The 62,271-nt window shown below is 38.2% G+C and overlaps 1 protein-coding gene across 1 annotated transcript; it reads left to right on the forward strand.

Moving 5' to 3' along the window:
* Positions 1-14,684: 14,684 nt before the first annotated feature.
* On the forward strand, positions 14,685-58,624 carry LOC128377091 (disks large-associated protein 2-like). Its single transcript, XM_053336981.1, has 11 exons — positions 14,685-15,824; positions 25,530-25,747; positions 28,221-28,380; positions 29,865-30,084; positions 51,707-52,065; positions 53,523-53,608; positions 53,766-54,172; positions 54,619-54,710; positions 56,572-56,724; positions 56,850-56,852; positions 58,409-58,624. The coding sequence occupies exons 1-11, from the start codon at positions 14,748-14,750 to the stop codon at positions 58,622-58,624; spliced, it is 2,991 nt and encodes a 996-aa protein (XP_053192956.1). The 5' UTR covers positions 14,685-14,747.
* The last annotated feature ends 3,647 nt before the right edge of the window (positions 58,625-62,271 follow it).

Genomic DNA, 62,271 nt, shown 5'->3' on the forward strand with positions numbered 1-62,271 from the left:
CTGCACTCTGCAGGATTTTTCAAAAGACATCAGCCTGTAATGAAAATCAGAACATATACAATTACGCAGCTGCAGGGATGACCTTTATGTGGACAGGATACAATGTGCATGTAATCTGTTGTATTATATTGGTAAAAAAATAGTTCCAGTGAATTTCCTTCATGTTTTTTGTTATTTTTAGCTCCACTAACAAAATTCGATTCACCTCCATTATATTGGGATGGTGACTGATGGATATCTCAAAATGTAGGGTTGTGAAACTCAGATGTCTGAAGATGAAATGTCAGATGAAAGTTTGGTCACAGTCCATGTCAAACTGTACATTATCGATTTTGAGCCATATCAGATGTCATTACAGCTGAGTGACTGACCTCAGCGCTGGTACTTTTATGCATCAAAAAACCTCAAAGAACAGGAGGAGAATGTCCTCTCTGCTGGGTTGATGCACTGAGTCAAGCCAAACCAGCTTGTGTATTGAAAAGGGTTATAAGAGTAATCCTTGGCCATGCTACCAGCTCTGTAAGGCTGTCCACAGCTGTGCTTTGAGCTAAATGCCAACACCTGCTTGCAACATGCTCACAATGCCAACAGTACATTTGCTAATGAGGAACACAATGTAAAGCTGAGGCTGACAGGAATGTCATTTTGCAAGTATTTTGTCACAAACCAAGTTCAACCTATAGATGGGGGACTATAGATGTTCATGCAAGGTTTCCTGGCAAGGCAAGTCTGGACCAGAGGTAAAACCACTGATTGACCAATTTCCATTCCTAGAGACATGCTAAAAAAACCCTATACTGTAACTTCATCCTTTAAGATTATTAGTGCCCATGTGTTTTCTCATTTCAGCTTTCTCTTTTTCCTATACTTGTCCCTCAAGTATTTCCATTTTGATTGGCACTGTTCACTTATGATCAATATATAAGAGGGAGCAGATCAACATTAGTTAGGTAGTTAACACTATGTTAACAAAGAGTTGAACAACAAGCTTACAACATGTAGGCTGATAATAGTGAAAAACTTACTGGCAACATTCAGTGTCTGGTCAATCTGCTCTCACAAATGTGCTTTTCTGTCTTTTTTTATGATTTGAGTTTCTGTCTGATATATAAAGCTCAGATCAAGCTTCTCCTCCATTTACTTAGTTACCAGGGTGACAGGTCCCGCTTCATCTATAATTGGTTGCTGAAAAGAAGCAACAGTGACAATACCAGTACCTTTCAGAGATTTTCAACAAAAATAGTTTGGAACAGCAGCACAAAAAAAGTCAGAGTGCTCTGAAAAAAGACGCTATATGGACAGAAGCCCTTATGTGACAATGGCTATATTGACAGAAATAATTGCTAATTTATACATAAGTTAATAACCTAATTTGCCTAATTGCTGTAAATAAATGTGTAGAGTATCGGGAAAAAATGAAAAGGTACATTCATGTAACATGACTCATGAATGTGTACACGTCAGGATGTGTTTCTCCTGAAGGACCCGCACTTGTTGACTCTGCTGCACCGCAGTGGTGAAGCTGTTATCCAGGGTATTTCCCAACATCTCAGCATCACACGATTGGAGTTAAGCTGCAGCATCACATTGTCATCACCTATAATGTAAAATGAGGAGATGTTTCAACACCCTACCCCCTTCAAAAATCTCCACAATCCTCCCACTCACCAACAAAAGGGTTTTTTTTTTCTCCAGTCTCTTGCGTAACAGCCTTGAGAAGTCAATGCAGAGAGAAAGAGAAAACTGTGATCAAAAGAACCAGAGAGTGAAACCCCCTCTAAGAGCTTTTTCTTTGCATTTGTCACATCTGTGGTATTCCTTTTGCTTTTATTTCAGACACAACTGGGAGTAGTGTCATGACAAAAAGACAATGCTCATAAATAATCTAAACTCTTTCTTTGTACACTTACTGGAAAGAAATTGTAAAGGAAAGAAAATCAATAATGGATGTTGTACTGATATTTTTCTTTTGGTACTATTTGTTGCACCATTTTGTGGGTATACCAAACCAAATGGTTATGGGAATAATACACAAACACACACACACACAAGCTGAATATGTAAAATAAGGGGGAATTCACATGTTGGTCTTAAGACATAACAATACACAACATATTTTAGTGCAAAGAATCCAGTATTTACCTTCTTGGCCAAATTGAAGTCACTGAACATGATCAGCAGATGAGCTTGACATTTTTTGCCTAGTTGTAGGGTCATTGGATTAACAATGAGTACAAATTTGCACTGTAAGAGGAAGGCAAGCGAAATCCTTCACATATTGCAGGCTCTGCTATCAGCACTCTGGAGTCCTGCAGTAGCTAAGTAGCCTCATGCAGGGTCATATTTTAGTAACAACAGTCTTGTGCTACCCTCTCTATTTACACTGGACACATATAAAATGCAGTGATTTGTGACCATAAAAAAGATGATTGGCAATTACAATTTCATGGAAATGTAATTTGAAAGATAACACATGAATCATATTATTTCTGCAGTCATTTTTTGCATTACGTTTTTTTCTTCTCTTCTTCTTTATGCATGTCAAAATGAAGGTAGCAGTGTATTCTGTTTAGTGTATTTGAGTATGAGCTTCAACTTGTTAATTGATTAAAGAAAAAGTAATGGGTGTTTTCTGACATACATGCCTGCAAGTAGCAATTTTTATCAGTAGTAGTTCAATCAGTAGCTAGTTATTTTCTTAAATAATTGCTTAATCTTTTTAAAAACAAAGTCAGAAATTTGTAAAAAACCTAATTACCATCACAATTTCCAAAAGCCTAGCAGAACTGAAATAGTTTGTTTTATCCCACCAACAGCCCACACCTCTAAGATATTCATTTACAACCACATAACACAAAGAAAACAGCTAATTCTTACTTCCACAGAAGCTGGAACCAGTGTTTGTTATTTGCTTGAAAATGACTTGAACTACTCACCAATTATCAAAACAGTTGCAGATTATTTCACTTGATTAACAGATGTGACGCTTTATAGAATAACCATTTCGGCTTTAATGGCTTTGTCAGAAGTTGAGGGATAATTCATCAATTACATGTACACTATTTCTGACTGAACAGAGCTTCAGACAACCATTTGGACTCTTCAGTCACTTAAGCGTTTGGCACAAGAACATTTTTTGTATGACTCATTTATCATAGTCTTTTACATCCACTTGGTAGACGTTAACATGTACCGAGTAATTGTCTAATGCAGCAAGCCTCACAAGGGACCTTTTAGAGTTATTAACAGCTGTCTGCTTCTTCAAGAGGAAAGGACAGCACTGATGATTTAAAGGGACCATGCTGACAGTCATGCAGGTGTTTCTGTAGTCAAAGGAAGACAGTCTAGAGGGGATTTCCAGTATTCAGTATTTGGCTCTTGCTACTGGCAGATTGATATTTGTGCTATAAAAAACATGATCACTTACAAAACAATAGAGATAGGCACTGAATTGCAACTCATCATTATAACTAAAGTTCCTCTTTATCCTCATTAACCTTAATTCATTACTTAATAGAATATAATTAATCTACAGTGAAATTTCTAATTCTATCAGGAGTTAAATTCTACCTCAGAAAAATGAAAATTGGCTTGGAGTTGCATTGTGTGACTAATAGACATCATTGAATGTCAGGTTGACTCACTGATTTTTCAGCTTTGACTTTTTATTAGAGTTGGTCTTATACAGGCATGCAGACTTTTTTTCCAATTAAGTTCATGTTCTGAAACTTCTAATTACTGACTAATATTACACCAACAATGATTCAAATCTCCTCTTTGAATTTAAAGTGGAAAAAGAACATCAGTTTGACAAAGTCAAAGAAAACAAGATCTAACTTTTTCATGTCTACTGACGAGTGACACGACATCAAAAACCACTTAGCATTGTAGATCAGGCAGTTTTAGTAGTGTGCTACGGACAGTAGCATATTTTAATTTGATTTTTGATGATTCCAGGTAAAATCAATCAATGTATGAGATCTGCCTCATACAGAGTATGCATATTTATCTATCATTCTTTTCTAAAACGACAGCCAATCAATAAATCAGATTCTCTGCTGGCAGGCTGTGCATGATGATGTCAGGGACTGCAGGAACTGGCAGACCTACTCTCTTAAAAGACAGTAGCAGAATATGTGTCATGCTGTACGTATGAGGTATAGTGTATTGTAATATAATGTTACCTTTAGGTTCATTATAGAATGTACCGCAAAATAGTGACCAGAGAAGAAAGTGTTCCTATTTGGCTATTTGACATAGTGTATATATAGAATAGAAATAGAATAGAAAGTCTTTATTGTCATTGTACAAAGCACAACTAAATTGAGATGCCATCTTTAAAATGAACAAATCAGTGAATTGAATTGTGAATACTTTAACAGACTAAATACATTGGCTATATGGTACAGTACAATGATTTCTTGTCCATTTCATTGGTTGCATTAAGAGCCCAAGAGTTATTGTTGATTTGTATTGCCATGGATTTGAACAATCATGACCCATGACTAAATTGATCTGTGATATCACCTGTAGGTGTCTGCAGGGACTTCTGATATCTGAATTTTTGGGCTTTTACCTTGTTGTATTTTGTCTTGAAATTAGGAAGTTTTGCTAACAAGACAAGACAAACATCAAACATTAGAATTGAGCTGCCAAGTAATTAGTTGTTAGTATTTGTCACTTTCATTGTCATTGCCACTGTTGCTCCAGCAACCAGAATAATCACCTCTGGATTTTGCAGTAACTGCTAAAGGAACTTTTCTATGTGGTTTCATCTTAAAAAGGGTTAGGGTTAAGCTTGACAAGTATCTGGCTGAACAGGTGCGAGAAGCTGATATTTAATATATGTGCTTTTGGGAGCAGATGGTGCCCCCGCTGGGTCTTGCTCTATAGTCTGTGATCCAGGTGACCTTTAGCCTATATGGTTGTTCAGACTGGCCTCCTCACCTCCTCTGTCTAGGAAACACCAACTAAACAAATGTGATATGTCTGTTGCTGTGTTTGTGTGTTCATGTTTGTGTACGTGTGTTTATTTGACCTCATGTACATCAAGTTACGTCCACTTTGAAGGTCACAGCACAGCCTCAGTAATGAATCCTGGGACCTGGTGGTTACAGGTTCCCCTCAGCCAGCTCTCTAACAGTCTGAACTGTCACCAGAGTGACAGATGGAGCGGTGTGGCAGCACAGCTTTGACTCACACAGCAGTGCTCATATACCATAAGATGAGTGTATCTGTTTTGTTCGAGCATCAAATGTGATACAGTAATGCAGCATTTTTAGGTTACGCAATAACTTGAATTCTGATTCTAAATCCAGTTATTCTTATTGATTGCTGTTCTTGCTTTAATTTGAGTAAGGAAACTAAATATCTTAGAACAAAAAGATGTCATACACAATCAAGTATTCTGTATTTGTTTTTGACTAAAAACTAAAATACAGTAAAAACATACTGTACTTGGCTGTTTTACTCCTTTGACTTGGACACACTAAATTAAGCTGATTCTTTTGACAACATTCTGCAATTTTATTCCACGCTGCAGGAACATTGCTTTGTGTAAGGAATCAATCCTTGCATGATACTATTTTGGTGCAGTGATCTTGTTTTTTCACAGCTCTTTTTCAAAGGTGAGCCACACCTCTGAGAGCTGGATCAAAACTGCCATGTTGCTATACAGTGTATGTGTGCATATATAAATTATTATTATTCATTTTATTCAGACCAACACTGGGAGATGTATGAGGCACTTAGTGAAGTGTATTCCCATGTGGCAGCCAGTCAAATCATACAGATTTCATAGTTTCTACTTCTAACTTTCCTTATGAAATGCAGTGTACATCTTTCAATTTTAAAGAAGCGGTTACAGGTGTATTTCATTTTTATGGTTCTTTTTGACATTTAGGGATGTCTCTGTGTGGTTATGTGATGGAATACGTGTTGTCTTTTATTTTTATTTCGTGTGAGCAAAGCAAATGCTTGTCAAAGAAGTTCTGGACCACGGATGAAAGGTGGTTTGTTTCAGTTTTGTGATCTTCTATTGATCTGTCGGTATGGTCCCTGACAGACTTTTATATGAAATAAAGAGAGATACTGTAATATTACACTTACTGTGTAGAGTGTAGCTTTCCACTTAATTTCTCATATTATTGTGTTAACTTTTTATTACTTTTGAGTTCATCAAAATTCCTCTGTACTCGTCCTTCTGTTTGGCTTCATAAGGCAGACTTTCATCTCTGTGTCGATAAAAACACAGTTGCCACAGCAACAAGCTTAGTGTTTGACAAATGGTGTGACCTGGCTTGGACATCTCAACAACACCCTATTGTGACCTCAATAACCTGACTGTAAATCCTTATTGCTAGTGTGATGTATACAAATGTATATATTTTTATATAAACTGAACTTTGGAAGAGTTTGGAGATGTATTATTGACGACCCTTCTGTATGTGCTTGTTTATGATAGAAGTAATAGTATAACAATTACAGTAGACGGTGATCTTTTCTCCTGGAATTGGTGCAGACAGACTTATGTTTGTCTCCTTGTCTATTGTTTATCTTAACAAGCGTTGCTAGGTTGGCTGCTAATTATTACCTTTTTATGGCTTGTTGGTAGACTCCACTCATGGCCGTTTCTCTCTCCGTTTGCTTGAGCAGTGTGCAAGATCTTTTAATCTGTATCTACCACAGCCATCAGGAGGGAGGGTCTGTCCTCCATATTTTATGTGCTTCACATTTGGTTACCTATCATTAAAGCTCAACTTCTCTGACTGTCTAACAATCTAGTGCAGGCTGTACAGATATTGGGGATGAATTGTCCCTCACCCCAACCTACACTCCCTCTCCGTCTCTGTCTCTTCCTCTTTCTCTGCTGCAGTAGGTGTGAGACAGATGGAGTGGTACATGACTAAACAGCCTAATTAAGAGAGTGGTGCACCTCTGAATTCCCACATGTGGAAACCCTCTCCAGAACCGTGACAGAACATGTTGGCAGCGAGGAAAGAAGAAAAACATTTTTCAATTTGCACCATCCATCTTTGTCCTCAAAGTACTAAGCTTTTACTGTTACCTGGAAGTCTTGCAAAAAAAGAGCGTGTGTAACAAATAGGCCATTAAAATGTACGCTTTCTATGACACATCACCTGCAGTAAATATAGACAACATGGAAATCTTAATGAGCTACATGGCTGAATACATTTACAAGCTGAAGATGATTGGATCGGTACAACAGGAGAGGTTGTAGTCTTTTCTTGACATGAGGGTTCTCACTGAAGATGAATTGCTTATTTGTTGGCACCTTGAAAAAGGAGAAATGCAGCACCAGCTAATTATAACTGCCCACTATGACTCTACTAGATATCATTTACACCTTAAACAAAGTATGATGGTGGAGCTAAAACAATTAGTCAATCGACAGAAAAATTAATTGACTAATATTTTGGTAAATGAACAGTTGCTTTAGTCATTTTCAAATATTTCATGGTCCAGCTTCCCCAAATGTGATGATTTACTGAAAGTCGAATCTCTTTGGGTTTTGGACAGTTGGTCAGACAAAAGAAACAATCTAAAGACACCACCATGAGCTCTGGATGGTTGATATTTTCTGATATTTGATTAATCACATTATGAATTGATTAATCAAGAACATAACTGGCAGATTAATGCAGCCCTATGTGAACAATTGGTAAAAAATGTCAAGAGAAAAGGAAATATTGATCTCAATAACCTATAATTATTGATATGGGATGGATGCCAACCATGTGAGATGATCATTTCTGGTCTTCCCATAGAGTTGGCTTGCTGTGTCATACCTGGTTAGATTTAAAGTGGAACTCAAAGACTGAAAGGGGAAATTTGTCAGTGGGTCTGACCTAAGATCATGATATTGTCATGACTACTTTAGATCTGAGCTTTTGCGGTTGCTTTGAAAGTTGTGCAATTATCTCCCCTTTATTGTAAACAGGTTGCATGTACAATAAGTATAAAGATCTGTACATGTATGCAGAAATACACATAGACTCTGGGGGAAGAACAATCTTTTGTCTTCAATCAAAGTCGTGTGGGAGGCTTTACAGGCTTCTGCACAGTGAGCAGGGATGGACTACAAGATCTCTATTTGGCATTTTCTTCCGCTGAAGGGCGTAGAGAAGAGACCGAAGCTGTGCCCATGGTGTGTGGCATCACTACAACATCAGCAAGTGTCTGCCTGACGTGGAGAGAGCAGCAGCAGTGGGAGGGAGTGGGTGGAAATCAAAAGGTGAAATGCAGCTTCTGCTGCAAAGCTACATCCAATTGAATATGATTTTGTCTCAGTTGCAAGGTCTAACACTCTTTCCACTTATATAATGCTCACTGCTGTCCCTGTGTGCATGAACAAAAACACATTAGTATTAAGAACTGTTGTCTCTGCAGAGCTGCTAGTTAACAGCTTTATTAACATGAAGAAGCTTTAGCTATGTAATGCCAGTAAATATAAAAAGTACTTCTCTCTGATGCTATTTCCTATATATAAATCAAATCATTACCAGCTCTAAACTGCAGAGTTAGTTCCATAACTTTGTACTCATACACATGAAACAAATATGTTTTGATGAAACAGATTTAACAGAACTAGTTTGTATGACATCCAACCAAATGCGAAGGCAAAAGTGTTTATAGTTTGTCTGCATAGCCACACTCACTCAAAGGCAGGGCAAAGGCCTATCATTCATGGTGTGGCAAATGCTTTTCAGATTGTCAGTTATGAAACGTTATCTTTTAATTTTTAAATGTTAGACAGAAAAGTGCGGTGGTATGCACTTCAGTGACCCCACAAGAACTTAGTTTGAAGCATACTGACCTCATCAGTATGCACAATATAGAGAGGCTGAAGACAGAAGAACCACCGCCAAACTCAACTTCTGATTGAGGTTCATATCAGTTCCCAGCTTGTTTATGCTCACATGGGAATGATGATAGTGTTTCAGATGGATGGTGGTTTTTCCTCATTAAACACCCAAAGTCAGTCTTTGATTTAGACTTACAGGTCAGGGTTAAAGATCAATCCAGGTGAGTAACAATCATTGATTAAGAACGGATGTTTTTGCTCAATGGTGATTGAAAAATTATCTCATGGATATTATTTTTCGACAGTGTGATTCATGATCTTCAGCTTGGCTGCCTGTTGCTCTGTTCTTCCCTGTGGCATCAGCTAGCTGTGTATTGGTGTGGAGGAGGAAGGCCTCATTTATTCCAAGTTATGCAACCATCTTGGGAAATGTTGGCCAGGAGCAGACTGTAGCATAGCGGCAGAGATTTAACTTCACAGCCAGAAGCACACTGGCCCCAGAGAGCAGAGCAAGCAGAGAGGCTTTCCCCTCTCTCTCTTTTTCCTCTTCCGCACTAGGCCTAATCTTTGTCAGGAAGAAGAAGAAAGAAAGAAAAAAAAAGTATTTACAGGCTGCATCAGGTGCTGACAGATGCACATTTAAGGTACAGAGGAAATAGCCTGTTGATATGCACCACAATAGCTGTTGCATAAGCTGTGATACAGGAAAGCTCTCATCAATGTTTCATGTACTTGCAATGTGAGCTCTTAAATCACCAACAGAGTATTTGCATTTTTAGAACATATAGTCTAGTTTAAGAAAAATCTAAATGAATCATGACTTAAAAACATCTTATTATGTATTTCAGATACAGCATTGATTTCCACCTGAATAAAAAGGTGTATTTTCCTATAGTGTAAGAACTTACTATGGCTGCCTGTAATCTACTCAACTGGAAATGTAATCTTCTGAAATGTTCTCTTCCTCAAAATGGAAACAAGCTTGCTTGCTTTTCTCCAAAGCCTTTCAGTAGCTTAATTCTCTCCCTGCTAAAGTCCATCAATCCCCCTCCACATGTCCTCTTCTCCTTGCCTCTGGCTTTACATCTCCTCTCATACCACAAGTAAATGAATCAGATTATACTGTCAGTAGGTGCATGTGTGCACACAGATGTCCAAATATGCATTATTAGCTTTTTAACCTATATTCATCCAAGCAAAAACAGACCAAAAAATGCTCTGCTTTGCATTCACGTACTAACATCTGAAAGCTGCCAAGTCCAACAATCTGTTGGTCACTGAGCAGTTGGAGGTTAAGTGGTTGCTCAAGGGCACCTTAGTGGTAGTAATGAAGAAGGAGCAGGTGCTGGCTGATATGCATAGAGAAGACATGTAAAAAATGAGCTGGTTGAGTGAAGAATACAGCTAAGATTATACTAAGTAGAAGTGCAGACTAGTCCAGTTCAGGTTAGGCCATGATTTGATGGCGACAAGGCTTCAGCACCTTCCTAAAGCCTGAAGCACACACTGTTGTAGAATCAGAGTGAGTCCAGATGAAATTCTGTTCAAATATCCACTTGAAACAGTCCGTGGATCACCTCAGGCTGAAGAGCTAGAGGCTAAAGGTGCTCCAAAGTTGTATCAGCTCATCGTAGGGAGAGTGGGTGGTTGGTTGTCCAAGACAGAGCTCAGGAACTCATCCTGCTGCTGCCTGTCTGGGTATCCAGACTCAGCCCTATGACACAACTAGTTTTTTTTTTTACCAGCTTGTTGAGCCTGCGGGCATCCCCTGTCTTGATGTCACCTCCCCCACACACAGAGAGCACTGCTGCAGCCACTATGTATTAGTACAAGTTACAGAACAGTCTGTTGCAAATATTGGATGACACGAGCCTCCTCGGGCAGACGGTCAGTGTGTGTTTGTGTTGGCAGACTAGATAAAGTTGCTATGTGATATGCAGTCCCTTTAACTTGACTGCACCACCTTGGTACTCCCACTGTGGATAGGTGGCAGGTCTCACTGTCAGAGCTTCATGAAACAAACAGTCAATAGTAGGAGCAGTAGAGTTCATTGTATTTTTAAGTGGCTTCACATGAATATTAAGTTTGTACTCACAATTTTACACTGCATATTTTTGTTTCACACTTCTCATGCAAAAATGACCAATCAATTTGTCAAGTCTTGAAAAAAAAAAGTGGAAATATTGCTCTGAATTTGTTAGGTGCTATCAGAGGAGTGTGTGGATCTCTTGTTTTGTTTGTGCCTTCAGGTTTTTTTGGGATGTGTTTGCTCCCTGCTGTGCTTAATTCCTTTTACCCATTGTATTGAGTGTATAAAACACAAACACATGGTGCCACACTGATCTAGTATGACACCACAACCAAACCACAGATTATTTTTTGTATTGTTGACTGAAAAAATCTAATACCTGCATGCAATGCCTTTAAATATAACAATGCCAAATATGTGCAATGACGATACGGTATAAGATAACAAATAGACAAACTAGCTGGGATTGCCTCTATCTGTGAAGCTACGGAGGAGTAATGCTAAAGTAATAAGACGTAATTACACTGCAGCCATAATCTACTTCTGCCAAATGACTGGTTTAAAAAAACATTTTAGCATCTTCCTGGTGGTTTATTTTCTTCCTTCTGTCTCTCTATCTGGAAAATTATTTATGTCAAATTGACTCACCTTGAAATTAATTGGTTGATAGCTGGAAAGACCAATCTGGGTTGAAAGATTACTCTATAAACAGCTGATTATGGAGTACTCAAACCACCTCGAGAGAATTTATGTAATGAGAATCCTGGGGTGATCGTAGAGAGAAAATGGATATCAGGCTGACAGTGATATGCCAGTCTGTGGGTGAAGACAGATGTTTTGTCTTCTGAAAACTTGTATTTTGGATTTCATAATATTCATGTTGGCATGTAGCCATACTGTACACAATTATTAGAATATGTCTGATTCCAGTTTGTATAAACAGGGGACTGACACTATAAACATCAACATCTGTAAGATATAATGCAAGCTAAATCCTGAAGCTGTGGATTCAAAATGCTTCATCACCTTAATTTATGTTACAACTATCCTGTATTAGATTACATTAGATGGTACACATGTTTATGTTGATCTCTGGGTTTTCCTACATTTATGATGTTTAGCCAATAATAATCTCAAGAGTTATTGAGCAACCAATTCCACGCTACCTGTTGTACCCAGTAATATCTTGCACTGCCAGAATGTTTATATTTTGACGAAAAATGGGTAGAAAAAAATGGGTAGAAGACCTTGAAATAGACAGCCAGAGTTTAAAGCTGGTATCTACAATGTCTCACTGTACTGTAAATCATCAGAATTACAAGCACACTGACTAGTGACCTCATCACTGCTTAGGAATAGCCCACATTAAACTGTACATAACAGAGAACTGCATGTGTATGTACACACACGCAAGCATTCATTACTATTGTTAGCTTTAATTTGACACATTTTGTTGCCTTAGCAACTGGTCGATGTCTTCTATTTCATTGCAGTGAATTTGAGAGATAGTGAGGAGGGACTCAACACAGAGCTATAATGATAAAAATGAGAAAGAGTGAAAACCACAGAAGGATGGTACTGTATTCACTAATCAGTGATCATTATACTCATGCTTTGCAGTGCCACATGTGCTGTGTTTTAACATTAACTTAAAATATAAAACTTCTGCTAAAATACAGGAATAAAATGTGAAAACTAATCACATATGTCTGATTACACCCTTGACTAGATATAATAGTGGGTATTATTGTCTTCTCCTGTGGTTATACTGAAATGTGAAGCAAGGCAAGGAAATAAATTAAATGAAAACAATAATTACATCCCCTCAGTGATGAAAGCTGAAGAAAGCTGTTGGTAAAGCGCAACCAATTGCACACATCTTTAATTTTTAGGGGTTAGTGATTGGAGTGTTTTATTGCTCAACCTGCATTTATTTCAAATGGAGGTCAGGGTATCCCACTGACAGATATTTAAACTGAAACTTGATTACAGTGCTAATCAAACTTGTAGTCAGGTCTTGGTTGTCTACATTCATCATTTATTTGGACTCAACAAAATGCAGCAAAATGTATGATGATACACTAAGCACAGTAGCCTTTATGGCAAATCAAGCTCAAGCATCTGTATCACATTATGTAGTGTATGTGCCTTTTTCCCCTTTTTTTTAAAGACAGGGATCCACCCCAAACAACCTTGAAAATCCTATTACAGTTCCTAGGTTTTCAGCAGTGGTTGCCATGACAACTGTGCATTTTATTTCTGGCTCCTTTGAAATGGTGTGTGAGATCAGAAATCCCAAATGTTATGTAAGACGATGTGCACTGTTCCAGACTGGGGTTTCCTGCTGCAGAGAACTTAAAGTAATTAATTACAAGGGAATGGCAGACACACAGGGCGCTTCAGCATTGCTTTCCTGTTTACCTTGCAGCTTTTATCTCATACTGGTAAGATGTAGGCTGTAATTGTTATGCAGCAGGCTAAGCATGATGACTGATTATTTTAACAATGCTGCTCATTTTGTTGGAGAGTCTTCTTGATAGGTCAGTGAGAGGAGATGAAAAACAATGATAAATATGGGTAAATCCCAAATTAATGGTTCATTTATAATAAGAGGGTTGGGAAATAATTGATTCATTTAAACTGGATTACTGTGCAAACTGACAACTGTGGCATCAAGTTAGGATTTAAATAAGGAGCTACTCATTTGTTGGCTAAATGATTATTTAGATTATTTACATACAGTCAAACATAATTTCCACATCATTCCAATATACTTTAATTGAGAAAAGAACTATGAAAAACTGATTATGAAGTGATAATTTTGAAATGAATGTTATGCTGAACTTTTAAATCCTCATATAGAAGCTACTCAATTTTCTCATCTAAAAGTCTCTTTCAAGTAGTGGCCTACAAGATTTGTTGCTCTTTGTGATCACCGCCTAGTGATGTAAACAGGTATTCCCAAATTATTGGGCAAACAGCAAATAACAACTGCTTCACCACCACAGGGCTTCATAAATAATACTTTTATTACTGATTCCAGGGGAGTTACCTCAATTTGTTGAGGGAAAAGGGCTCTCTTCAAGATTATAACATTGCTGTGGGGCATGCAAGTTTAGGAAACTGGTCTTCTTGACAAGTAAACTTGATGAACTCAAGCAAACAGGGGCTTTTATTTGAAAAAAGTAGTAACTAATGATTAGAAAAGGTCTAACAGAGCCAGTTCCCAAAGCGTTTTCAGGCTCCAGGTGCCACATCTAGGTTAATGTATGTTTGCAATTTCTGGCTGCTCCTTTTCGTTACTATCTAAACTAAAGGCAATCTATTCATTTGTTAAATAGTAATGCCACTAATCATTAATGGTCACTGGTGTCTCAGTAGTAAATCTTTTTTACATCATGGGTTAACTCACATTTCATTAGGGAGGTTAATGTCCTTGTATAACTTCATAGCTCTGTGATTAAGAAATGTCATGCTTAGATCATTATACTTTCATGTGTATTGCAAAATGTAATACTTAACATGGTCTCTCCATTGCAAGAGTGTTCATTTGCATTTCAGGCCCCTTGGTTTATATTGTGGGGGGATTAAATATTTACATATACTTGCATAACATGTTAGTGTGTCTGAGATAAAGAGATTTCCTATAATTGAGAGCATACTGTAGGATAAATGCAAGGGTATCCCATGGGAGTATTATAACTGTCATATTCTTGTTGTAAGGAGACCACAACAGCGATTTCAAAGTTGTTCTGAACAATTCATTCTCTAACTTGCTCTTTTCTTGTTTATTTTTTTCTTTCATTCCTCTCCTCTGAAACAGACCAGAAGTTTTCACCTTGGTCCCCGTCTCGAAAGTTCAATGAAGGCAGACGCCTCCCTCCGGCCAGGAACATGAAGGGCTTATCGGGCAGCCGTTCCCAGCACCAGATCCCTTTACCCCATGGCTTGGACTACGACCCCCACGTCCATGACATTCACGCTCACCATGGCCCTGACTCCCGCCACACGTCCTACCTGCTCAGCCCCACAGAGAGCTGCCCCATGGACTTCCACCACCGCTACTCCCCACGCAGCTCCATCCACTCTGACTGCATGATGATGTCCCCTGTCATGATGCCCCCAGCTGCTGCGTCTGAACACATTTCAAGCAGCACCTTTCCCAGAATGCACTACAGCTCTCAGTATTATGACTCAGTCACAAGGGATGACTGCGCTGCCATCACAGCCTCTGCCACCTCTCCAGCCGTTGCAGCTGCTGCAGCCGCGGCGGCGGCCTCCTCCCACCATGCCGGCACCAAGAGCAACCGCCTTCCTGCTAACCTATTAGACCAGTTTGAGAAGCAACTGCCACTACACCGCGATGGCTTCCACACATTACAGTACCAGCGCACCTCCACCACCACTGAGCAACGTAGCGAGAGTCCTGGCCGCATCAGACACCTTGTTCATTCTGTCCAGAAGCTCTTCACAAAGTCCCACTCCCTGGAGGGATCATCCAAGATGAATGGCACAAAAGGCGATATTGTAGGAGCAGGGAGTTACCATCATCATGGCCACCACTCCACCAAACATGGTAGCAAGAGGAGCAAGAGCAAAGAACGCAAGCACCGCTCTGGCGGCTGGTGGAGCTCCGATGACAACCTTGATAGTGACAGCACCTACCGCACACCCAGTGTCATGTCCCGGCACCACGGGGAACATGTCAGTCACTGCTACCCAGATTCCATGCACAGCCACCACTTTGGAGATCTGTCACTCAAGACGTCTAAGAGTAACAATGATGTCAAGTGCTCAGCCTGTGAGAGCATGGCCATGGCGCCTGAGGGCAAATTCATGAAGAGGAGCTCCTGGTCAACACTGACAGTCAGCCAGGCCAAAGAGGCCTATAGGAAGTCATCGCTCAACCTAGAGAAAACCATGATGCACACAGACCTCAAGCCTTCATCGCGGACGTGTCATTATCTGCAGGTGAGTGGTGCTTTACTTAATTAATGTTATAAATGGACAGAAATTGAACATAGGAAAGGCAGAATTAAAAGCCACAAACTGCTTATATTCTACTGAATGTGAATGGTAATCTTGGTGTCTGGAGCTACTATATAAATGCAGCAACATCATATCATGTAATCATAAATACACACTGGTTATTTATTTAAGTAATATTGTCTGCAAGCCTGTCAATTATATTAGCTATTAATGGGTTTCTATCACTGTACTAAAGAGGTCATGTAAGTTGTAAATGTATCACTTTGGATAACTACTATTTTTCATTTTAGTTATTTTACACAGTATGGTCAGTGCAACCGTCACATACAATGACTCTGTGTTCAAAAGGTAAAATATCCCGGCTTCCTCTTAGCCGACCGGGATTGTTGTCAATGTTTAATATCTCTCTCTTCAGAAATTTAAGTCCAGGCTGAATTTTTGCAGTAAACTGAAAGGACAGTAAGTGTATAGAAACCCAAAGCATCACCTGTCTGAAAATATAACAAACAATAATTGAGATCAGTATCCACTTATCCCCAGAGAGGCTCCTCTGAGTAAAAGGCCATGATTGATGTATTGATTAGAAATCCTGCCAGGGATGCCTTTTGGATTCCACCTTTCTTTCTGTTACTCTCCTGAGGGCAATTACAGTGTCCATGAGTGTGAAACGCCAATATATTTAACTGGGATTACCTTTTGTGTAGTCAGGAAACCTTTGTCTATTAAGATGTAGAGACCAATTGAGTGAATCAATGTCATCAATCAGTCAAACTTTATTTGTGTTGGACCTTTCACACAGGTTAGTGCAGTTCAACATGTTTCACAGATGACTGATAAGTCAATAATAAGACAGAATAAGTGTAGATTGTAAAAACAAACAAAATACCACAAAATAGATGTAAAAGTTAAACTGTATGTGTGTCCTTTATGTATCCAACAACTGTTCATCTGATCAACTTCACTTGTCGAATGTATTGCAGGGTACCCAAAGACAGTACCGAATGTGGTGCAATTTGGACATGCAACGCATTTAATAATAATAATAAACTTTGAACAAACAAGTCAACAGTGAGCTGCTCAACTTTGTGTCTGAGTGCAACGGGGACTGTTTGATATAAAAAATGTCACACTGCAGCAGTTGTAGCTTCTAGGCTTGGAAGTGCTAAGCTGGAAAAAGCATGTGCCTTGCTTAGTTAAGATTAAATTAAGATAGACTAAAAATCTAGATCAAATAGATTACAGTAAGTTAAACCATAGGTACTGGTTTTAAAAAGCTGCTAAAATACAGTCAAAAGCTGAGCGTTCAGGGTTCCTCCTTTCTTTGTTTCAGTTTCTTTAGATCTCAATATTTTTCATTTAACAAACACTGTGACTTACAGGTACGACCATGCATCTTAGAATACTGTGAGCTGTAATAGCATAATGCTGTGGCTATTTATGATCCACAATTAACAACAGATATTAAACTTGAAAAAGGGGCATCATCAGGCCTAATAACATATAGAGGAGGTTGTATTTATGTTTGTGCTTTGGAACTCCACACCTCCCAAGATCACTTTTCTCTTTAGAGAAGTTGGCCTCGACTCCCCTCCCAGCCCATTATGAAATGGTTGTTGCTTGTAATGGGGATGAGGAGAGCCGAAATGATTGGCCATTACTGAAGCCTGCCCCATCTCCACCTAAAGATGATTTATTCCTCTCACAAATATAGCATTTAGCCTTTTTTGTTTGTGCCCTGCTCAGTTAGTTACGTAGGATTGCACTTGGCCTTCATATAATCATCACGACCGCAAACACTTATTGAACACAGTCACGTCCATTTTCACCCAGTTGTATGAAAATTAAGAACCAAGTAAAGTGCATGCAGATTTTTAAGTAATGAAAATGGGTTTGAGTGGTGACATGGGACAGCACAAACAGGAGAATTAGGTGTGTGTATATGTGTGTGTACGCACATGTGTGTAAGGATATAGAGGGTAGAGATAGAGCAGAATGAACAAAAGAGAAGGAGAAAAAGAAAGCTAATGCTGTTAGGGGGCATATCTGGTTGGGTCTCACGGGAAAAAGGGGTGCCAGGATGAAACCAAGATGGGCCAGTAGGTCACTCTATCTCAGACCAGTAGGAGGATGTTAGTTTATTGCAGCTCAGATATCTTCTAGAATAGCACACATACCTACAAGGGAGGTTGGGTCATTTCAGTCTGAGGAGCAATTGTATTTGAAAGGTGGTGGTGGTGGTGGTGGTGGGGGGGGGGGGGGGGGGGGGGGGGGGGGTTAAATGGGAATTAGCCACCTATCCTTTGGTTTTAGGAAATGAAACATGGTTGAAATATGACTGAAACGTTAACATTAAGAGGTAGAGACAAAAAAATGTAAAGAAATAGTTCATAAAATGTATGGTTGAGTTAGGTTCAGTGTAGTTTATGGCCTGAAAGTGTTTTTGTGTTTGTAGTCTGGTGGTAACCGGTGTATTTTGATGCTAAGTGGATGGCACATTTACACACACACGGTAGTTGTGTGTGTGCCATGGGGATAGAAAGACTGTCAATACAGAGGCTCTCTCACTGACATTTGACAAGCTTATGTGTCAGCAGGCAGAGACTCACCAGCTGCCACATGGGCACATTCTGCACTGAGAGTGTCGGCACTGAGACTCTTATTAAGTGTCACTATGTTAAATAAGGGGGAATCTGAACACTGGCATCATTGTCAACACTCTGTGTGCTCATTGAATTTTATCTGTTTGATGTGTCTGGGTTCTTCAGGTCTGTGTTCACTTGCGATGAGGAGAACAGGTCTGAGCTGGGCGAGTTGTTGTTTGGTATAATCTTGTTTCAGTAAGATGTCACGTTGTCAGGTTAGGCTCCCGAGCTAACACAGTCCTGTTACAAAGTGATGCTTATGTGAACCAAAATAATACTGAAACGTTTAAAAAACACTATTTTAAAAAAACGTGTGACTCATCATGAAAACGTCAGCAGACTAAAACAGAGCAGAAATAATAAATCTATCATTCATAAGATCTACATAAGGCTCCACAGATACCACAAAGATAATGGAAATGCTTCACAATTAGTACAGGATTAGAGCAACAGAAACTTACATAATATAGATGCATATGAGACGCTCAGATTTTTATACATGACTAATTCAGTCAGAGAAATGATTATTTATAGCAAATGATTATGCCGTTAGATTTGGCAGAAAAGGCTCTGCTCTTTTGAGGAAGCTTTTAAGGAATTCAAGGAGCAACAACTCTGCTGGGATAGCTAATTCCCTCCTTAAAAAACAGTTAAAACAACAACACCAAAAAATGTAGTACATTAGGAAGTTGGGGTAGTGAATGAGCTACAGCAGCACATGGGTAATAGTAAAAGTGAGAAGTGGTCAGGTTATGATGATGGTCTTGCTATATATCTCAACAATATGATTGGCTGTTACTAGTCAGCTGATCTGAATGAGCCAGTGACTGTCAAACATAAATTAAACAGTTGATATCAATGAGGTAATGCAAGCACGACTTTGCATTTGTAATGCTTTTCCCCCATTTTTCTGAAGTTGCCCTTTAAAAAGACTTGTCTTACTTGATTTTAACAAGAAACATTAAGCGGAGTAAACAAGGTGTAAATAAATAATGGTTTGGCCTGGTCCCAAGAACTTCAGGCATGTTTTGAAGGTGAGAAAAAGTACTGTGTGTGCAGTAAAGGCAAAATTGCACATCCTGAACACAGTTTCTGCAGAATTACATAAATCATAAGAATTTAATCAATCACAGTGTATGCTCTTGCCTTTCCTTGTCTGAAATGTAGCCAGCCAAGTGCGTTTTCCTTTTCCTTTTCCTTTTCCTGTAATAATGAAATCTTTCAGACGATGGCAGTGAATTTGAAAAGATTATCTCAGGAGGAACTTTGCCTCTCATTGATGTCTCTGTTTGAGTATCTACAGCACAGTGATACCTCCAAAGGTTGGGCTGGTGTCCTCCCTATTATACACAGTGGCCATTAAAACAAATTATGTCTCTTGGGTCCTAACCATGCAAGCTACACTGTACTTAGAGAGTGCAGTACTGTGTGCTCAAATCAACCTATGTGAGTGTGTTTAAGTAGCTACATTCTTCAAGTAAGAGAGATAGATTTGGATAATAGTTTACAATCCTATCAAAGCAGGTTTAACATCCCCTTGATTTGCATGAGACTGCTTATTACAGTATTGCTGTGAGTAGGTGACTAATCTGTTAAAACCGTATTCTGTAGACTGCATTCAGTGTTACACATCCCATATCTTATCACTGACACTACCCGGCATACTGTGGATAGGAATAGCGTGCATTTCTTTATTGAGTTTTCAAACTCATTGTTATAAATGTCAAGAGATTGTTCTGCGGCTGCTTACAGGTCAGTGATTTTTATCCTACACACTGTTTTGCATCTGCTCCATGGGCTTACAAAATCCTTCTCTGCAGTGAGAAGACACTATATATCCCAAGGTTATTTTTGTACAAAGTATTCTCATTAATAATGGGTTAAAATAGTTTGCCTGTCAAGCTGCCTTGGAGGTGCAGCTCATGTTCTTTAAAGTGTAGCATCAAATAAGCACAAAAACAAAAGGTAATTCTAATGAGCTAGCGCAATGTTTCCATGAGTGATGGCTACCTTGTTAACCACAGCCCCAGACGATCAATGGCGGTGCATTAGGAGGAAAATGATTCTTTTACTTTATTGCTGTCTTTAAGCCTGATTAATTTAGTTTCCAGACAATTGCTACATTTTATTCCACTCATGTGGGAGAGGATAAATGTATGCATAGCAGATTAGCGTACGTGATGGTTTTACTGATAGGTCTTTGAAGGAAGACATAAGCAGTCCGGCTAATTTTCATCTTACCTTCTCAAGTTGGGCAGAGTTGGAAAGTCTTTTTTTAAGTGGATGAAACACAAAAATGGTGTTTGTATCACAACTTTGTAAACTGAATGGACAACATTTTTTTTCCCACTGTGCTACACACTGAAATGTAGCATTCCATAATGTGGCAGTCAGCCATCCTGCCCAAATGAAGTTCAGTTGTTTTGGATTCAAAGGAGATTTCTCACAGCATATGGTCTAAATACTTTAGATCCCTTTTCATCTTGACTACAGAAACACTTGGGGAAAACATCTGAGTAAAATATAGTAGATTAATGACAGTGGAAAGCTATGGATGATATTAATAGCTTAGTTAAATCTTTCTACTTTTTACCCATTTGCCACCTACCATTGAGGGGGAAAAGGGTTGTTACTTTCATCATGTGCTGTAGGGCAGGTCGTCAAGTCAGAGAGGATATTGGGTGTTAAAGGAAAGACTGAAGGGACAAAAGGCTAAAAAGATCAGATAGTGAGAACAGTGGCAGAGAAACTCAAAAAATGGGGTATCAGCCACTCAGCTTTTTCTTAGAACAGGCAAGCTCTATGATTAGGTAAAGTGAGTAAGTTGAAGAGCATTAGGGACAGCCCTGCGCCTGAGGCTGTTTCAGGAGCTAAAACTGTCCTATTCAGTTCTGCACCACACACTGACACAGTGTTGTTTCCACTAGATGCCTGATCAATATGGAGCAGCGTGTGACACATTATTGTCATATTTGGAAGCTGAAACCAGTGTGTGTGTGAGGGGCATTGATTTACATCACATGACTTAATTGATTAGTCGATATTAATCAGTTAAATCTCAGCAAAATCATGTGAGATCAACTGTAAACAGTGTATTTGACTATTAAAAGATATTGAAAGTAATTAATTAGTTAGATGTGTTGGATGTACCTTACCATTGACCTTTATCACAATATTGAAAATCCAACTGTCTTTCAGTACACGGAAGACAGTTGTTATTGTGTTGACAACTGTAACAGTATTAGTAGTATAATAGTATGTACAGTAATTAACACATAATCCCTTAATGAGTATGTTAATCCTGATGCTGTAATGTTAAGAACAGTCACTTTTTACAGTTATTAGACTATAAGCATTCAATTATTTATGCCCTAATATCAGAGCTGTGATCATTTACTTGTTTGAACATTGATTATTTTTGCACTTTCTGTTCATACTTTCCATTGTATTGAATGTACTGTAAGGTGCATTGTCTAAACAAATGCTGTGCTCCTTTGGCTGTCAGTCAAAACTAATTCCAGTAAGAGCTCTTATGTTGTTTTGTATTAGATACTGTGCCATTAATGATAGAAAGCTCATTTAAAAGTTACAGTCATGGCCTCAGGGGTATGATTGGCAGCCTTAGCTGTGCAAGCATAAAAATACACAAACCGTATCATTGCCAAGACTGTGACAGAAGTTAATAATCTTTTTCTGAAAATCCTTGAATTAAGTATGCCCATGTTGGGATTTGCAACATTACTGCTATTCTTTAACTATATTTTACTCTTCCCATTCAACTAGTTTAATGATCCTGCTGATGTAAAGTAGTATGAGTTTCTTAGAACTTAAAGTGCTCTTTTGAAATGTGCTGATAGATCTCACCTTGTGCAGAAGGTTAACTTTGTTGAAACCACAAACATGGACAATATTAAACATTAATGAATGAAAGGGTACACTGTGAATATTTTTTAAAGTTATATAGTTGTTAAAATGCTGACATACGACATTTTAAAAATAGTATGCAACATATCTAAATGATTGGTTTTGGTAGTGTATAGAAGTATTCAGTTGAAATACTTAAATAAGTATTTGTCAGACCATATATACTGACTGCACAGTTTAGAGTGAATTAACCTGTAAAAATCTCAGTCTTGTCTTTGATCCAGAGCTCAACTTTAATAGTCACCAAGATATTTGGACATTTGGTGTAAAGCAGGGAAAACATATGTATGCATACATAAACCCTGTTGCTTATAACCCACAGCACCACTAATTTATCTCTCATGACAAATTCTCTCACAGGATGCAGCCCTCCTTGTTATTACCACCCACTAGTTGAAAGGGTACAGATGGGACGGAGCCCTCACTTACACTCCCCCACGCACTTCCAGCCAGTGTCAGGCTAATAAACAGTGGTTACCCAGTTTTTGTGTTTATTCCAGGCAAACTGTTGCTGCTACCGGAAGTGTAAAGCCCACATCTCTTAGCTGACAAAAAGTGTTTAGAACAGCAAATCAATGTGCTTTTAATAAACTGGGGTTAGCTTCAATTATTTTCACATTACATGACAATATTGTATATATAAATACTTCAATATCTACCTGCCTTTTTCTTTTTCTCCCCCTAAGAGGCTTAAAAATTATTAAACATTATCCGACATGTCCAACTCATTCTGTCTTTCTCATAAGCTCTCTCCCATTTGTGCTGGTGATGTACACTAAATAACTGAATTTATGGTTGTCTATGACAAACCTTTTGAGCAACTCATCTTGAATGTCACATGTTGACATGTCAGGTGCAAATTAAATGTTACAACAAAGGGAAGCCACATACAGCACCAATCAAATGCAAAATGAAAACACTTTATTATTCAGGTGAATGGGAAAGTATTTACGAACTTTTGACTGGTACTGCTTACATTCTGCAGAAAAATTTAGGATAAACAATTCTGCTTTTAATTTACATTTCATAACCATGACAAATCATTTGTACCCTAACCTACAAATGACTAATTTAATCAGAATACTAGAAAAATGTCACTTTTGAAAAGATCAATAATTGTTATGTTTAAAATCACAGAGCCCAATAGCTGCTGCACATATTTGAACTTGAAACTATGTAGTATATAAACTGTATGTGTGTTTTTATTACCTTCAGCACATAATTCAGCTGTTATATGAAGCCTGTGAAAAATATACACTGAACAATATAGTTTACTGTATGTTTAATTACTGCTTGGAAACTAAATGTAGACATTCCCTTGAGTTACATTTATAAGGATTTATCTTGGATTGTTGTATGGTAACAGTGTTCTAGTGTCTAAATATTGAATTGTGTGATTACCACATACATTGTGTAATTGAAATGCCTGTACAGTAACTAATGTATCTCAGAAAAGCAGATCAAGACAACCATACATGGATGTGGATGAGAAAAGTCTTCATTGAAGTCTGAGATAAAACCATCAATCAGCCAAAGACACAATTCAGAATTTCCAAGTGCCATGAAAAATGAATAAATCACCCCAACTGCAAGTATTCAATATGAACAAGGAACAACAGTGTACAGCCAATGTCAGACGTATTTAAGTTTAGTGCACTTGCAAGTTTTATATGCTATTCCCTCCCACCAGCTTTTGAATTTCCACATTTTTGTCAAGACATATTGTATACATTTTTTCATGTTTTGTATCTTAGCATTATTGTTTTATTCTAACAATATATTTTTCTATGTATAATATTTGTAAAAAATATTATCACTAAAACTACAGTGGCAAACTTCCCTGGTTGTCATACCTGGCACTTGCACTGGCCATGCTATTTTTTAAATCAATTTTTTATGTTTTTAGGAGCTGACATTGAGTATCTAACTGCTTAGCTGATTTTCACAGTTACAAAGCTAACAATCAACTAGGACTTATTAAAATTCCTGCAGAAAATACATGTGAGCCTGCTCTCCAGCAAGTATTATCTATGTGATAAACACCTTACTGAGGTACAGCAGCTGATATTGGACAGAAAATATGCGTACATACTTTGGGACAATGAAATAAAATGGTAGAATGTGAATGAGCTAGCAAATAGACTGAATTTGGACACAGCACAAGAGAGACCAAAAGAGAGACTGCATCCATATGTTTCAGGACCATGGAGAGAGTACAGTGAGGCAGCTTCTTTGTGGTCCTCCTGGAGCCTCATGCACAGGGGATGGGAAAAAATATGCAGAATTATCCCCTTGTATTTATGCCAAATACAAGATAAATTAGTAATTAGTGAGGTTGATATACAGTAAGTCTTGTTTTAATAAAAGTGAAACTTAAAAAAAAAGTTAAAAAAAAAATCAAAAGCTGATGAATAGTATCAAAAGTATTTAAATCAACACATTTTACTACCTTGAAGTTTCTAAAAGGTTTTCAAACACAAAGCTATGTAAATGCTACTGTAATGACTGAAGAACCCTGTTTTACACTATTGCCTTTCTGGGAGTAAGTAATACGATTGCACGTAAAGCTTTAACCCCAACACTGCTCATAACTTGTGAATACATAGATATGATTGGAAGCCATACTTTGGTTCAAGCCATTATGTCAATACGTCAAAAATAATTTTTCTTGAGAGTGTTACTATAGTTGCAGATAGGAAGCGAGTTTAGAGAAACTAATTGTATCCTAATTCTCATGGGTAGAGTAAGGTTAACATTGAGCTTGTTTTATTTTAGACTGCAGACTCAGAGATGGAGCTTGAAACAGGGGACGTGAATCAGCTTAATTTTCTGTTTAGGGAAAAAGCAGCAAGGGCTTATCTGAATACTGTCTGAAACAGTTCTCACGCTCATTTGGCTAATTAGGTCCCATTGTACTTGCAAATAATATGACTAGCATAGTCCACTGAACAAACCTGATATTTTGTCTCTTAGAAGGAGAACCTTCTGTTCCATCTGTACTCCACCATTTAACATTTAACAAATCACCACAGAGCACAGCTCAAGTGCACAAGTAAGATCATACGACATTGTGGTTATTTGCATGTGTATACATTTAAAACAGGTTTGTTATCTCCCACAGGTGCCCCAAGATGAGTGGGGTGGATACCCAGGCGAAAGGGATGAGGAGATCCCGTGTCGGCGGATGCGCAGCAGTAGCTATGTTAAAGCTATGGGAGAGGTGGATGATGAAAGTGGTGACTCTGACACCAGCCCTAAGACCTCCCCACAGAAAGCTATTAGGCCTGATGCTCTCGTCCTCAAATCAGCCATGCAGAGACCCCATTTTGACTCCCAAAGGTAGGTCTGGCTGCCTAGCTCAATATGTCCATGTGAAAGCAGTGTTTTGTTTTGTTTTTAAATGGCTAATGAATGCTCTGAGGGTGTGCTGAAAAGTAAAATATTTTCTTGAATTGTTACACATGGCAGGCAAAGGTTATTTTACCTTTTCCAAAGGTAAAGGATTTTGTTGCAGTGTGTCATCTCAACTCTGACCAGACACATGAATGGGATGTTTGGCTCTAATAACTGACAAATATAGTTATAAATGTTAAATAGACTATGAGATCAGTCTAAGGTTGAGCTTCACAGTGTCCCACATTTATACATGCACACAGATACACACAATGATGATGAAAGGCCTGTCACCCAGGGCACTGGTGCAGGTGCTAACCTGCTCAAGCCAGAAAACATACAGTCTGAAACTTGGTGACATCGCCAATGCTGCATCAATATTAGGTGTAGTATAAGGAATAACTTTTGGGGAAAGACTTGAATATGAACTGTAAACTATTTTGTAAAACAAAATCTTTCAAATTGGTTTTGTATATATACTAAACCTTGCCTTCAATAACGTTTTTTTACAACACACTTCAAATAGTCATTCACAGCCTCTGCCTTTTTTTCTAACATCTAACACTCACTGCTTTATCTACATGTCCAAAACTGTTGTTTGCTGATGCTGCGTTTTGCTCGGCTGTCACTGAGAGATTTGAAGTGGTTTTACATTATTTGGTGATTCCAAGTGAAGTTGTCTACCAACAAAATAAGATCAGTTTTTGTCATTGTTCTATACATCATTTAATGCATGCATGGGCCACTGTATTAAGTTGTTACTGAGAGCTGGGCTGTATTTACTTGTCAGCTTGTTTTATAATCACATTATCAACTTTCTTGTGTGCTGATGGCTAAGTATTCAGGCTGTTTCATGAGATCAGGCAAAACAATGTTCTGCTGTGTGCCACAGTGCCAAATGGGTTTTATGTTTGTGACCTTTTTTGTCTGCTAGTTCAATATTTGCCCAACATCTTACCCAAGCAATATGCCTCATCTTATCTGTGTTGTTGACAAGTCTGTAGCAAAAATGTCACATTTAAACAATGTCAGACTTGCGAGAGGAGGGTTACTGGATGGGGGAAGTGGTTACTGGATGGGGGAAATGCTGATGCATGGAAGGACATGTGCTGAATTTACTGACTCTATGATCAGATGTGTTTAATCAGTCATACACCGAAGTGTGGAACTCAGTTGAGTATATTTCCTACAGTTTTGTTTTACATTAAAAAAAGACAATCCTGAAAATACAGGCAGTTGCCAGTTTATTAGGTACACCTTGCTAAAACGAATGCAGTTTAATACTACAGCTTTGCAATAAATCCTACCTTCATGAAGGTTACAAGGCTGAGTTGTTGTTGAATCTGTTTTAGAGAGGTCTTGCACCAACTTTATGGTTGTTTGGGAAGCTGTATTTTGTAGTGCTGTTGAAGTGTATGAGAGGTGTTTCTAATGTTTCATCTACTATAAATAATTTAAATGAGGTAGACAGTATTTCATAATTACTGATAATAATAATCATCATTGATATACAAGTAATGTGTTGCTACATTTTATACTGGTCAAGAAGCGTGTGAAACAAATTGGATTAACTATTCAGATGCCTTGCAGCCTTACAATATAAGAACTTAGACTGTAGATCAACGGCTCCTAAACTGTTAAAAAGAAATTTGACTTCTTGGGGTCCACTAACTTTACTTAATCACTTCTTACTCATATATCTCTGGTAATTTGTGGGAGCCCATCTGTGTCAGGCTGCTGATAACACCAGCACAATCCACATAGTGTATAGTGACCCCAAGGATGCTACTGCCTTACCTTCACATTCCTACTAAGCTTATTGTTGTTTAGCATGTGTTTATTCAGCTTATTGTTCTCTATAGCTGTTTGTTTTCTGGCAGTGCAGCTTTCACAAAGCCAAATTCTGTGAACCTGGGGAGGCGTCATGCATCCGTCATCTCTTCAGTGTTCAGTGCTATTTTTGTTTCTATCATCTCAGTGGGGTTCTGATCACTCCTGCTTTTGTCCACAAACAAATCAGCCCTCTAGCCTCTGGTGGAGAATGTAATAATCTCCTATTATTGCTGCTTCTAGCCCTCATTGTTTCACTCACAAGAGCCAGAGACGAGCCACACACATGCTCTCTATAGTTTGGGGATAGAAGAGTTACTGTTTTCTCATAGGAGACTAGAAGCTAACAACTCAAGCCATTAAAATGTTCTATGTTGACAGTTCAGACTTTTTCTTGAAGAGATGAGTCATTCAAGTGGCTGATATTCATTTTGGAGAGATATACTCAATCACGAATTAGAAGACAGCAGGCTATGCCCACAGATGATAATGATAATGAATAGATTCATTAAGTATCATCCAGTGATGTTCCTTGTGTGGCTTTTGAACTATGCATTCGTGTCTATCCCTACCCCTTGTCCTTGTTCAGCCAGGGCTACCACTTGCAAACCAGAGAAAGAGATATGCGGCCCCACCCTAGTGTCACGCTGGACCCTGCCACCACCTTTCATCCCCCACCTTTCCGCTCTCGCAACCAGAGCTACATGCGCGCTGTCAGCACCCTCAGTCAGGCTAGCTGCGTCAGCCAGGTGAGTCGCAAACACATACATCGCATGGAGGCAACACCCGGATACATGAAGAAGAGCTTTTAATATGATGTTGTTCCGTATCAAGTAGTTGTATTTGTTTAGATTACAGAAACAAAAAACACTGACAGGGGTCCATACTGGAAGTCCAAAGCTAATTGTGTTTTTGTAGACATAGTAGTCTTGGCTGTGCCAGCAGAGGTCAATAGGCATAACTAAATTGTGCTGTTTTGGACATGGAACTGATACTTAAATTAATAGCCTACCTCTGAATCACCCACAGACACAGTTTAATGTTGTGTACAGTTTGTTGATTGAAGGGTTTCTTGCTTTGAAATAATGTGAAATTGTACATAATTGGGAAACAGAGATATTGGTTTCACATTAGAGAGTGTGTATCCTTATTTGGCCCAAGGATAACAGGAATAGACCAAACAATTTATAATACAATACAACACAATAGACAATACAATTAGCTAGCTATCAACGCCAAAAGTAGCCGTTTGGTTAAGTAAGCTGATATTTTTCAGACTGAAACTCATATTTATTAGCAGAGTTAGAGACAAAACACTTCGATGTCTAACCACACTTCACACACCAACCTTTTCAAGTATCTCCCGCTTTATACCCTGCTATGAATCTATACAGTTGGATCAATTCTCATCAAGCATGTTTTGGACCTCCATGGTGGCACAAGATGATAGTTGCTACCTACAGATTTGTGACACAGCAACAAAGCCTCCATATGGAGAAGGAGTAAGAAGAAAAAGAGAAGGGTTGTACAATCAGCATACTCATGCAAATGCTACCACCCAGTTTAAACATTTTATAACTAATTTTATTACTCAGCTTTGTAATACCATTTTAAATATTAAACATTTGAGCAATATAACAAAGGCAAGATTGTGTTCATGTAATATTATTCTTCTACACAGATTGTTGTTTTAAGGCAATTAAATATATTGATTGTGGCTAACTTAGTTAAGTACACATACGTATACACAGCTTACAGTATTAGACTAGGATCTGAGAATAAGACAGAACAGGACAGAAGAAAATAGGGCAAATAGCTCCTTTTTACAGTGTCCTGATATTGTTGCATGATCTTGTTATCAACCAATTAATTCATCTAGTGTCAGAATCATTTTGAATATATGTCTAAGACACTTAGCAGAGCTACAAGTATGTTTAGCCTTTTTCAGTGAAGTAACTTGAAGTATACAGTACAGTACATCTTTGTTTTGGGGTTTGTGGTAAATTGAATGCTGTATAACAAAAAGTGAAATTTTTTCTGACTGTTTTTTATTGTGATCTACCCTATTTTCCATTTGATTTTGACATTCATTCAGTTTAAGGTCGGAATTGACAGTGGCATTTCCTTATGCTAACACTCCTTCATATTTGCTGTGCAAAGGGGAAGAATCAAAGTGAGAAAGAGAAAGGAAGAGGAAAAATTAAGGACTGCTATTCCTGTTTTTGTCTCTCAGGTGAGTGAGACTGAGATCAATGGCCAGTTTGAGTCAGTTTGCGAGTCCGTTTTTAGTGAAGTAGAATCCCAGGCCATGGAGGCCTTGGACCTGCCTGGTTCGTTCCGCACACGAAGCCACAGTTACCTCCGTGCAATACAGGCTGGTTATTCCCAAGATGACGACTGCTTGCCTTCAATGACATCCTCCACTGTCACTTCAACTCTCAGATCCACAACAGGTAAAACAATCCCCCCCTAAATGAGAGAGGGCTTAAACTACATATCCCCATACATCCTATACATGCGCACAAACTTGACATACCTACATATGTACAGTGGGGAACCCTTGAGCTTCAGAGATGCCGGGCTGAATGATTCCACTTATTTTCTTTGGAAGCTATGGTGTGCGTGTGTTTTTGCCTCTGCATACTCCCAATTGTTTAGATGGATTTGCTTGTGTGTTACTTTGCACGATTCATGCATCATTAGCAAAGCTTCTGGTTGGTCACTTGTGGTGTTGCCACGCTGTATACTAGGATATGGGTGGGAGGGCCACATTTTAAACACTCAGATGGCAACACACGCCCATGGTACACAATAACACAGCCACATTACATGGCATGCCTAAGAGGAACGGGCCCTACCCTGAGCATGTGAAACTGTGGTGTTATATATGTGTTGTGAGAAGCGTGTGAGTCTTAGGGAGGGGTGGAGAAGGCAACGGGCCAGGGGTAGGGGAGCGGTAGGTTGTCGACATATTTGTGCCGAGAGGACACACTGGACAAGCCTTCCGTCTGTCCTCCCCCTGTTCTGTTGCACCAGACATTAGCATATGCTTTTACCTTGTAATTGAATATATACAATTTAAAAACAAAATCTTGTAACCAATTTAAGGTAAGTCAACAAGCTCTAGAGACTAAAACACACAAATGTGCTGGTTGCACAAAGGAACTCTCTGTATTACTGATAGTCATAGATTCTTAAAGAACAATCTTTAAATAATTGCAGTATTGCTGTATTGTGTTGCATGAAACTCTACCTTATGAGCAGCAGTTTCAGTCCAAATAACTAATTCATGTTATGTAAATGTTATACCAGGACTTCCTCAAGTTTCTTAATCAATTTCTCTTTCAACTGCAAGTTTCCAGTTGAGCGAACTTAATGGTTATATTCATTGTTAGCTACAATTACTGTTCGACAGTGGACTGAAAGTCTCGTAACAGTTTTTATGAAGATTTTCTGGGCTCTGGTATTGTTATTTGTACTACATGCTGCTTTTTAAATACAACACGCAAAGATCTCAAGGCTTTGTGCAACACAGTATTAGCAATATGTCCCTAAAATTAACATTTCAAGTTCTTTGTGCAAGCAGAGCCTTTGCGGTAACTCCCTCACTAAGTGCATTTGGTGTTTGCCTGCAAGAGTAAAGCTATGAACCCTATTGAAACATTTTTCTTTAATTATGTGCATTTTTAAATATTATGACCTGGATTTTTATTGTTTTTCTACACTTTTCTGTCAATTTAATATTGGAGACATTTGCACTTTTACTTATTTTGTGGGCTTTGTTTTCTTGTTCAATCTGGACTTTTGTTTTTGGAATCCTCTCATCTTCAATTGGGTTTCCATCTACGATTTCTTCGATGTGACAGAAGCACTGAGGATAAAGGAGTGTTCTCCAATCCCACCGTCTTATTTGCTGAACTCTAATTCATTTAGCTCTCTTCTCCAAATCTGTCAGCTCTATAAGGGCTAAAACAAGCAGTCGACTGTTCAATATGTTGTGGAGCTGTATTTTGAAGATTGGCATAATGCATCAATTACAATATGTCAGGCGACATTATGGCAACTCAGAGGAAGGGTTCCCTGGATGATGATTAGTTATACACAGTACTGGCACCTTCCATTCAGGCCATACTGTAATTATCTCGTATTTGGTGTATTCTTTACACTGTTCCAAGAGAACAGTGGCCTAAAAAAAAAATAAAGTAAGTTATCCTGGCTAAGACAAACATTGATTCCTGGAATCATGTTTTTATGTTAGTACACAGAACTAGGTTATAACTGAATTGTAAGTGACTTATGAACCAAACCCCGTGTGAGGCTAGTGGGCCCTTGAGTGGGGAAGGGATCCCTTGATGCTCCATAGGGCAGATGAGCAGCAAACCCCTCTCCATTTGACCATCCATCTCTTGAAGGATAACCAGGGGGAAAGAACAACTGGAGGCATCAGTGATGATTGTTGCAGGTATTTTAATGTTGACACGCATACATATATCTATGTATATGTGTGTTTTTGCACTGCCTTCTCAGTAAAAAATAGATACATAGAGTTTATATATACATATATATATATATATACATATATAGCTGGTAGAAGTATCTCATTATGTTATCCTGAGCAGCAAACACGGTCACAAACAACTCACAATAACTCAGATGATCTGACTTCTTAAAACCGCGATACCACTGAATATTGATAACAGTGATAAACGTTATACTGGCTTTTGTGAGTTGTTTACCATGTCTCTATTTTAAGTGTGCTTAGACCACCTTGTAAGTGTAAATGTATGAGAGATGTACTTCCCAAACTGCGGAATGTTTTCATATCGCAATCATAAAATAGCACTGAATGTTATCGCATTGCCACTGTCTCCAATCATCTGTGAGAGCAGCATTTGTCTGCTGTACATGTGTGAACTTTATTTTTTCTTTCCATGAAAATTTGGCTTCTTGTAAAAGGCCACATGTGGCTAAGTCTAACCCTTGGCATTGAGTCTGTCAGCTGTCTTTGACTGTGGGATTGCAGCCTCTCCCTGGTGCAGCCCTGAAGGGGGAAGAGACCCCTACCCTCACCAGGTTACTTACTCCACATGGTCTAATCAGCCACCTTGGACCTGATATGTTCAATAGGGTTCATATCTGCTTCTTGACCCAGTGGGTTTTGAATCTTCTACTCCCTTTACATCTTTTCTTTTGCACAAAATGGCACAAATTTCAATGAGAAACATTTTGATATGTATTGAGAAAAGGGTTCTCAGAAAATTGACTCATGATTTGATAATGGTTGATGTATTTCATGTGTAATTCCATTCTTTACTGTGCTGTGCAGTGAAAAGATGGAAAGAAGCTTGATGTACCTTGAGATGACTGAGAAGGCAGTGTAAAAACATTGTGAAAAGCCTACAGTATGTGAGTTCAATGGCAATCATGATTGTCTAAGTTAAGTCAAGGCACTTAAGAACCTACTTTAGAAAGATACTGTATATTTTGTACAGGCACTGACAGGAATTAGCCCCATTACTTGGAGCTGACCCCCTAAGCTATATTGGATTTTTCAAAGAAAGCTATACTTGAGCACCACAGAAACCTAGTGAAGTGAAGTGAAGATAAAAAGCTTTGCAACTTTGAAATCTTTACTGATGATAAGAAACTGCCAAAAACACGTGACTATGAATCCTACCAACAATATATGTAGATATGGATAAAAAATAGGCAGACGGTTTCTTAACATTTGTAATTTTGTGATTTTATGACACTACTCAGTTACTTCTTGGTTCAAGAGTAGACCTGCTCACATCTGTACAGAGTATCAGTCCCTGATTCAACCCTTAAATCTTGAATACCAACTGGAGAATCACTGGGTCTGGTCTTGTATATCTTTGGAATGACTCACTACTCACATACTGTATGTTTTCCGTAGATATGTGTATTTTCTAGGTCAGAATCCAAATAAAATCACACTCCAGCTGTTCCTTTCACTTTGAATGTCCTTCTGTTTGCATATTCAAATCTTTCTTCCAGAGGGATATGATGTTGTGGATGGGACCTCTTTACTAAATGACGACATGATAGAGGATGATGACGGTGCCAGCTCCTCTGCCTATGTGGAGCTAGAGAGGCTGGAGAGAGAGACAGCGGCTGCTCGCAGCCAGCACAGTACTAGCTCCACTGTAACAGCCATCTCTGTCCCACCGGCATCCCCACCTTCATACAGGGTCCCCTCTGCCTCACCCATAGCCTCTGAGCCACCAGTCCCTCAGGCCATTCAGGCCTTTAAAGAGTCTGCAAACATGGTTGCTGCCTTCAACATGCAGTGGAAAGATGAAATCTCAGCAATGCGCTATGAGCTAGCAGAGCTGCGCAGAGATGTCTGTGGGGAATTGAAGACTTTCAACAGCAACTTCTTCAACTTTACTCAGTGCTACAACATGTGGACTTTGTGCCGGGAGCCTTGCAGCGACAGCACCACACAAACAGATGACAGGGTATCCATAGGAATTCAAGCAGGCTCAAGCTGGTCCGTTCGACAGAACACAGAGGACAAGTCAGTGATGTGCCAACCAGAACCGGCACCCTTCAGCATCATGGATTTGATGGACCCACCCCGAATTGAAATTATAGAGGGCACCCCGGAGAGCACACCAGAGGGTTCAGGCAGCCCTGCCAGCCCACTTCCAATAGAGGACTTCCCATGGGAGATAAACAAAACTAAAAAGGTCCATAAGCAGCAGGACACAAGTGGCCACACAGGTGGTCACAGAAGCGCCAGTCTAGAACTGTGGAGCAGAAAGTACACCAGTGGGCCCATGTCATATCTGTCTATGTCATTCTAATCATTCCCATTCTCCACATACAGTAAACTGAGATGAGGAAGCCAGGGTAAAAACCTGAAAGGCAAGGCAGTGCTGTTGTTAGATGTCCCTTTACTCTATGCAGACACAGAGTCTGTCATCTCTTGAACAGGTTACAATGTTGTTCAAGCAATCGTTTAACAAGTGTCTTGCTTAGCCATAAAATAGAAGAAAATGATTTTGTTTTACATCAGGATGAGGTGACATAAGAATGTGAAAGAGAATGTGGCTGATGTAAGGATCCTCAAGTGCCAACATCATATTGTGCAGCAAGTGAGTGCAGCATCATATTTCCTCTGCTGTCTTTAATACCCAACCATCAGTCAATTCAAATAAAGATGATTGGAAATCTGAGGGTAATTTAATGATAAAATTTTTAAAATGAGCCATTGTGAGGTGAGGCATAAGTTGGTCTGTCTCTGCACATGAATTTGAATAGCTCATGTTCATTCCAGTTTCTCGTCATGTAGAAACATTCTCTTAAGCACCTGAGTATACTGAAAAAATACTGTGAATAACTTTATAAACCCTAGTTTTTTAAGGAACACATCAAAGATGAATACATCATTTATGAATATATTGATATATTATTTACTTTTTAGTTATTCAAATCAAAGCATTCCTTTGCCATGGCCTTTGTTTCATCCATTTTGTAGCCAGTTCCAGATGAAATGGGCAGTTTGAAAATAAATTACTTACAAAGATTTTTTTCACTGGGGAGCTGGTGAACCACATAATATTAAGTACTAACTGTAATGATTAAATAAACAGTGGATGACAGCAACCTATTACACCCCCTATAAAAAAAATTTGTAGAAGCCTAATCCTCTGGAATACTGTATGGATGACACTGTCTCATGGCTTTGAGGATTTAGTCCCTGGCTAAAAATGTTCACGATTAATCATTTGGGACTGACTTCAAAGTCTAACAGCATGTGGAGAGGAAAACAGTAAAAGGGGGTTTACAGTGATCATTTCGTATGAATGTATCAGCTTCAGTTTATTCCAGCACAAACTGCATATATGTCCGAACTATGTATATGTATATAAATGTACCATTTTGTATATAGAGAAACTTATATTCAATACTTGTACTGTTTGCAGTTATAAACATACTGTGTTCTGACAGCGCTGAGAGGGGTTTTAGTAGTAACTGTGGTTCTAAACCAAACACAGCACTTTTTTGTCCAGTCTTCTAGGTCTGTCTCCATTTTTTCATCATGTTCATCACCCAACTGTGCACCCCATATGGAATTTGATTGTGCCAGTGTTTTGCCTTTTGTTTTTCTTGCAGTGGTGACGACAGGTTCTTTAATGTTTGCTTAAGTGTCTCACTATGTGTTCGTTTTTTGTTTTTTTTGAGAGGAAATGGTCTTACAAATCCTGAATTGGATTTGTTGTTTAAGTAATTTGTGTTCGTTTTGTGTTTTGGACTATATTCCACCCTATTCACCTTATTTAAATGCCACATATCTTTAGTGTTGGGGAAATTTTTCTTGCTGGGGTGGTTCATCACTGCTGAAAGATAATAGAAAAACATTGGTCCCTATATGTAGACAATCAGAGCCGCTGAGGGCCTCTACCTCTCTGACATGTCCCCAGAGGTGCAGTATGGTACCAGTGAATGTACTAACACCGCCTCACTAGTGATGGCTTAGCTGGGCTCCTGTCAAACCTTAATGGGTGGGAGCCCTCAATCATCTGCTATATTTGGCCAATTGCTCATTTTGTCTGTTACTACTTTTGTCTTAAAATAAAAGTTGCTCACTAGACACTGCCATTCCCCTCAACCACTCATCTGCTCCATTGTCCCATTGTACTGACACGGTGTACCAAAGGTAATACTGAGGCCCATGGAACTGAGGCAAACAACAAACATCTTGAAGTTTGACAGCACTTATCTCTGGATGATCAGTGCAGCACAGGACCATGGGAAGCTGTGTATGTGTCAGACCCCTGACTGAAATGTGAACCTTTCAAAAAGGACTATTAATAAAGGAGAGGCAATATCTCTCACTTTATAAAGAGAGTGGATCTTCTTCCCCTTTTGCACGACCAAAAGACATTACCTACAGAAAAAGTGGCATGGCTGTACCAGAGGTATTATCAGAATTAAAGTTGTAGCCACAAAAGAAAAAAGGCAGACATTTCCTTTTGAGTCATTGCAGTAGCTCCACCCTACACACCTGTTACAGGAACCCATTAAACCTGACCTTAAATGCTTACTAGCTAAAGGATTCATTAGCCTTGAAAATCTAAAATATGTGTTATGAGGAACACAACATCAAGGCATGTTTTGCTGTTAATGTTTGGCAGCAACTCCATAACTCTGAACTTGAGGGTTTTGTACAAAGAATAGTGGGTCAGGAATAAGCTCAAATTCATTGATGCCATTCACAACATTTGCAATACAGAACATTCATTTAAAAAAAGATCTTAACCTATTTCTTATTGTTATGAACACAAACAAAAACGTTTAGTTTTTCATTACAGATCAGCCAAAGGCTGGGTTAATATAAATCATAAATGATTTCAGTGAAGGCATATGACTGTGACAACATTTAGCCTATAATCATTTTAATATATAAGTACATAGACAATATATATATAAAAAAAAAAAAAAACTTTGGAAAGGCTTGTATTGATATTTTTGCTTTTTGAATGACCACACAAGAGGGGACTGCAGGGGCATTCCTTACTTACATATTTTCCCATTGTTTGGGGAATGCAAACTAATTAAAAGGTGCTGAAGACTGGCCAATCATGATGTCTCCAATCTACATTCATTCATTCTATGCAAGTGCTTTGTTCTCTGTTATATTTTTATGTCATCTAAATATTTGCAGATATATAAATTAGGTGTTAATGTTATGCCTTCGTGGAAGTCATCAATGCTGGAAATGGAATGGTGTTTTCCGAAACTATTGGTGGCTATTTTATTTATTTAGTTATTTTTGCATGAGCCACGGGCAACATTAAAAAGGTTGTTTTAGTGCTGCCTTAGTTGTATCCTACACATTACCCAATTTTGGTCTACTATTTTAGTAGTAGACTAAAAGGGGTTTGTCGGTGAGATTCCTGAGATTCCTGCTTAGTAGCATCAATGTGCTTTGTGACATTATATGCAAGAAAAATTCATCATATGTGCATCATACATTGACAATGTATTTACTGATGACGGCAACATTTGAAAACAAAGCCGGATATGATATTAGTGATAATATAATTGGAAATGCTGTACAAATGCTTAACAATTCTTCTAATTCATATCCAATTGAACTCCAAATCTTTGTGACAAATTGATGCCAGGGAACTCACCCATCACTATAAATAAGTTTAGTCCAGTGTTTCAATGTCACAATGTCATCATTTAGCCCAAAGAAATTACCTTTCCCTTAAAATAAGTTGAAATGTAGCAGAAATACAGATAATGATTAATCTTATTTTCAAAAAATACATGAAAGATATATATTTAACAAAGACTTGAGGAGAAAAAGAAAAAGGGTATTTACAATTATTTTGTAACCATGCATCCATATTTTGTGTAATGAAATATATAATTATTTGTAAGGAATCTGAATTGTCTATCTAATATGTTATGTAGTCATTTACCCCATGGGTTTTTGTTTACATTTAGTCATCCAGAGATCTGATGAAATAACTGTGCCAACTCTGTGATGTCCAGTTATTTGGACAAAGGTTTTTGGATGGAATCTGATCTCACCTGAACCTGTAATACTGCTTGAATATAAACCATTTTTTATCCCTGTGTGCTCTTCCTGCATTTATTCAAGGTTTCTTGGAGAAAACGTGCTTCTCTGTTTTGCATCAATCATGTTGCAATTTTCAGGGATCTCAGACTGCATTGTTTAGTGAATCAGATTTTGTCAAAGTTAAAAAGCATCCTTTTGAATACCATAGTTAAGCCTGCATTTGTTAGCTTATGCTGATTTTGTTAAAAGAATGAAACAAGTATGTGATACTTTTGTTTCTTTTTTTTTTTTTTTTGCTTGTTGTGGTGTTTCTTGTGAACTTTCATTTATAACTTTTATTGGCCTTATGTATTTTTCATAAATTGATATAAAAGATTGGATTAAAATGTTCATGATGTTTATGTTTATGATAATTCAAGTCACAAAATGGGGGTCATAGCTTTACAATGGCATCCAAAGATGAAACTGATAAACTGCATTTTTTTGTATCCATAGTGAATTGTCCACACATTTTAACACACCAGAAATACACAGCATGGGCCAGCCACAGTGTCTTTACTTTGACCCTCTCTATGCATTGCTTACTAAGCTATCATATTTTTGTTTGTTATTTTTTTCTTTTTCTTTCCCCCCCAATTTTAGGCGTCCGTAGCTTAGCAGGGGGGCGTAGAGAGTACGGTAGGTCTGGTAGGGAAACGCTTTATTGTATCTTTTTTTATATGTTGTAATACATTTTTTCATTCATTTTGTCTGACTCATAAACATTTTCCACTTGGTAGAAGTGATATATATCATAAGTTGAAGATGCTTTTCATACTCTCACTAAGTATGTATAATACATTTTAATGTTTTCATCTGTTTTCACACTGAATCCAGTGGAATCTCCATAATTATGTACTAGTACTGGATGATAAGTTCAACAAACCAAAAGAACACAAACTGTAGGCTACTAACACACATGTTGGCCTTGTGTTAGCACACTGCCATTTATATATACACTATCTATTGAATTTGAACAGAGTGAGGCACAAGGATATTGTTCCATTTAAAATATTGTCTGTGCAACTGGAACATACCTTAACAGATGTGCATGAAGCCGTTTCCAACTATTTTTCTTTTTTTATGTTATATTACAGTTCAGTTCAAATTCATTGGTATTAGTAACAATTCACCCTCTTGCTTTAACCATTTTATACATTTTCTTTAAGCGTACAGAGTGGAATAAATTCAGCACATAATACTGTGTTTTTTTAAAATATCCTGGCATGCAGCAAGGCAGGTTATGACCGCCATAACAGCTTTGTTCTACAAACCACCACAAATCAATGCTGCTTTTAGATCATATCATCATTATGAACAGGCCATAGCAAAGTGAGTTGCATTCAGAAGTTGTGATTTTGACACCGACTTCAATTAAGTTTATTCTTGAACATCAACCCCTCCCTATCCCACCCACATAGAAAGTGAAAGAGGAACTTGCTCAAACGGAGTAGGCAGTAGTCAATTAAAATAGAAAAATAAAAATAAATTAGGGCTGTCAATCGATTCAAATATTTAATTGCATGATTCTCTCTCTCTCTCTACAATGTCAATGCTGTTAGTAAAACAAAAAATATTAACAGGGGTGGAAAAAACCTGTTCTTTGTGTTCTGTCATTGTATCTCCGCTCCTCCTCTCCACAGTAACAGAGTCATCTGTGCACGGTGCACAGCCGGTTCGAAAACGTGTTATTTATAGGCGCAGTTACCGTCAGCAAACTATTGAGCATGGTAAATCTCAGTGCGTGTTAATTAACATATTTGCATTTTCTCCTCCCTGTATTTTGCACACTGGGGTTTAAATGCTCCATATTACATATTCATTAAGGCAAACGTACTAAATGGACAGTGCATATTATTTTGCACATTTGAAAGACACAAGCCTCAGTGCGTTGCGTTAGAAGATCCGCTTGCAGACTTTTTTGCGGGTGATGTCATGTTTGCACACGTTTTTACAGATGCAAACCTTTAGTAAATCAGACAAACAGGAGGAAGTCTCTCTGTATCAGCTACTTGGCAAGCGACGGCAATTTGAGACTCAACGTACTCCGTAATGCAAATAACTTTGGTCTTGTGGATAGAACATCTGGCAGGGCTTTGGAACAGACCATTTTCTTAGCAGACAATTTCTGCTTGTTATCCAAAACATTACTGCTGCATCTAAATATAATACTGTTACATTAAAGTGTTAACTTTGACAGCCCTATAGATAAATAATTAATTCAAATGACATGATACAAGCGTGGGCAACGTGTCCATATAGGTCACATAGGGTTGTCATATCTTTAGAAAGGTGTTGCATTAATTTATGAGTATGGGCTCTTTTCAAGTTTAACGCAATTATTCATTTCCAAAACCCATCTAGCTTTGAAGCGATGGGAATCAGACTTCCATGTCATTGCTATACACCTCCTGACAATGCATTTGCAGATCCAATTGGAAGTCAAATCCTGAAAGTTTTATTATGATATTACAGACATCTTACCAGAAAGTTTTGTACATGACCAAGTGCAATGCAAAAACAAGCCATCCTCTAAGCCACAACAAAAACATGTATCTGAAAACTCAGGTTTGTATTCATGTGAAATAGAGTCTTGGATGATTTTGTAGGTGGTGGCTGATTGAGTGGATAGTAAACACAATTACATGATTGCAATCTATACAAAATTCTACATAGTATAATGTGAATTTACTGAATAGGTAAAGTATTATACTGTAAACAGCACTTGCTATTGGTTTCATGAATGATTTTACATGGTCTTGAATATGCAATTCTCTAAAAAACAAAAAACAAACCCTATAACATGTGGGCTAAAATGTTTTTCCAAAAATCATTATGAAATATTTATATTTGGTGGCAAAGTTTGGGAAAGCCATTGTTGGTAACAATGGCTTTTGTTAATTGTTAAGTAACAAAGTTATCTGAATGGCACCATTTTCAGTAGAAGTCTGAAGATGGTCATGTCCATCTATCTGTCAGTCATTCAGTCTGTCCAATGCTCTGGTCTAGAGGCATATATTAAAGATATTTAAAATGTATAGTTCTTTGCATATACAAGATATTTTAATCTCACAGGCAGTTGGCTTTTACTTTACTGCCACAATCAAGACAAACTGTTCTCTTTGAAACTCTCTCCTCGTAAGACTTTAACAATAGAAGAATGGCTTCAGAAGTTCTTTGTTCACACTTTCACATCATACTGTATGATGTACATCAAGCCTCTTGGGCCCGCTGTGGGTCTTTTGTTTAAGTTACTTTGACTTTTTTTTTAATCGTAAGTTTTGGAAAAGATTTGCTTTTTGGCGCATTTATTCGGGATGCCAAACACTACTTTGTCAATGGAGTAAAGGAAAATCACAAGAGGGTTTGTTGAAATGCTACTTAGAGGCAATTGATTTGTATTGGTTTGTTGTGATATATCATACATAAAAGGTTAATCCACCTTGCATCCATGGGGGCATCACCACTGTATGTATATATGTATGTGGCTATAAACAACATGTTTGTTTACTGTACAGCTCTCAAAAAAGGGCTACAACTACAACTACCAACTTTTTAAATTTTGGAAATCCAGCAGAATCAGCTGGGATTATTGACCAATACACACCCTAAAGTCCTGCTAGTTGTCCACTGTCAAATCACCCATTCATTCATTCATTCATTCATTCATTCATCCATTAATCAATCCATCCATTTGACCATCTTTAAAATCCACCACTGCCATGCTCAAGCTCGATCCTTGGCCTTTACAATAGTTGAGCCAGGTATAGCAACATTGGGTGGAAAGTGTTTTTTCACTTAACAAATCATTTATTTAACCTATGAAAATGTGTGTCTTTTGAGAACACACTAAAGAAATGGCATTTAGATGAGAACATTAATTATTTTGGAAAATATAGATTTATAGGAGAATTATTTTTGAACAAAACTGTTCAGGAGACACTTCACACTTTTTCAGCAGGCAAGTAAGATAACTGGTTAACAATTAATAGTGGTGTCAATCACTGAGTATACATTTTTAATGATGCAATTCAGGATCTACAGTAATCATCTATATGAAGGCTTTTTAAGGCTTTTGTTTAATTTTGCATTAACGATGTTCTGACTTTGACTGGTGATATACACACATGAGCTTTGTAAAAAAGCTTCATGCAAAATTATAAAATAAACAATGCTTTTAACTATACAAAAATGTTAAGGAGCGAGATACTTTTGGCAGTTGTAGGCTGTGATTTTTAGGCTTTAAACTACTATGGATCTTGCAATATATTTAGTCAGATAAAAGTAATATGTCATTTTCCCAGTACTCTCGCAAATATGGATTGAAGCTACATCGTAAGATTGTTTTTAGAATGAATAAATACTGAGTTTAACAAACAAGGCATTTACTGAGACTTCACATTCACGTTGTTACATCTTCAGCCCCCATGCTCATGTACGCAGCTCGTAAAGTCATTGCACATCATTGAGCCACAACCCACCCTGACCTGAGTAAGAGCAGCCTCTTTGCCAGTCTGAGTCCACAACTATGGCAAGGACAGCCTGGCACAAATGGAGGGAGACGGATGGAGAGGAGAGACTGTCAGAACTTTTGCAACGATTTTTCTGAAATTTAAGTCTTGATCACACAGGAGCAAAAGGTTTGAGTGGTCTTTTTGAAAAAGCACGATTGAAGGTCTGTTAAATATTCTCTGCTCAAAAACTATTATGAAATGTTATTAGGTCACACTTTACATAAAGTACTATAGTTTTATAGGAACTACAACTCAACTACATGCCTTTAGGGCAAAGTGTGAACATTTTGATGTAATTATAAACACATTTTCCTGTAATTATGCCTTATTATAATTACTGTATATTATAAGTCAAGGACTGTACTTGCACTTTATATAAAGTGTGACTTAATCTCATACAAACAAATATAAAGAGATTTAAAGGCAGTAAACTGACTTTCAGTGGCATTGTCATAACCATACGTATTTGATTTAAAAATTGGGAATACGTAATACAGCATGTGACTATTTTCAACATATTAAATTGTTGTAGTCCAGAAAAGCAAAAAAAATAGAATGTGTTGTTTTCCAGTTTAAAAACATGTTCTTTGTCTGGGTCTCTCTGCCCGTTTCGTCTAATTGTCTGTGTTCCTACTGTCTAAACCTATTTTCTGTTAGCTCTATAAAAAAAACCAACAACAATAACAACAACAATGAAAAAAGAGCCACTTGACAGAGACTTACATGTTCCAATTCAAATTCATGTTTGTGGCATTTTCTTCCACATATGGAGTGGCTAATTCAGTAGTCTGTTATAATGACTGTCTCTGTCTATTCTTCTCAGTTTTTGTCTGTACGTGACTTTTTTTGTTGGCTTTCTACTCAGAATATTACAATATGCTGTCAGGAGATACCATTGTGCTGCTGAAAAACCAAATTAAATATCTCAACACTGAAATTTTCTTTTTATATTTTTCACTGAAGGTAAAAGTAAATTATCCTTCTATTTTGAATATGAATCAGATGATTTATTGGAATTAAATAGATCAATTTCAGTAAATCCAGCATTTCCAAATTTTACTTGACTTTCATACTAATGTTTTGATGATTTCTGCTCTTTGTCTTATACCTGTATACATTATGATAAAGTGTAGCTGTGTGTTCTCAGATTCAGATGATGCATGTTATCTCATGTTGTCTTTATTGGTGCATTACTGACTTACCAATTCAGCCCAGCCTGATAAGTATGGATTGATCTTTAGATCATGATACATGGGCAAAGTATTCAGTTAATGCGGATGGGCAAAATTCTCAGCAACTTTGGCATTCATTTGGTAATATTCCATTTTAGGTATTTTTTTTTGCCACTCCCTTGTTTTCACTGTGATACCATTAGTATAAGGAAACAAATATAAAAGTCTGCAGAAATACGATTGAAATGCAAACAAGGTTAAGAAAACTTTTGAGGGAATAGTTGCCTGTGAGCATTGCCCATCAAGTTGCAACTTGTGTCAGTACCATACTATGTTTACATTTTGAGACAGAAACACAACTAATGCTGGATAATGAGTGTTACCCAGAAATCAGCTTATTTTCCTGATTTCTTTACCTGGTTAAGACTCCTGTAGCACTGTTGAAGTTTGTAAAAATATGACTTCAAATATAAATCATTCATATTACATTTTTACTGGTAATGTGCAGTTCCTTTAAAGCTGGCTCACAAACTCTGTAAATTCAATATTAAGAAAAATACATTTCTGTGACCCATTTCTAACACTGCATATCTAGCATATCTGTGTTTCTTTCTTCCTCCTGATTGATTGACTTAACAAAGAGAAAACATACCTATAAATATTTGTAATGAGCTTTAGATGCTTTGGAGTCAGTTTTGGTAGGTATGATTCACAGTAGGTGTGCATTATGCTGTTCCATACCTGCATCTGCCCTCTATAACTGGTGTTGCTTGCTCCTTGCAGGGATTCAGTTTCGTCTCCCTACTTCCTGCAGCGTGGACCGCGCTCAGCCACCCCCAGGTACCAGTCTGTCTCCATCTCTTATCCTTTCATCCATAACAGCACTGTTGCAAACTATATTTCAGTTGCAGTCATACATCCATGGGTGTAGCTAAAGGGGTCCAGCTATTTTTGTTTTAAAAAACAGGAGAAAAACAGAAAAGTACACAAAAGGAAATGTAGCATCATCTCTTTGTGGTAAATACTGTGAATACAACAGCACAACTTTTTATCATAAGCTTTTTTTTAAAAATTGAAACAATTACTAAAAAAAAAGTTGACAAGTAAATCAACAGAAATTTAACAATAAGTTCAGTAATGTTTAAAGCAAAAATGCTAAACATGCCTTGGTACCAACTACTAAAATGTAAGTCAAATTCTGCTTTTCTTTCTTAATGAACAGAATATATTTGGGGCTGTTGGTCATACAAAACAACCATTTCAATTTGTCACCTGTGGTCTGGAAAATTATAATTCACTGAGTAATCCATTTTTTCCCTACCATTTTCTGACTTTTTAAGGACAAAATGATGTATCAAATTATAAAGAAAATAACTGGCAGATTAACTTATAGTGAAAATAATCAGTAGTAGCAGCCCTACTTTTAATGTTGCTACTTTTCATTTGTTCTTCTGTTTTGCCTCTTTTCTAATTATGACAATTATCTGATTTGAAAACTGATGGTGTGATATTAAAAACTCACTTGCTGAAGACTTGACAGGCCCATCTGAAGAGGTTGTAGCTTGATCCTTATGCAGAGCTGAAGGTGCAGTTGTAACTAGCATCAGATAACGTAATGTTGGCCAACTTACTCCACAGTATATACACACACACATATATATTATATATATATATTATATATCTAATATATTATCTAATATATTATATATCTAATAAGCGTCCTCAAAAACTTGTCCTACCTCAACAGCATTTTCCTGTTAATTCCTAAACTCCACAAGTTCTAAACACTATACACAAATAAAACCAAATATAATGATAGGTAAAACTTTGCTTTTTTTGTCACTCCATGGTACTGTAAGCCAAATATTTTTCCTAGGATGGTGAAGTCCTGACCTACACTACTTTGCCTCTGGTTGGCTAGTACTCATTCACTTTGTAGGTTGGTTAAGTTTAGGCATGAGGAGTGCATCACCCTCATATGTTTTCAACAGTTAGCTAAACTAACAGCCAGGGTGCTCTCAGTTTGTTTTAAGACTTTGTAACAATAACAGAAAGGCTGTGAGCAACAAGTGAACAAAATACCAACATTTAGTTAAATGCCAAGCTTTGATTTTCAGTAACTTGTATCAATGTCCTGAGATTTTGTTGTGACAGTGTATGACCCACCTTCAGTCTGAGTATCAATAAGCAAGCAGTGGATTTGATAATGGAGCAATGACAAACTGATGCACTGATTTTAGACATATATTTTCTCATATAACCTTAATGGCTGCAACGCCCAATGGTTATATGAACAGCCCATTTCATTCAGTCTCCTCTCAGAAGTCTCAGTCCCACCCACACAGCAACACAAAGGACAGGAGAGAAACTCAGTGCGACCATAATTCACAGCAAAATGCAGTAGACTGCTCATTTATGCTATTTACCTAATGTATGTGCTGTCATATACGTTGGCGCCAATTGTTTCTGTCCAGGTGCAGCAGAGGAGAGGCATGGAGGACTACAGTCTTATATAACAGTCCATGTTTACATCGCCTAACCTTAATGTCTATGACTCTTTTAAGTTCATACTTAAAATAAACGAACAAAGTAACCGTGGTTTCAAGGCTGACTTACCTTTGCAGTTAGTGCAGATAGTGTTGCAGCAGTCAAAACGTAAAGAGGTCCTGACTCCTGACCTTCACCTGGCCGTTGACGAAATATCTGTCGGCTTCAAGTATGTCGCTGAAGGTAGCAACTGTGTCTGCACCTGCACTCCAGTTGTTTGTTGTTAGCTTGTATGGATAAACTTTGTTAATAGAAGATAATTTAGCCAAAAGATAGTCCCTGGCATCCTTGATACGTTTGTCTCGGTATAGTAATTTTCTCGTGTTGCTTTGCTTCTCAAGTTTGGCGGGTTTGGGTGTTTTTAGAGGACTTTACCGAACAGCTCCTCCTGCTGTTTGTTTACACCCAAAATGGCGCCAATAAAGGGGCGTGTCGGCTAAAATAGACACGTGACTAACCAAGACTGACGTCAAAGGTGAGAGAGGACAAGTCAACTCTGCTGCAGAAGTAGTTTGAGAAGTTCATAGGGACCATTTGATATTTCAACTGCTTAAATCCAGCAACTGTGGTTCGTGATGATGAATTCAGTCTGTAACATTAATCTTCCTAAATATAAAGCTTCTTAATCACTGCTCCCAAAATATTTAACATTACTCTCTCATGTGCAGCCTACATTTTCAGGTTTTTACATAGGTTTTTACACACTTAAAAAAAAATCGACACAAAAGTAGACTATGCTTAGATGTACACTGCTGTTGAGTATTTTTTTTTTAATTGAATTGATTCATTTGATTAATTGTGTAAAGTATCAGTTAAAAATATAACACCTTTCCAAAGGTGACATCTTCAAATTTCTTGTTTTGTCCAACCAACAGTGCAAAACTAAAAAATCAGTGTGCAATGATATTAAATAATGAACCAGTGAGTCCTCAAAAGTAAAAATCTAGATTTTAAAAATGGTAGAAAATTGGGTTAGGCTAGTTCAACTTGTCAGCATGAAAGGTGCTAAAGTAGGTTGACTGTATAGTTGGTGAGGAGACAATTACATAAGAACAAAGTCCAGATTTGGTTATGTTGTGTTTCTATGCTGGAGCATGTCTCTGCCTGTGAACTGCAGGAGACTGATGATGTGATAAGAATACCTGTTGTGCAGAACTACCGGGATCCTCACTGCTTACTGGTATTACTACAAATACATTTAAGCAAGAGAAGCAGCACAATTTAATAGGCCGACATTCAGGTCCATTTAGTCTTGGCTGCACCTGCAGTGTGTGGGTCTGTTTACTTAACGGTGCAGCAGTGCTTAGCCAAACAATCAAATCCAAACATAGCCAGGCATAACTGACTACAAAGGACACAAAGGATGCTGGAACACATAGGCCAAACTTTCAGCTGAAACCTGCTGTAATTATGAAGCTTTATTTGTCTGTGTCTAACACTTTCCCTCCATTTGCCTATTCAATATCCACTCAGTTAACAGAGTGTGTCTGAGGGCCCCTAGTGTGTTAAGCATTATGTAGCATTTCAGTTAAACTGTGGATCGGCCTTACATGTAGGTGGAGAGAGCAGGAACTCTTCAAGTTGAGAAAAAGTTAGACTTACTTACTTACAGCCTCTGACCCCACTCGGGCATAAGTTGGCTTTACTGTCAGCGCCAATATTGGATTTTCCTCCCTATTCTGTATCTGAATTCCCTGTGGGATTTGTTTGTATGCAAAATGTTGAGTCTTAAAAGAGGATGCTGAACTTTCATCCTGACGAAGACATACTATTTACCATTTTGAAGGTTTGAATTGTTTTTTGCTTGTTGTTAATGAGTCACACCACCTTCAGGGCAGTAATTGTTCTAAAATATAGTATGATGATTTGAATGGGCCCAGACATGGTGCTGTTCAAATACTGATTTTGATTGAATATTGTTTTTGGAGGGGATATTTCTTTTAAGCATTATATCTGAAAGCAGGTGTTGATTGGACAAATGTTAGGTGTCACTGACTCAATTTTAAAAATCCATTCTTAATCTACACCTTATACTCTTTTCAATTAAATTCATATTGGAAGCTCAAAACACTCCTCTGTCCATACATGTGAATGACACGTGTAGAAGACGTTTGCAGAGGTTCTCTTATTCAACACAGTCACATCTTTGTCATATTGTACTTGATGACTGCAAATTTCAGTTTGAGATTAGTAACAGTATGTATTGTTAGATAGTTTAATCCATAACACTGCGATATATTTACTTATCTAATCATATGTTTTGTATGTAAAGGATTAATCTGCAATTAAAGTAAGTGTTTCTGTCAAATGTTGTTTAGTGAAAAATTAGATAATAAGGATATTATTGTAGAAATCTTATTAACATAAGTAACATACATTACAATTAAATAACTGTACAAGAAAGACAAACAAGTTTAGTCAAAACTTATCCTTTAACTAAATTTAGTATTTTCTACTGAAGATAAATGTTTAATTGCATGATATACAGTCTATAGGAGGACATCTGCTGTCCACTCAATGTTATTGCACTACATACTGTAGTGATTTTCTTCTTTTTTTCATACTGAGTGGGGCTGAGTTCTCCCAGAAACCTATTATGTGGTGATACAACAGCCCAGGAGAAGCCAGCAAATTAAATGTCTTCTCTAAACAACATTAACCTGAACAAATAATTGGCTAATTATTCCCAAAACATAATGTAGGCGTGTAAGGCAACAAATGTGTTTCTACGAGTTAATTCAGGTAAGCATCAAGTATACTGTATGACTGAATGGGGATTATGTGATGCTTATTAGTTACTGATATATCTGAAGTGCCATCATCAGGCCAAGTGTAGTTTTCAAATGATTGCATCTCTTGACATGTTATAAACACACAATACTGAAAACATTCATGCACATTTAAGTAAGGAAACCCTTTTGATTAGAAGGCCCAATAACTCAAACTGGACTTATTCACTGTTCTGGCTATTCATTCCTGCATTACCAAAATGTAGACAATCTAGTTGGTCCACCTTGACTCCAAAGTAAAGACAATGATAGATTTTTTAATTACACTAAGGAACAATTCATACTTTCATTTGGGCAGCCAGTTCAAGCAACTCTGTCATACTTTATAGAAAATATTGCAATGGAAATACTGTAAAATGTGAATGTTGCACAAGAAAGGATGAGGTCTTTAATTTGAATGTCAATTTACAGAGGGGAAAAAAGGGAGGAAAGTAAGTTGATGTTTAATTGATACAAATATGAAAATGATTATGAGGCATTTACAGTTTAATCTATTGTCTAATATAATTTAATTTACCACAAGTCATCAGTTTTAGAATCGATTTGTTAGTTGTCAGATTATTGGTAAAAAACCGATAGCAGAACAGGTTTTTAAAAAGACATCTTAACTGTGTGATATTAAAATAGATTCATAATTTCAGCATTTTCATGTACAGACGAATCTGTAACACAAGTCAAATGAGTAAACTATGTACAAAAAGTAGGATGTGTGGAGTTGCGTACTGCTTGAGTCACTGTGCCTTTTTTATTTTGGTATCCACCTACTGTGTCTTGCAGAGCTGCAGCCCCTTCAAGTTGGAAAGAAGTCAAGTCTGTGACTGGATTTAGCTTAACTGAGTTGCCTGTGGTTTCTTGTTTCTCATTTAACTTAATTAATCCAAAGTGGTGTGTGTGTATGTGTGTGTGTGTGTGTGTGTGTGTGTGTGTGTGTGTGTGTGTGTGTTTGTGTGTGTGTAGCGTAAATCATTAATTTGGGGGTTGAGGACTTGGTTTAAATGTAAGGTTAGTTTAGTGTTATATGAAGGTTAGGGTTAGGCAGTTATGGTTAAGGTTAGGATAAGTCTCCAGGAAATGAATGTAAGTCAATGAAATGTCCTCTGAAGTGATGGAATCACGACTGTGTGTGTCTGTGTATGGTGCTCTTTCTGCACCTGTTCACATTAATATGTGTGTATGAGTGTGCATTCACAACCATCTTTCAGTATTATTCAGTAGTCTGACTTTATACAAATTAATGGATGAATGGGTGACAGAATGGGAGGCATCGAGTGGCTGACTGGATGAATTGTCATAAGCACTGTAGAGGTGAATGACTGAGTGCTCATAATGGCCATTATGTTGCTGTCTTAACACAGCTCATACTTGTGGGCTATGATTCATTCTTCTCTGTGATTCATGCTGATTTTCTTTATGCTTCAGATAAAATCTTTTATTAAATCCAGAAAACCTAAAGTTATCATTTCAGATAAACTCATGCATATTCATTCTTATGTTGAACATTATGCTTAACATAGGAAGGAACATAAACTTATTTTGTTTGCCAGATTTGAACAAATTATTAAATGAGTGTAGCAAACTGTGCTGCAGTATCTTATAACATATATTTTAATTACTCATTATTGTCATTCATACAGACTAGAGTCCTTTAACTGGTTTAAACTGACAAGTAGCAGTTGGTTTATGAGACACTAATAGCGTCTTTAAAAAGCAGTATCATTCATTCAGGCAGGTTTTTTCAAAAATAAGTTTCACATTTGTCAAAGTAATGTCAGCAAATTGATCTATGGTGTCTGCACTCACTGGCTTTCACGAACATTAATTGCAAGTTTTGAAATATGAGCTCTGCTTGTAGTTACTCCCACAATTTAGGAGGTATTGATAATTTCATGCTTAGAAAAACAGACAAGATGTAGCCAGTTCAACTCATTCTTAGTGCACTAAATAACAGACATGCTATGTAAAATATGCAACTGTTTTTTATGCCTTATTTACCCATAAATTCAATAGAATGACATTATGTAAACTATAAGAATGAATGAAAATTATTTTAAATCCGTATGCTGAACATTGACATGTTCACTACGTGTTATCCAGTGAAGTTGGTATATATTTAAAACTCTGCTGTGAGGTCCATCTGGATCAATCACCATCAGATTTACATTTGCACTTGAATGTGCAATCTTTCCCATAATCCTTCACTGCACTTCCCCAATAATCAGAGACATATTACAAAGCTGCTGTTGCTTTTCACCTTACTGACATTTCCTTTGCTTTAAGTGCTTAAGTACCCTGGTGCCTAATCCTCCATCATGCTATAACACTCTTCTATCACACACTGTGTGATACTGGTCGACTGCAGCTTCTGGCCACATTTTTCATTCTCATGTTTTTGATTTATCCTCTACCCTTGTCTTGCCTTGTCCTCGTCCTCTCATCCTGCTTGTGCTATCCAGCGGTATCATATCCTCCCAGTTACAAGAAGACTCCACCTCCTGTGCCCCCGCGCACCACCACCAAGCCTCTTATCTCTGTGACAGCCCAGAGCAGTACAGAGTCCACCCAAGATGCCTACCAGGAGGGCAGGCATCCACGGGGCGGTCTGTGGACCACGGATAGCCTCGGCCGTCCCATCTACAGCTCCACAGACAGCCTGGACAGCACCAAGGCAGTCACCATGGCCATGGAATCAGCAGCAGGCAAGAGGCATGCGTCTTTGGGCAGCCACACCTCTGTCCAGACATGCGACAAAGCAGTGCTGGTGTCCAAAGCCGAGGAGTACCTCAAAACCCCACGTTCCTCTATTGGAATACAGGTAAAAACATTACTGAGAATGTCACTCACAAGTGCTCTCTTTTTAGTCACCACACTCTCACACTAATTGCAGCAATCTCGTCTGTCTTCTTCCATCTAGTGCTGGCTGAAAGGATAATTCCACCTTTTCACATTTTGATAATCAGATTGTTACTATGTATGAGAGCTGTTGAGTCACAGTAAAACAGGTTTTCAGAAGAAAAAATTTAATCTGTTAATCAGCCAAATGTACTTCTACTATGTAATCTACTTTTTTTATTATCAAAGAAGGAGGGCACTACAGGGAAAATGTTTAATGCAGCCAATTGTTTCAATTGTTTTTGATTATTACAAGACAAGAGGACTATGTTCCCTACTTATTTCCACATCTTCAGGCATACAGAATTAAAAAACGAACTGGCAATACAACCACAAATGTGCAAATGAATCAATCTTGGCGTCTTTTCTTTTTTTGTCGTGTGTGTTACATATTCCCACATGTACAGTACCAATCTGTTTGAAGTACTCTACAAGGTTGTGGAGTCTTGTTGACCTTTTCTGCATGTCACAATGTACGATTACCTGGTCAAGACTTATTCAAAAAGACATGTTCCAATCTGAATCCCTGCCTACGGCAGCAGTGGTAAAGAGTAATTTAGGATCGCTCCTTCTTTCATTGATGGAGTTGATGATCTGGAAGCTTTGCCGCTCACGTTTTCTCTTCACCTGAGGTAGTTGATAGTGAGGTCCCCATCACATTACTGCCTGTAATAAAGAGCTGCTTTAAGATAAGGAGGTGTTAAGTTTTGTGTGCTAACGCCAACCTTGGGCAGCCTGTGTGGACCATGTTACTCCTGAATGTTGCCCACAGAAAGTAATCCTTTGGATAATTGAGCCAAATCGTTTACGGTTCACACTGTGTCAGCAGTAAACCTGAATTCTACCAAGCTGAAGAAGATCACCAAACTTTGTAGAAGTCTCAAATGAGATGTAGTGCCCCCCTTGTTTCAAAATCTGTAAGGTTTGAATCTTATTCTTGTCATTGACTAGATCCATCCAACTACATGTTTTGATGATACTGGCTTAGACAATCAGTTAAACTGCAGACCAGTCTTGTCTTCTCTTACAATTTTAGGCACCAGGCAGGCTCTATATTGGTCTGGTTTTTTTGAAGGAGGGGTTGGGACTGACATATCTTTCTCTGCTTGTTAGGCTCTGGTCTTTGTTTAGATGCCTGTAGGTTTGAGAAACGTTAACACAAACATACTGTATGCATGTAAAACAAGTTGTTTTATGATTTTGGAAACATTTAACTAGTGCTTTTATGTTATGTTCTCTTGAACCAAAACTAGCACATCCATCATGTTGCTAGAAGAAAAACAAAAATGGAAACCTGAACCTTGTTTGATAAGTGAGAAATTTCTGTAATTTTGTACATTTCAGTTGTGAATGGTGAGTTCTGCTGTCTGTATTCATCAGGTGGAAACTGTGACAGACTCTGAGACTGAAAGTAAAGGCCTTCCTCAGTTCCATTCTATAGGTATCCAGGTGGAGGATCGAAAACGGTATGTGGTACAGAGAAAGCAGTGTCCATAGCCCATTTTTTCAAATGAGTTTTTCCTTTATTCTTATGTATGTTTTTCCTTTTTCAGTCTTATTCAAGCGTAGAATTGTTCTCAGGTTGGTACATCAGCATTGTTATTGTCATTTACACATTTTTAGGCATGGGAGGTTCAAGCGCTCCAACAGTGTGACCACTGCAGTACAAGCAGACATGGAGTTGGAGGGCTTTCCCTCCATGGAAGACAAGGGCCTGCAGTTCGGTGGCGGTTTCGGTCGGCACTCTGAACCCAGCACGCCCACGCAGTATGGGGCCATCCGTACGGTGCGCACACAGGGCCTGTTCAGTTACAGGGAAGACTACCGGCCGTCCAGTGGGCCCTCCAGCCCACAGCCTGAAAGCTGGCTGGTTGAACCCAGCCTGGAGAGCACTGAGACAGGCCGAGTGTCCCCCCTTCGCAGGGACGGCAGCTGGTTTATGCAGCTCCTTCACAATGAAACAAAGCGGCTGGAGGGATGGTGCAAAGAGATGGAGAGAGAGGCGGAGGAGCATGACCTGTCGGAGGAGAGTGAGTGTCCTGACAGAAACAGTGTTGTCAAAGCAGGTGCTTCTTTTGTTGTCTAATGCCAATGATTTAAGGATATGTGGTATGACAGTATACAATAACCACATATTCATATTACTAGAATTAAGCCTTTACAATTGTTCATTGTAAAGGAGACTTGGTATTAAATCCACTCTTGTTTAAGAATGTATACAAAGAAAATTTAGATAGAAATCTTGGAAATCAGAGCAAGCAGAATAAGTATTTTACCCTCACACAGAGCCTAAGTGAACATTTACAGTATTAGCTGTCATGTTGACTATGAAAACACTGGATCGTTTTAGACATTTTAGAGCAGATTGGATCCTTGTAAAAGACTGAATGTTGGCCTCTGCCAAACCGTCAGTGATAAAACCTGAACCTGTCTGTGTCTCTCTCTCTCATTCTCTCTCTCTCTCTATGTCTGGCAGTCCTAGGAAAAATCCGGAGTGCAGTGGGAAGTGCTCAGCTCCTAATGTCTCAAAAGTTTCAGCAGTTTTACTGGCTTTGTCAGCAGAATCTGGTGAGTGATCAGTAACGAACCAGCATGTCGTAGGTGGTGAATAAAACACTGCAGCGGCCTACATGATGTTAATGTCTTATGTAGAAGTGTACAATGGATTGGGGTCAAACTTGTTGATGGCCTTCTCTTTCTCTCCGAGCTTTGAGAAGATGCTCGGCCTGACGCTGCACTTGTTCGCCTTCCAGAAATAGACCACAGAGATCGATAGTGAAGCAGTCCCTCCGCTGCTATTGACCCCCGTGGTAAACGAAAGGGGAATTCCAATAGGAAGCAGCACCTGTGTTGAGGTTATCCATTAATGCACAGAGGCAGCAGTTTGAATGGGATCTCAGAGTTTGAATAATGGACTGCCACACTGTCTCACTGTTTAGCCCTCATGTCACGTTGACTGCAAATTTATAGCTTTTCTAATGCTAAGTACCCACAGAGTCAGCATATATTAGAAAAAGGTAGTGTCATAAGTGGGAATGTTTGTGGAGATACAGTAGAGAGAGACGGTGAAAGAGACAGGCAGGCACTTAATCACACCTTTCTAAGCAATTTTTTAAAATGAAATGCAAAACCTTATGGAGGTGGTAGAAATGTGCCTGCCTGCTCTCCCACTGCCTCGCGTTGTTTTTTGTGTGCCTTCGTGTGTATATCTTAACTCGTCATGCTGCTGCTCTTTTTTGGATGGTTTCGGGGCACACGCTCTCCCTCTCTCCACATAGATAATAGGATGATGAATTAAGTCTAACATCGGTAGCGACAAGCCTGAGATTGCCCCGAGCTTTCAGACGTGTATGGAGAGAATGACTGTGTTTCTCTGCTGGACATAAGAGGAACTGCATGATGTCTATAAATAGCTCTGAAGGTGCTTTATCCTTTGATTTGATTGACCATTTCATGATCTAACTTTACACTCATTATGTGTTTACTTGACCGTGGTGAACTGTGCTTATCACTTTACACCACATCATAGTGTTGTGAATAGTGATAATGTGGAAAAACTGAATCAGAATTAAATTAAAGCATAAAAAGTTTTCTGTATATGTGATCTGGTGAAGATGTCTCCTTTATGTGCCTGTCATACAACGATTTGTGAATTAATTAATTAGTTGCCATCTATAAAATGAATCTCCAACTATTTTTATAATAGATTAATCATTTTGAGTAATTTTTAAGAAGAAAATGACCAAATTCTTAGATTTCTGCCTGTCAAATGTGAATATTTTCTGGGGGGGGGGGGTTGTCCTTTATGACAGTACACTCAAAATGTTTGGGTTGTGGACTGCTGGTTGGGACAACACAAGACATTTGAGGATGTGACATTGGGATTTGGGCAACAGTGATCAACATCTTTAAATTTTCTGACATTTTCTGGACCAAACAACTAATCGATGAATTGAGATTTTAAAAAAAGAAAAAGATTAATAGATAATGAAAAGTGGCAGCCCTAAAAATGTGTTTTGTATTAAAGAGTAGATCCAGCACACAGTCTACCAACTCTGCTGTTATTTAACAAAAGGTCATTTAAGGCAGTTGAAGGATGGACCCAGAAAACTTTGTTATGTGAGGTGAAGCTATAAAGCAATGTTGGTTCTGCACTGCCACCCAGTGGTTGCAGGGATGAAGTGAAGATGTTGACTAAGCACACTAGCAGCAATATTTCCTGAAAATCAGGTGAAGTTTTAATTAATTAACTTGTTTGGTAGTTGTAGTCAAATTTTATATATTTTATATATACACTTAAACAAATGAACTAGTACCAATTCTTTACTAATAGGGTCTGAATGTTTAGTAATCCTGCACATGACAAAAATGCGAAATCATCATAAAAAAACCCTCCTTCTCTTCACCTACTCACCCACCGCCTCTGCAGGACCCCAGTGCCATGCCCAGACCCACATCTCAGGACCTGGCTGGATTCTGGGACCTCTTGCAGCTTTCCATCGATGACGTCACTGCCAAGTTTGATGAGCTGCAGCAGATCAAGAGCAACCAGTGGCAGCTGGTGGAGAGCCCAGAGAAGAAGGTAAAAACTGTCTTCCTAGGGTTTCACACACTCATAATAATTAGTCTTAATGGTCTCCAGATGAACTTGTTCAGCTTTGGAGGAAACAGCATCCGCCTTCCTTTTTTTAGGCTTGTGACCAGCAGGAGGTTGCTCATTCTTATCATAACACTGCAGGGACAAAATAAGGAGGCAATATCAGCTCAGCTTAGGCAGCTAGTAACATCCTCTAAAATGCTTGTTTTCCCATTCACATCATTGGATGTGTGTCCAGAATAACTTATCCTGTCTGTCTGATCCACATTATGATAATAGCTGCCTCTTATATCTGAGGAAATGTAAGACAAAGTAGAGCCACCAGCATATGGTGATGTCAAACCAGTTCTACAAATGAACATTCATACAGATAGCATCATTTTCAGATTTCTGCAATATTGACATAAGAACAAGTACTAGTGGTGCTACATCTGCTGAAATTATTTGTAACCTAAAAACAAACAAATAAAAGAAATGTATTTATTGACTGAATTCAAGTACATAGTTGTAACTGTCCCACTTGGCTGTGGATATGAGTTCATAGAGTTCGGATGGAGAAATGGGCAGATATACATTGCATATGGAAGTCTAGTAAGTTTTTATTTTAATAGCAGATTTTGAACTAAATTACAGTGCAAAATGAAAATGAAAAAAATGATTAGATTATTAGCAGATGGCAATACATAAATAATCAGAAGATAAAGCCTATACATAACATTTAGAATCTTAAACTATCCAGTTATATTGTATATATCATGCAGTTTAAATGAAAGCACATTTCTACGAATGGTACTTCTGGATGAACGAGCCGCAGTTGTAAAAAGCACATTTAGACGGTAATGTGTTTTTAGAGATAGACAAGATCCTTTAGGGCACTCATATAATTATCTTCATGCTACAGTTGTAGTTGTGAGAGAGTTTGGGTTGTTTTTTTTTTTATACCTCCAGCAGGCACATTGCAAGCTCCATGAAGCCGTGCCTGAACAATGACACAGATGTTTGGTATTTGGCTTCTCTCCTTCAAGGCAGGCTCGCTTTCATACCAACACCAGCAGAAAAGCTTACTTTGTTTAAAAAATATATTTCATATCAGTATGTTCAGATTTTTAGATTTCAGCCTTTTTCTATTTTCAGGTGATCTGCGTCTCAACAAGCTTTAATACTAGAGTTCAGGCAAACTGTCCTTAGTCTGTGCATGATACATAGATTAGAGGCTTACAGATAATTTTAGATGAAGCCATACACTCTATAGTGAATGAAACTCCATTGAACATTGAATTAATCTGCACTCATTCATCACTTATCACAGTCCTCATGAAATGTCACCACTCCATAATTTGGTAATATAAAACCTCCAAATCAATATAAAATTAATTGCCATAAAGAAAACATATTGCTTTTGTCAATATCAGTGTGTGATCCTGCAGACAATTCACATCCAGCGAGAAAGCAGTAATTGAAGATTACTGACTAGATTTACCAGTGAATTTACAATATATTCTGTTCTGATAGAAGCCTTTTTATTATCTGACTAATCTACACTAACGCACATTTTGAGACACACCATTAGTAGTTTTCTGCTGTGAATCGACTTGTTTTGTGGGACATGTTACTTTAATATTAAGTCTTGCATTTACACCTTCTTTTATCATGTCTTATGTGTCCTTAGGAGCGGAAGTGGCCGCCACCTCTGCCAAAGAGGCCGCCCAAAGGGCGTGGTGGCATGACACGGGAGCGCTCTCTGGACCTTCAGGACCGCCAGCGACAGGAAGCCCGCAGACGCCTCATGGCTGCCAAACGAGCAGCTTCTTTCAGACAGAACTCAGCCACAGAGAGGGCAGACAGCATTGAGATCTACATCCCAGAAGCCCAGACACGGCTTTGAGGTCCATGGATTTATCCTCAGCTCCTCTTGTCCACCTCCACCCAACACCAGCTCGTGGCGTCACATCCAGGCCTCCTTCTGCCGTCATCATTTTGTCCCTACTTGTCCCACTTTGTCATCTGTTGCCATTCTCTGGGTTGTCCCTACTGAAGCTACACTAGGCCGGGTTTCAGTTGAGAGTGCATCCTTCATATGAGCCCAAATGACAGTGTGGCACTGCCATAGGGAAGTCTTCCCTGAGTGAGAAGCTCTGCATTCACCAACTTTAATTCTTGAGTCAGGGGTGGTCACTTCTTTACCCACAAGAAGTGTTAAATCAAAAATTTAGAGTGAAGCCCAAACTGTCTCCAAAAAACAGCAAAAACTGGACACACCAGCGTTAGACCTTCTGCCTCTTTTCTCTGGCATAATTTGTGGGTGTTTAAGGTCAAAAAGTGTGAAGTTGCCTAGTGTAGCTTTAAGCCCACAAGGGACTTTTTGCCACAGGTTCTACACCATGAGAATGAGCTGCTATTCCCCAAAATACACATTTCACTTGGGATTAATTTGGCCAAAATTAAGTCAAGTTAGCAGGGTTTTTTTCATTGTTGTCATTACTGTTAAAACTCCAGTTGTCTCCATTGTTGTCATTGCCCCACTGTGAGTAAAAGTAATGCTATACTTGCCACATTCAAAGGGAAACACAAAGTGCAACTTTTCTAAAACATCTCTCACCAGCAACAATGGTCCTGAGCTAAAACATCCTGTGTGAAGGCAAAGTGGCAGCACGGATTGGTTTTCCCCACAGAAAAGTATTTTAGCAAGTTGGGAAAGCCTCTGAGAAAAGTCAGAATATAAGTATAGTGAGAAATGTTCGACAGCATGTCTGAGGTGCTGCACAACTGGACTCCATACTATCTTTTTACCTACAGTACATCATCTGTCCATCTTTAACCAGGCATGCTGCAGCTGCTGACCAGTGTTGCTGATCAAGATCAGAAAATAACATAAAAAATCCCCAAACCATCATTTCAACATTTATTCATTTTCATTCACGTACTACCATCCCTCTTAGGATTACACACTTTTAAGATATGTATGTTATCTGCTGTTGGATACATTTCCATTGCAGAACAAATATGAATTATGAACAAAAGTCAGTTTTGCGCAGCCTGGAAGAGGTGACTGTATCAAACAATGCATTTTGCACCTTATGATATTCATGTTTGTATTTCCAAGGGAAATGTAGTTTATGAAGCTCATGTGATAATGTTGCAGTTGAATTGCAAGGACAGAAATGGAAAATTTACTACAGAATTTCATGTTACTCTATACAGTAGGTCATATAAATTGCACCTTGTGTTGTTTTATTTTCATTTCTTTCTGGAGGCATTCAGGCCTCTCATAATTAAAATATTGTGATTCTAACACTTTTAATTAATTATACTTACAGTATCTATCATATGATCAACATCACAATCTACAGTATACATTTAGTATTAATAGTTAAACCAATTGTGGGTTGATTTGACAGTGCATTTGTCTTGCTGATTAAGGGGTGTTTCTTAGCTAACAGAAACCATTTCTCATAACACAATGCATCTGACCTTTTGTTCCAAGTGGCGAATAATGAAAACACTTCTGTTATTTTAACCTGCTCATGTAGTCTAGGAAAGACAGGTGCAAATGACACTTTAACAATATTCAGTTACTATAGTAAATGGTGCTGCTTTTTACTCTAAAACTGTTGTCCTTTACCCAGTCCTATGTGCACGCACACACACACTCAAGGACTTTTTAACAGAGATTTATTAATATGTGACTTGACTTGACCAGTGACTTGTGGTAGATTGTGACTTTAGAAAAGATCATCTTTGCAATGCTTTTGCTCTCAGTGATTTAAATGAGGAGAAGGTTTTATGGTTCAACTTCTTTTCACACCTGCAAAGAAGTCAGAGATATTTATCGTTTCGAGATTAAAGCCTTTGACATTCCACCAACCTTAAAGTAAAATATGCCCAACCTGAGCCAAGGGCATAGTGCTATAGCTAGCTGAGCATACTGTCCATATTCTGTACTACACCAACGATAGATGCTTAAACAGTTCTGGGGTTTCCTTGAGAGGAACTACCCGCTGGGGAGGTCCCCCAAGAACTACATACCTTCAAGGGCTTTTTTTCTTTTAGCATTCGCACCGCCAGTATGAACGCTAAAGTGACGTAAGCTGACCGGCGGTTCGTATAGCAATGCCACTTTTGTTTGAGATACAACTACAACAAGATGGAGGATGCTGTGACTCCGCTGTGAGTGGACTTCACTACCAGTCCGTTTGTTTTGTTCCATTTTTAAAAAGCTAACATTAAGAGCTGTTTAAGAGCTTACACGGCTAACATTTTACACAGGGTTTTTAAAAAATGGCGGTTGCTGGTGCTGCATTGGCTCATGAGTCTGACCAATCAACATACACATTTGTCACTCAAGGTTCCTCTTGTGCTGGGAGAGTACCAACCTTGAAGTAGGAGATAAAAAAGTCCCTCAAAATGGCGATCGAAGTTCTACGATCGTCCCTAGTTCCTGCAGTGTGGACTCAATAAAAAGGGGTTAGTTCCTCCAACAAGTCTTAGAACTATGAAAAAGTTCCTCCAGTCCGAAAGCGCCTAATGATTCCCTGACATTTGAAATACACGCCCATCCAGCCTTGTTTGCCAATTTAACCCCTGCTAATTAAAACAATTGTTGACATAGGTCCACTATCATTATGCTGCAGTACAATGTTATAAATGAGAATGGCACTCAGTAGGGGAGAGCAGTCTGCGTACTGTAAATACTTGTGTGAGGCAGTGAGTGCTTTTATGTGACCAATAGCTGGAGTACTTTACTTTGTGACTTGTGTACATCAGTGCTAAATCTTAAACCCTTACCTTTACCAGACGGCCTTAACCAAAACACACATGAATGTAGAGCCTCTAACGATGCAAAAAAACATCCCAGGAGACGAGCAGATGCTACAAATTCAACTACAATTGGACAGGAGACAAGTCGCTCCCTGACATTTTTACTTCATTTTAGTAAAACTCTTAGTTTATTTATTCATTTTAAACTTTATTTTCATTTAGTTTTGAAATGACACATGAAGAGGGACAAAAATAATAGAAGATACCATCCAGGACACCAAGAGATCATTTCAAGTTTCAATTGTAAACTTGTATCTTTTAAAATAACATTTCTTGTTCCAATGTATTTAAAATTTACTCCTCCAGTAGAATGAATCCAAACAGCTTTTAGGAAATGATACGTTAAATTCAGTCAAATAAAATAAAAAGCAGCGCTGGCCAATTTATCTTTACAAGTCCTGATTTATGAGTCTTGATCCAAATGATCTGCCTACATTTTGTGTTTCATTCTGGTGTACATGAACACAGTAGAAACCAGTTTATATTCATACATATAAGTAGCCTACTTATTCCTAACACTTATTCCAGTTTCCTCTGTAACTCACTTTCTTTAAACCAATAAGTGTCTAGACGAACAATGTACACACACAGACTGGAGGCCTAGGGACTGAAGACAAGAAAATCAAGTGTATTATATAATTACAGAAACTCATGAGATGGCAAGGGCTTAATTTGTTTTAATTCAGTCAAAAATACAGTATATCTTCCTATTAA

The sequence above is a fragment of the Scomber japonicus genome, chromosome 17, assembly GCF_027409825.1.
Source record: "Scomber japonicus isolate fScoJap1 chromosome 17, fScoJap1.pri, whole genome shotgun sequence".
Taxonomy (NCBI): Eukaryota; Metazoa; Chordata; class Actinopteri; order Scombriformes; family Scombridae; genus Scomber; species Scomber japonicus.

Excerpts from the sequence above, each read along its gene's own strand:
- LOC128377091 (XM_053336981.1), top strand. The coding sequence starts at position 14,748 with ATGAAGGGCTTATCGGGCAGCCGTTCCCAGCACCAGATCCCTTTACCC. Across the intron at positions 15,825-25,529 it reads GGACGTGTCATTATCTGCAG|GTGCCCCAAGATGAGTGGGG; the intron begins GTGAGTGGTGCT and ends TATCTCCCACAG. Across the intron at positions 53,609-53,765 it reads CAGGTGGAGGATCGAAAACG|GCATGGGAGGTTCAAGCGCT; the intron begins GTATGTGGTACA and ends ACACATTTTTAG.